This window comes from Triticum aestivum, chromosome 2D, assembly GCF_018294505.1.
Source record: "Triticum aestivum cultivar Chinese Spring chromosome 2D, IWGSC CS RefSeq v2.1, whole genome shotgun sequence".
NCBI lineage: Eukaryota > Viridiplantae > Streptophyta > Magnoliopsida > Poales > Poaceae > Triticum > Triticum aestivum.
Genome location: NC_057799.1, coordinates 30,806,251 through 30,878,339, shown reverse-complemented (window position 1 = coordinate 30,878,339; position 72,089 = coordinate 30,806,251). Strand labels below are relative to the sequence as shown.

Genomic DNA, 72,089 nt, shown 5'->3' with positions numbered 1-72,089 from the left:
TACTCGACCTATATAGTATGTGGAAAAAACTAACCCACTTCATAACTCTCAATGATAGTGGCAAATTGAGAACGGGTCAAATCTTGAGTAGAGCTTGGTATTTATACTGCTAGGATAACTATCATATGACAGTCGTATAAATTTTCTGAACTAACTAACTCTATCATGCACAAGATGTTTTATACAAAAAGGAAAGTCATATATTTTTAGGCTCTACCAATTGGCAGCGATGCATGCTTATACCATGCGTGAGAGATTGGCACAAGAAAAATTGTAAAACTATGGAGAAGAACTAATGGTGTATTGAAGATGCAAATTTGCATATTTCCCATCACTACAGGAATCAGCTATTTTGCCGTCTGCCACGGCGGACGGCAAAGGCATGAACGGCGGACGGCAAAGGCCTTTGCCGTCAGCCGCGGACGGCAAAAGGCTCCGGCAAAGTAGGCTACGGTAAACAGCTACTTTGCTGTCTGCTTCCTGGCGGCTGACGGCAAAGGCCCTTTGCCGTCTGCGGCGGACGGCAAAGAGAGCGGACGGCAATAATTGTGCTCTCAGTCCGTTAAGTGGCTAACGGCAGGCCTTTGCCGTCCGCCGCGGACGGCAAACTTTTAGTCCTTTGCCGTCCGCCGTGATGCATAACTTCTAGTGGCCTTTGCCGTCCGCCGTATGATGTCATCTACACGTCACTACATGGCAGGCCTTTGCCGTCCGCCGCTGACGGCAAACTCGTTTACTCTTTGCCGTCTGCCACTGTAGGCAAACTGATCAAATGGGTCAGCTCCCAGGAAGCACAGCTGGCTGCCACGTGGCTTCTTTGCCGTCTGCGGCTGACGGCAAAGAGCCCGTTGCCGTCGGTGGCAGACGGCAAAGAGCCTGCATATTGGCTCTTTTTTCTGTTTTTTATTAAATCCAACAATTTTCATCACAAATATATATGACATATATAGATATATTTCAAAAGGCCATTACAGAGCAAACATATATGATATCCAACACATAACTTCATCATCCAACCATATATATTACATGCATAGTTCCATCATACATAACAAGTTCAACATAGAGGCATCCAACCATATATATTACAATAGTTTCATCCAACGATACATGCATAGTTCAACGATACAAAAGAAACAGAGAAAGGGATAAGGAGCACTCCATCTATGCAAGCTTTCGTCAAGTGAATGAAATCTGCAAAATGAAAAATAAGAAAGTTAGAACAAGAAGAGTAGAACAAGAAGAAGAGTAGAACAAGAAGAAGACTAGAACAAGAAGAGTAGAACAAGAAGAAGACTAGAACAAGAAGAGTATGTCATTTATGAGCTAACTTACGTGAAATGGATCATATATGAGCTAACTAAGTTGAAATGGGTCGTTTATGAGCTAGCTAAGGTGAAATGGATCATTTATGAGCTAACTTAGTTGAAATGGGTCGTTTATGAGCTAACTAAGGTCAAATGGATCGTTTTTGAGGTAACTAAGGTGAAATGGATCGTTTTTAGCTAACTTAGGTGAAATGGATCATTTATGAGCTAACTTAGTTGAAATGGATCGTTTTTGAGCTAACTTAGGTGAAATGGATCATTTATGAGCTAATTTAGTTGAAATGGATCTTTTTGAGCTAACTTAGGTGAAATGGATCATTTAAGAGCTAATTTAGGTGAAATGGATCGTTTTTTAGCTAACTTGGTGAAATGGATCGTTTATGAGCTAAATTAGTTGAAATGGATCGTTTATGAGATAACCTAGGTAAGATGGGTCATTTTGGAGTTAACCTAGGTGAAATGGGTCATTTTAAAGCTAACGTAGGTAAAATGGATCATTTAGGAGCTAATCTAGGTAAAATGGGTCATTTTTGAGCTAACTTGGATGAACTGGATCATTTATAAGCTAACCTAGGTAAAATGGGTCATTTTAGAGCTAACTTAGGTAAAATGGATCGTTTATGAGCTAACTAAGCTAATTATGCAATTTTTGACATAAGTAAGCTAAGTACAGATCGTTTTAGAGCTAACTTAGGTAAAATGGATGGTTTTGGAGGTCAGTAAGCTTATTAAGTCATTTTGGAGGAGAAGAAGCTAAGTCTAGGTCATTATGGTAAGCATTGGAGGAAATAAAGCTAAGTCTAGGTCTTTATGCATGTGTTAAGCAAAACACTAGATAAACTTACCAAGATCCAGGAGGTGTAGGAGCGGGGTGGCTCGTGTCGGTAGCTGGAGAAGGATCGTGCGATGCTTGTCTGGAGTTACGCTGCACCAAAGATCATTTCCAATGTCTTGTTAGCATGATGACACTCAAATGTTAAGACTAGCAAGTAATGTCCATTCAAATAAAACTCACCGTGGTCCCAGGAGCAATCACTGGCATCGGCGGAGCGGTCTGACCTGTCTTCTCGCACACAGACTGCACATTTGGTTTCGACGACTCAGTCATACTAGTTAGTAATGAGACAAACACTACATGAATGTTTTGGCTAATCTGCAGAAGAAACTTACCACAAGGAGCTCGTACATGGCCCTTGCCTGCATGTCATTCCGTGCCCTCTCCTCCTCCATCATCTTTGTCGTCCTCTCCTCCAACTCCCGCTGCCTCTCCGCCGCCTCCGCCAGAAGTTTCTCCGTTCTATCTCTCTCACTCTGTATAGCAGCCTGCAACACCACTCACATGACCATTTGTAATCATTGATGGAAGCGCACACAATGTAATGGAGAAAGATAACTGAGTACGTATCACTAACCTTGATGGCGAGTTGCACTGGCCGTTCACGAGGCCTTATCTCAGGAGCGGAGCTCGACTGGCGCGCCTTGATCTCCGGGAGAGTGCTAGGACAACGGATAAGTCCATCTCCAATGGCTATGGAGCCATGGGACCTCCCGCCACCAGATATCATCACCAGCTCTGGATCAATGGGACCCTGGCTCGGGTTAAAGTCCTCCCCTTTCCTCGCCTTCCCCTCATCTCTATATCTCACGAGCTTGTTGTGGGAGGAGATGTTGGTGAAGTTGTTTGCATCATCGAGGTCAGACTGAGAGAAAGCCTTGACTTTCTTGAAAGAGGCAGTGTGGGCCATGGCATACAGGTCGTACACCTCTGGCACCTTATCCACCTTATTGTGGCGTGCCTGAAAGAGAGAAACAATGAAAATTAGTAATTAAAGGGCTCAAGCTAGCATGATGAATGAATTGCATGAATCATGAAGCAAACCACATACCCAGTTGCGCCCGAACTGATATAAGTTGGAGCTGCCTTGATGGTGTGGCACACCTTCCATTTGGGCACGTTTGTCCTTGGCCTCGTTGTGGAGGGCTAGCCATTCTTTTGAGCACCACTCATCGACCAACACCTCCCAACAATCCATCCGATCCGCACACCATCTCGGAGGCGCCTAAGTTAGCAAATAGAAACTTGAGCGCTACGGCTAAGAATTACTAAATGAAGGAACTTAAGTAGAAGGCCTTAAGAATTACCTTCATGTACTGCTCCTTACTCAGGAACTTATCGCGGCACGCCGGCTTGGTCTTCTTGATACCACGCAAGGCGTAGTAGTCTCGAACAGCCTGCACCCGAGCCTCGTGCCGTAAGTTCTGGAGTAGGCGCTTGCAGACGTTCTCGATAACATGTGCCGCGTCCTCCTCGTATCCCTCCTCACACCTGTAGAATGTCTGCAATCAAATGAGACAATATTGATTAGTACAATTAATAACTAGCTAGTTGAAGATTTTTAAATGTGTAAAGGAGAAATTACCCAGAACTTTCTGATCACCATGTCTGCCCTCGTGTCGCACACGACACCGTCGATAATCTCATCCGGCGGGGCCGGGGCAGCCACGTAGTGCTCCCAGCTCAATCCAAGCTCTGGAAGCCGACCCTCACCAGGCAACGTGACAAACCCCGGGAAGTTTTGCCGGCAAAGAACTCCAAGGACGGAGTTGGGCCGGCGGACACTATGATGGTGGTCCCAACCCCTGCAGCATGACAAGGCCAACGCATTAGTTATTTGAAGAAACGTGAATGCAGAAGGTACAAAAATATTAAATGCACTTACGTACCTCTCCCCATCAGGGAAAATCAACCACCTCTGCTCGCGGGTCGCCGGCACGGACGGGAGCCGTGTAGCACCACGCTGGTAGACGGTGCCCCCCTCCTCCTCAAGATCAGTCGGCTCCCCGCCATCATCAGCATGGCCACTCGGCTCCTCGGGCTGATCCGGCCAGGTACCCCATCCGGACGTGTGCTCCTCCGGGGTCTCGTGGGCCGAACTCTCGTGGGCCGAAGGCCAGTCGACCCGAGGCTCGTGGGCCCAAGACCCGTGGACCGGAGGCTCGTGGACCGGAGTCCGTGTAGCCTCCTCCTCGGACGAGTCCACCCTAGCAGTCACGTGCTCGGGTGAAACAGCTGGGGGTGGCGGCGAGGAAGGCGCCGTAGCAGTCACCCTACCTCCTCTCCCGCGACCACGTGCCCCACCTCCTCTCTTCCTACCTCGTCCCCTGCTGGGCACCGCGGTCGACGAAGAAGGGCCCGGCGGTGTGGCCATACTGTCCAGCAACGCTCGGCGGAGAGGTGCGTCTGGAATGGAAGACCTCAGACCACGCGCCGACGAAGAAGGGGCCTTGGCGCGCTCCCGACCAGCCCCCACCATCTTTCAACACCTGCCATGACAAACAGTAAACGAAATTAGTACAACATAAAAAAAAGACCGACATGAATAATAATATGTGTATCACTTAAGTGTATCATCATCAAGTACAACATAAAAAATTTAATACCTGACACTACTAATAATCTCGATCAGTATCATCAATAAATGCATAATCATCATCATCACTATAATCAATGACGGGCTCATAGGGTTCAGTGGCATCAACATGTGGAAGGCCACCTTGACGTAATCGGTCAAGCAATGACAGGTCATCCGCAGCAGTAACCTCTTCTTGTTCCGGCTCTTCTTGTTCCTCCTCTGGGGTGATGTCGGATTCACTGTCGCTGTCTACTTCAATGTTTTGGGGTGAAGTATAGCGGTTCTTGAAACGCTTTTTGGAAAGACGTGTCTCTTGGAAGAATTCTCCTTCATATGTGTCTGGGTTAATGTGAGGTTCATAATCCTCTTCCTTTGGGGGAGATAGTCTAGCACGTGGCGGCACTTCATAAACGACATCCCAACCTTTCAGATTTGGATTAGTTTGGCAGGCCCACGGTAGATAGAATACTTGGGTCGCCTGTTGAGCCGTAATATAGACATCAGGAACATCTAAATGGGTGCTTTGGTTGATTTCAACTAGCCCTATATGTTCATGAGTCCTTCTAGTCTCCTTCGGCTGAAACCAATAACATTTGAAGACTACGACATTCGGTGGGTTTTCACCATAGAATAGAAGTTCATAAATTGCTTCAACTCTCCCATAATACTCGGTACCTCCTTCGCCGATAGCAGATACACAACAATTTGTAGACTTTCGGTCGGCCATAGATAGCTCTTTGCCATAGGTACGAAAGCGATACCCGTTGATGTCGTATTTGTCAAATGAACGGACCTTATAGTCAAAACCATTAGCGACTTGTCTCAATTCGGCGTCCATAGACTCTGAATTAGCCTACAAGTTTAATATGAAAGGATTGTTGCATTACGCACAAATTAGCGAATGAAACCGGGATAGCCGCCTACAAATTAGCCTACAAGTCTAATAGAAATTACCGTTTGTTTGAACCAAGAGATGAAACCGGGATAGCCGCCTCCTTGCTTTGCGAGAAGCTCATACTCTTCGACAGAATCCTTTTGGATCACCGCTCCATACGAGAATAAGGCGACGTATCGACTGTATGAAATATCCAGGAATAAGAGCAGTTCAAAGGAAATAGAAGTTGCGAAACTATGTACCGAGAACTTACTCGATGTACGGCCGCACTTCTATCAGGTTGTTGAAGATATACAACGAAATGGTCCGCCATTGTTCGTTATCCAAAGATACTGGATTTGAAACACTGGCTGGTGCGAGATTCCCTTTGAATAGGCTGAGGTTGGATCCACCCTTTTTAGGGTCGTCAGCATTGTACCGAGGCTTCGGATTATGCAAATGACGATTTTTGGCTTCGTAGTGTGCTGTCACGAAGTTTGCCGCCTCCTCAGTGATGAATGCCTCAGCCATCGATGCTTCAATTCTACGTTTATTTTTACATTTTTGTCGAAGCGTCTTCTGCATCCTCTCAGTTGGGTAGCACCAACGATTTTGCACGGGCCCCCCCAATCTTGCCTCGGTCGGGAGATGCAAAATCAAATGTTGCATTGGATTAAAGAAGCCCGGTGGAAAGATCTTCTCTAACTTGCAGATCAACTCCGGCGCCAACTCTTCCATTTCTTCTAGCACGCCAGGCGATAGTTCTTTCGCACAAAGAACACGGAAGAAATAGCTGAGTTCTGCCAGTACTAGCCATTCATCCTCAGGGATGAAGCCACGCAACATCACCGGCATTACCCGCTCAATCCATATGTGCCAATCATGACTCTTGAGACCAAATATCTTCAATTTATCAAGACTGGCTCCCCTCTGTAGATTCGCTGCATACCCATCGGGGAACATCAACTGCATTTTCACCCACAAGATAATTTCCCTCATAGCTGGCCTTCCAAGATTGAACCATGCCTTTGGCTTCGTCCAGTTCTGCTTTCCTTTCGGTTCTTTCATGTTTTGTAACGGCCTATCACATAGCGCCTCCAGATCGACTCTAGCCTTAGTATTATCCTTTGACTTCCCATCTATGCCAAACAATGTACCAAAAAGTGCCTCGGCGATATTCTTCTCAGTGTGCATCACGTCGATGTTGTGTGGGCAAAGGAGGTCTTTGAAGTAAGGCAGATCCCATAAGCATGTTTTGTGAGTCCAGGCGTGCTTAGAATTATACCCCTTGAAGTACCCTGGACGCTCTGGATCTGGCTCGAGAGCGTTTAACTGATCCAGGGTCTGTTGGCCTGTCAATGCAGGTGGTGCAGAGTTTTTGACAACTCTACCTCTGATGAAGTTCTTCTTGTCTTTCCTGAACTTATGGCGAGGATTCAGGAACTGTCTATGCATGTCGAAGCAAGAAAACTTGCGACCGGCCTGAAGCCAACGAAACTCAAGAGCTCCCTTGCATGTGGGGCACGGGAACCTTCCATGCACACACCAGCCAACGAATAGCGCATACGCCGGCAAGTCATGCGTCGAGTACATGTACCAGACACGCATTATGAAGTTCCGTTTGCTATAGGCGTCGTATGTCTTGAACCCATTATCCCAGGCTTCTTGCAATTCGTCCTTAAGCGGTTGCATGTACACATTCATATTTTTCCCCGGATAGTTGGGCCCTGGAATTATCAACGTCAGGAAAATGTTCTTTCTTTGCATAATCTGTCCGGGGGGGGAGATTGAGTGGAAAGACAAATACGGGCCAACAACTGTATTGGGCTGCCGTCATACCAAACACACTGAACCCATCCGTGCTGATGCCGACTCGAGGATGCCTCGGATCTGCCGCTTTGTCACCATGTAATTCATCAAACTTTTTCCACGCAACACCATCCGATGTGTGTACAATCATCAGATTCCCATCTGCATCTAGTTCGGTTCTTTTGCCCGTTTTGTGCCATGTCATCTGTCTGGCCGTCTCTTCGACCATGAAAAGACGTTGAAGTCTTGGTACGATTGGCATATACCGAAGAACACTAACGGGGATTTTGGTCTGTGTCTTCTCACCCATACCGTTGTCTACCACAACATACCTGGAAGACTTGCAAATGGGACAATAGTTCAAGTCCGCATAGTCAAGCCTAAACAAGACACATCCTTTCTCACAGGCATGTATCTTATCATAGGGCATCTTCAGTGCACGGAGGATTTTGTCCGACTGGTACAGGTTTGCAGGCATTACATGGCCTTTGGGTAGAAAGCGTCCAAATACTGTCATCATTGCATCGTAGCATTCTCTGCCCAAGTTGAACTGAGCCTTCAGAGCCATTACTTGTGAGATGGCATCCAACTGACAAAGCTCAGTGTGCTCATGGAGCGGACGTTTTGAAGACTCCAACATTTCATTGAAGGCCTTTGCAGATTCCTCCATCTCCTCGTCCGAATCCCGAGCATCATCGAAGTCTTGCACCATGTTTTCCATCCCGGTACCATGCTCGTCGGTGCGACGACGATCCACCTCAGCTCGGTCACGTTGGGCAGACTCACCATGAAATGTCCACACCGTATAATCGGGCGTAAAACCACTCTTCTGCAGGTGTTTGCCCATTTCAGCCTCTGTCCTCTTTTCCCAATTGCCGCACCGTAAACAGGGGCACCAGGTTTTCCTCTGGCCATTTGCAAATGCGGCTCGCACAAACCCCTTGGTTTTTGTGAACCATTCAGTGCTCCATTTGTTCTGACCAGTGTGACCGGTGTACATCCACGCACGATCACTCATCTTGACTTTCAGAGCTACTAGACACACAACAAATATATATATATATATAATTCACCATGTATATATTCATCAGTTGATCTACTTTGTCAATTTTATTACGTCCATGCAACCTACACTCTAATAGGTAATGATAGGTCCTAATCCCACCCGAGTATGTTTAGATTGGGTTCATTTTCCCATGCTATGCTCCGGATCCTACGCAAAATTTCGGCAGCACCTCCCCGCTGTTCTCCTGATACACGTCTCTGCAATAAACAGAGAGGATGTGTACCCGGAGAACAACAGGGGAGGCACTGACGAAATTTATGCGTCGGATCCGGAGCAAAGCATATGGGAAAACGAACCCAATCTAAACATACTCGGGCTGTCCATGGATAGCGTTGGACAATTCGAAAGAATCAAGGTTATAAATATGCAAATGCATGCATATTTATAACTATGACGCTTTCGAACGGGAGACACATATTGGTTACGCATACTGATGATTCAAGACACATATATAGCTAGCTATCAAGTTTCATCGGAATAGATCAAATAATTAATGGGGGAGGAGGACATGTCATTTGTGCTCACCCACGAACGAAGGGGCAGAGCTCGTCAAACGCACGGCGAGGTCGTCGAACACCAAACCTCGCAGCGATGAAACAACTGCACATTTAAAACTACCCGATCAACACAATTATATATGATGTTTTTCATAACAAAATCGAAAAATATATGACCTAACTAATAATTCACAAATATATGACCCCGTCGGCCTCTGGAAGGCCAAAGAACACCTTTTCGGGAGGTGTCGGGGGTCGGGGTGTCGTGTCGGTGTCGGGGTGCCGTGTCGGGGTCGGGGTCTCGGGGTCGGGGTGTCGGGTCGGGGTGCCGGGTCGGGGTCGGGGTGCCGTGTCGGTGTCGGGGTCGGGGTGTCGGGTCAGGCTCGGGGTCGGGGTGTCGGGGTCGGGGTCGGGTCGGGTCGGGTCGGGGTCGGGGTGTCGGGGGTGTCGTGTCGGGGGTCGGGGTGTCGTGTCGGTGTCGGGGTGCCGTGTCGGGGTCGGGGTGCTGTTTCGGGGTCGGGGGGTCGGGGTGTCGTGTCGGGGTCAGGGGGTTAGGGGGTCGGGTGTCGGGGTGGAGTCGGGGTCGGGTGTCGGGGTGTGGTGTCGGGGTTGGGGGGGTCAGGGGGTCTTCTCATTCTTCTACTACTTCTACTTCTTCTCATTCTTCTACTTCTTCTCATCCCCCGTCTTCTACTTCTTCTTCTTCTTCTTCTTCTTCTTCTTCTTCTTCTTTCTCCTCCTCCTCCTCCTCCTCCTCCTCTTCTTCTTCTTCTTCTTCTTCCCCCTTCTACTTATTCTACTTTTCGTCTTCTTTTTTCATCTTTTTTCACTTCCTTTAATTATGACTATTTAACTAAAACCTAACACTAGTCTAATATAATCCAATCTAATTAATCTAATCTAGCTAACTATATAACCTAAACCTAAACTAAAAACCTAAACTAATTAAAACTAAACTACTTAAACTAATTAAACCTAAACTAATTAAACTAAATAACCTAAACTAATTAATTCTAAACTGAAAAAACTTAAACTAAAAAACCTTATCTAAACAGAAAAGAAAAACAAAAAAACAGAAAAGAAAATAGGACACAGGGGGGCGGCAGGGGCTCACCGTGGGGGGCGGCGACGGGTCGGGGAGGGGGCGGCGACGGGGCGGCAGCGAGGCGGCGCAGCGATGGGGAGGGGAGGGGCAGCGATGGGCGGCGCTCCTCGGGGGGCGGTCGACCCGCGGCTGCAGCGGCAGCGGCGGTTGGTCGGGGGTCGGGGGCGGGGACGGGCGCGGCGGTACGGGGCCTGGACGGCCGCGGCGCGGCTGGCCGACGTGGAAGGAGCGGCGGGGCCGCGATGGAGGTTGGGGAGGGGTGCGGGGCGGCGGGGAGGCCGGCTACGCCGGACGGGGTCGGCGGCGGCGGCACGGGCTGGTGTGGGCGGGGCGATGTGGAAGAGGCGGCGAGGGTGCGGTGGAGGTCGGGGCGCCACAGGGGAGGGGTGCGTGGCGGCGGGGCGGCCGGCTACGGCAGACGGGGTCGGCGGCAGCGGCGTGGTTGTGGGTGGGGAGGGAACGAGAGCGAGACAGAGTGGAGAGAAGAGACAGAGGACGGGGGCGGGACGGCCGTTAACGTACCCGCCTCTATGCCGTCCGGCAACGGTCGGCAAACATTCTTTGCCGTCCGCCAACGGACGGCAAAGAGGTGGGGCTGGTGGGCTTGGGTTGGTTACACAATAACTGGACCCACCAACCTCTTTGCCGTCCGCTAGCGGATGGCATAGTTTCTTTGCCGTCAGCCAGCGGACGGCAAAAAGTTGGCTGATGGCAAACACCTTCTTTGCCATCAGCCACTTCTTTGCCGTCCGTTTTCGTGTGGCTGACGGCAAAGACGTTCTTTGCCGTCCGCCAGCGGACGGCAAAGAGATGGCGGACGGCAAATAAGCTAATTCCAGTAGTGCATGTATTGTATACATAAGAGTTTATTCTAGTTTGAACAATGTATTAGTGACACGGTGACACGTTGAACCACATTTTAATTCGGGTGACATTATGATACACCCATAATTCTACAATGAACTAGACATTTTAGCAATTGAGGTCTGACAAATCATTGGATAGGAAGTGTTTGGATGAATTGGATGACTCGGATGGGAAGAGTTTTGTTATGTATCGTGTGAGAAAATCGTCTGTTATGTGTTAGAGAATGCAATCTTTGCTTAACATGAACACTTCCAATTTGTGCGTCATTCTTTATCTCTGTTTTTTCCTGTGTGTGTCCTGAGAGGGACTAATTCTCTAGTTTTTATTGTTGTTGCCGAAACTAAATTGATCTGCCCAAAGTTGCATTTGATTTTAGTCCAGATTATGTGGTGTGGTATGTATTTGCCCTTTAGGCTTCGTTCACATTGATTTCTTGGAGAGTTGCAAATGCAGTATCATGAACAGCTACTGTTCCATCAAGAATAGCAGTAACATTCATACGGCCTTAACTATGGCTTATGCATGGAGATGTAAGTGTGCATAGAAAAGTATATATGGTGATATGTGCACTCTTCAAATAAAATACATTTATCTCTATCTCTCTCTAATAATAAAGCGGCTAACGCTTCTGGTCATGCATCATCATCAATTTTGCAAAAAAAGCCCCTATGTTTTTTAGTATTCAACTCGCAGTCATACTTTAAGTGAGTATATGAGAAAACTTTTCATTTCTGCAGAAAACACCCTATCATTTGGTATATTTAACCCGCAGTCCTTTATAAAGTGGAATTGAGGAGACGTGCTCCCCTCGATCTAAACAGTATGGCGCCGTCGCCGGCCGCTGGTCCTCTTCTCTTGCCATCCATCGCACTATCCCCCCCCCCCCCCCCCCCCCCACATCCGCTCCTAATCTTCTCCGGCGCCACCCGCAGCCTTCTCAATCTCCACCCTCTTGCTCAAGTGCCATGCTTCTCCGATTTGGATGGCGTCGATCTAGAAAAACAATCCCGTCAATCGAAAATCTGTCGTCGTCATGCCGAGGCATGGTCGGGCGTCGTCGCAGAGGAAGAGAAGAACCCAGCAGGGATACGGGTGGAGGACGCCGACGGCTCTCCCGCAAACGACGGCCACACGAGCCTGCCCCTGGAGTCTCTCCGCGCCACTTGGACCACCAGCGCCTCAATGGGGAGTTCTAGCTTGGTGGTGAATCAGAGTCGGAGCCCCCGAAGCTAGCTTCATCTTCTTTAGACAATAGGGATGTCTTTCCTCCCGGCGCCCGTAGGCAACCTTGGCTAGCCGCCGTCAGGATCTGGCCTACACGGGCTCACAACGTCGGACCCATCGATCCCGAATCTCGCCACTACAGGACATGAGGAAGAGATAATCAGTTCTGTGTGCCCTATTGCTGTTTATGGAGAACATAGAATAGAGATTTTTGGCCCAACCCCCACCGCCTCGCTGACTCCACCTCGCCTCGGGTCACCTCCCACTGGGCGTCCTTCGCCCAATCGACGACCTCCGCGGCTACAACATCCAGCGCGGTGTCTCCTGGTACGGACCGGGTGGAGATGTGAGCTCGCTAGGAAAGATCAGGGGAGGGAGGAGCTACCGCGCGCATCCATACCAGATCAGGAAGTCGGCACGTGCATCCGTGCTCGATCCGGGCGCCACGGTCAAGGCTGGATGAAGGAGAATGCAGCAGTTGCTTGGATGTCGGGGAGGGGAAGGGAGTACAGGCTGGTGTCGTTGTGCAGTACTCTCTCCGTAAAGAAATATAAGAGCGTTTAGTGATCTGAACGCTTTTATATTCTTTTTACAGAGGGAGTCATATATAGGAGATCAAATCACGAGCGGAGGTATACGGAGCACCGGGCAGCAGCTTCGTCATCTCGTGTTGGTGCGGCTGGAGCTCGGGTGGCCGTCATGGCTGGGAGTGGAGAACGACCGGGCGTTGGTAGGAGGGAGCTAAGGAAGAGTAGGAGCAGAGCTGGGTGTTGAGGTAGCAGAAGGAGGAAGATGGAGGCGGAGCAACGCTGAGTGATGTGCAGGAATAGCGATGTGTGGACAAGAGAAGGGGCATCTAATGGGCCGTGAGATGAGGAATTTCTGGGAATCGATGTTCTTGCTACTGTTCTTTTTACGAACTGCTGCTACTACATGTTGTGCTGCATTGACTGCGTGCTAGCATTAACTATAAAAGAAAATGTGCGGGTGAGCTCCGATAAGGACATCTTCAACAGTTTGTATGTTAGCTTGTTGGTAAAATATGACATGTCATCAACTAACACCTTAACATACAACAAGTTCAATAGATTGTATCTAGTTTGTTCAATAGGATGTGAGATAATAAATAAGGTGCTCTCTCATTCTACATTGAAGCTTGTGTGAGGGATGTTGGTTCATATACATACAACCTTCCTCTCTTTCCTCATTTATTGTATGACACATCATCAAAATTCCTATGTGGCAAAGTCTACGAACAACTATCTTACAACCAACGAAGATGCCCTAATAAATGATTCCTTGGCTGTTGTTTGTCGTACTGCCATAGTTTAATTTGCATGCCGATGGTATATCACAGATAAATTATCATTATATATATAGTAATTAAAATCATCTAGAGAATTTACTGTAAACCAAAGGTTTGAAGCACGCAACCTGAGGAAGCTGCAGCTTGTAGAAGCGAAACTATTCAGGTTGCAATATACTGTACACATTTAAGTAACCGTGTGCCCTAGTCAATGGGTTCCTTTATGATCTTAAATCTCTGGATGAGAAAAGTTCCTTGAAGTTTAGATGAGTTCTGCAGAGTGCAGACAGGTAGATGGACATATATCATGAAGTGCGCCCTGAGGTCAGAGTGTGCAACGGTTCCAGTTATTAGCATGGAAATTCTATGCTTCACCAAAGTAGCACCCTATTTTGCTCCAACTTCCACTAAACACTAGCGCAAGGTGTTCTGGATCCAGCAAACAAAACTAGGAACCTATCTGAATTCTGATCTAGGAACGTAGATCGGTACTTGTTGATGCTTGCCGGGCCTCTGGCATGTCATGTCAATCCCTTGCAACAGCCACCAGCTGTTTTCCGATGTTGCGCCCGTAGAAGAGCCCGACAAGAGCTGCCGGCATGTTCTCGATCCCCTCGGCGACGTCCTCCACGTAGGTGATGTTCCCTTCCTTGAGGTGACTCACCATCTCCTCTTCGAACTTGCGGTAGGTGCCGAAGTGCTCCGTCACGATGAACCCCTCTATGCGGACGCGCTTGGTAACGACGCAGGCAAGGTTGCGCACGCCCTCATGCAGCTCCAGGTTGTACTGCGAAATCAACCCGCACATGGCCACCCGCCCGTGCAGCCTCATGTTGAGTAGCGCAGCGTCTAATATCGCACCACCCACATTGTCGAAGTAGATGTCAATGCCCTCCGGGAAGCACCTGATAGAGCAAAGCATCATGACACCAATTACTCTTGGTTAATCGGCCCAAAGTGTGGAACATAGTGGTATAGCACCGAAAGGGGCTTGCAATTAACCTCTTTAGTGCGGCGTTGAGGTCCTGTTCCTTCTTGTAGTTGAATGCATCGTCGAATCCAAACTTTGTTTTCAAGAGGTTGACCTGAAGAGAAGGCAAATTTATCCCATGAGAAATGGTGTATTAGTTATGTTATGAAAGGCATTGATATTTGGGGATCAGTGAAATTGCTAAAGGCAGTGAGGCAAAATCAGTATGAACAAAACCATCCATCGTATGGGGAAGGCACGGCCGGAGGAGAAGAGAAAAAGAGCATCTACATACCTTCTCATCAGAACCGGCACTGCCAACTACATAACAACCTGTGATCTTGGCAAGCTGTCCGACAAGTTGTCCGACGGCGCCTGATGCTGCCGAGATAAACACATAGTCGCCCTTTTTTGGCTTGGACACATCGAAAAATCCAGCATATGCAGTAAGGCCTGGCATGCCTGAATTATGAAAAAAATGCATTATGAATACCTGAACATGACATGGTATACTACACTAGTTTACATATTCTATCATGAATGCATGATGAACTAGGTTTCAGTGCTTAGTGAATCAAGGTTGCCTTATTTGGTTGATTATAGCAAGTGGTCTTGTAGTAACAAACAACCAGACAAGTAATATATAGTGAACTCACCGAGAACACCTAAGTAGCACGACAGCGGTAATTTGGGATGGTTGATCTTGAAAATTGACTCCGGACTAGTGATCAATGTGTATTCTTCACATGCTGTCATTCCCCACACGAGATCACCGGCCTTGTAATCCGGGTGCCCGGATTCTACCACCTTGCTCACGCTGAAAGTAGGTATAACCTGGCAAGATTCAAAGGAGGCACCAAATTGTCAAGGGTTTCGGCGGGGAAAATTTTCTGAAAAAAGAGAGGCTGCTGAATCCATGTCCATCCATCTGCAGAACACTGCTGATTATATTACAGCCAAAACATACACGGTACCTCCCCGGGGACGTAGTCCGGGACGTAGCTGGGCTCCTTGTGGTTGGTCATCCGGCTGCGCATGTAGGGATCGCAGGAGAGGTACAGGTTCTTCACCATCACCGCCGCCGACCCGGGCGGGACGGCCAGGCGCACCGTCGCCGTGACGAGCTCCATGTCGTCCTCGGTGGGGAACCCCGTCACATGCCGCTTCAGGATCACGCTCCTGTTGCTCACCTCCGCCGCCGCCGCCATTGTTTCCTTTCTTTCTTGGACGTACACAACGCACCGATGAACTGGTGATTTTCTCGGATATCTAACGCCTTCGGGAGGGTATGTTTCGTGCGTGGCGGATGGAGATCGAGCGGGTGGTGGGAGCGGCCGGCCGGCCTGCAGATAAAACTATCGGCAGACCACCCCTCGTCCTCTCCGCCGCGGCATCATCAACAGAAGAAATGCAAGATTCTTGCTCTGTCGACTTGCGTGAATTAATTAAACTAGATATTCGAATAAGATCTTTGTCTATGAGACGCGGGGCCACCCTTATGGTTGTGGACTTGGATGTGCATAGTAGCAAAAACAAGATCCTCCACCGGCTATACCAGGGATGGCATGAGAGGAGACACATGTCCGTACCTGATAACTGTCTTTTGGCAACGGAGATAGGCGACTTCCACTATAGGAAAACCATATTTTGTCTTTTGTTTCTCGGTAAGCCGAGTTATTTTAACGGCTTCTCGGCTTGTAGCGCTTTAAGCCGTTGGAGTCAAGGCACACGGCGAAGAACAGGTCCTCGGCTTACCACCAAGAACACGTGGAAGCGTTGTACACATACTCTGTACTGTCGCATCCAAGGTCAAGAACATGGCGCCTCTGTACACATTCGATAAGGTTCTCGGTCCGCCTGCTGTTCTGCCTCTTCCACACAGTCATGATTCTCCGTTCGCCCGGCAATAAACGATCCACAAACTTGGTCCTGCTTTGTATCTGCGCTTACCGATAGAAATAACTCGTCGGCTGGTATGCTCTGGGTCAAGGATACGCCAACAGACTTCACATCGGGATCAGCCTTATTTGTGGTCAAAACACTCTCAGACAAGAATCCCGTTATAACCAATACAGACTCCCTCGATCAACTTACAACGCAATTTCCTAACAGAAGTTGTATTTTGTTATACTCCAATATCTCATGCATACTCTATTGGAGTATGCTATGCAACGGAAATACATGCATCAACTTCATAGTTCTCAATAAAATCTCATATAGGATGGGTTGAACCAGTGAAGTGCCTACCATTTATACTACTATGGTGACTACTATGGCTGGAACGGTCATACAACCTTGGTGAACCTACCTGACTTTGTCATGCAGAAGGGCCATCATATATACAACTTAGGCAGCCATTTAACTTGTATGCGTTCAACCAACTCATGAGATTAGCACACCACAAGCTCTAAAGCGAAAATGCAAATTTGCAGACTATGCACGCACCTTTTGAGTATTGCGTACAAGAGTATATTCTAGTCTTAAACGTGTATTTGTAACACCATTATCTAATTTAAAAACGCCTTTGACCCAAAGTATAAAAATTAGCAATTTGAAAGTATGGCCTTGTGGAAAACGGTCCACCGCAAACACTAGACACTAGCGCCTCCCACACCTCTTGCCGTTGCCGCAGGGCAAGGCCCGTGCGGCTGATAGCGGCGGTGGGGTTGTCTTCCATCTCCAAACGATACCTCTCACACCCCCCTCCCCACAACGCCGGTGGTGCCGCGAGGCTCCAACCATCGTGGTGGTGCGTCCGACACCTCCTCTTTTGTCCGTCCCTAGGACGTTCTCAACCGGATATGTGCTTCACATTGCATGATCAGGGCCTCCGCATGCCCACTCCTCCTCAGTCGTTATGGGATCACGACCTCAACTCGACGTCGTGCACCATCCTCCATCGTCGGTCTTAGGATGGATTTGCGTGCCTCGTTGCCAGATCTGGTGCTCAACCATCCCTTGTATCTTGATTTGTCACCTTCATCCAATCATCCTTGTGTTGCTATGTGAGGTTGCTCATTTCTGATTGTTTTTGTTTGGTCATTTCCTAGCGGGTACGACGCTCCTACCAGCCCTGTTCTCCGCCCCTACCGTCGGGCTGATCTCTCTTCTATAGATCTTCTTTGGTTAGATTGGTGGCGGCTGGCTCAGTGGCGAGTGGTGCATATGCTTGCTGGGCTATTCATGGTTGTCTTCCTCCTGCGATGGTGCTATCCTCGGTGCATGGTTGTGGTCGTCTCTTTCATGGCTCTCATGCTCGTGCAATTTGGGGTCCCTTGAGTTGGTGATGTCTGTCATGCCGGTGGGCTTGCGTTTTTGCGATCATGGCCGTTGCTCTCAGATTTTGCAAGTTCCTTCTATTCATGTGATATACTTCCATGCTTGTTGGTTGTTGATGCCTTGATGGTCATTGTTGTTCTTGGTTGGGGTGCTACTACTTTGCCTAGGCCACGGGTGGCCAGTCACATGTGCCAAGAACCTTTGATTGCTTGTCCATGTTTAGGTTGTGGGTTTGTGTTTTGGTCGCTTCTTCTACAGCGTGGTTTCGTTAGTGCCTCTTGTAGGTGTGTCAACTTCTTTCTATCTAATTAAGTGCGCGTCTATAGCTCGCCTGCAGCGAGAGCGAGCATCCCCTCGCCGCTGTGCGATGAACTACTAGGCCAACCCGTTAGTTGCTACCAACGTAAGTTCATTTTCTTTTATTTTTAAAAAATTGTTTGTGTTTCCAAAAAATTGATATTTATAATTATTTTAGTGAAAACTGTTCATCCCACATTAAAAAAAATATTGATTAGTGTAAAAATCTTGTTTGCACAACATTTAGAAAACGTTGATAACATTGAAAAAAGAACGTTCATGAAATTTTAAAAATGTTCTCGTGTTTCAACAAAATGTTTGCGACATTTCATAAGAATATTTATATAACGTAAATAAAGTTCACTTAGAGAAAATGTTTTGTATGATTCAAAAATATGTTCAAGTATATCCAAAGAAAATCATCACATTTCAAAAAATATTTCATACCATTCAATAAAATTTGGGGCGAGAAAGTACTACGCGTCGGCCGGTGGACGCCTCGCGAGCCGTCCAATTCGTGATACGAGCTGTCCGTATTCATTTCTCCTGCAACAAAGCCTTTGTTGCAAAATCTTCTCTTGTCGAATTTTTTGCAACAAGACTCTTGTTGCAAAACTTTCTATTCTCTAATTTCTTGTAACAAGACCCATGTTGCGTAACCTCTTCTTCTCTGATTTTCTGCAACAAGACCCTTATTGCAAAAATTACAACAACATCTCCGCCGCATCTAATTTTCTGCAAACAAGATGCATGTTGCAAAAACCGCAACACAACTTTGGCCGCGCCCGCACACTTGCGCAGTCATCGTTCACCGCCATCATTCTGCAACAACATCGTTGTATTAAAAAGGTTGAGGGAGAGAGACTTACATGGTCAAGCAGGCCACGCGAGGTGGCGGATGCCTCGCGCTAGATCGGTCGGCTGATCAGAATCATTTCCCATAAATCTTACGTGACATTTACATAATGTTCATATGTTCCAAAAAATGTTTGTGGCTTTCTTAAAAAAAAGGTTTATACTATGTATTAAAATAATCATGTAATATTAAAAATTCACTTCTTTATATTTTAAAAATATGTTCTTGACATTTAGAAAAAAAATGTCCACATAATATTGAAAAATTGTTCAATGTGTATTAGATTTTTCTGGTATTTATTGATATTAAATGTTCAACATATAGCAAAAATATTTTTAAAAACCCATTAATCATGTATTATAAAAATATTCAACATATATCAAAAACATTCTACACATGTATATGAAAAATGTAACATATATTGAAAAAAGTGGACATGTATTTGAAGAAGAAAAGCAAAAAAAGAAACCTGATAAAGAAACACAGAAGACCAACAATGAAACAAAGCAAAGTATTTTTTTTAAACAAACACAAAAACCCACAACAAAACCCGATGAAAACCACCACAGAAAACTACACGACAGCCAGTCGTGAAAGCTTCCCTAAAATCCCCTCCACCAAATAGACCTTCAATAACTTTTCACTAAAATAATTATAAATATCACATAGGCCTTCAAGAACCGTTGGGTGGCGGAAGCTCACGCAGCAGCACCCACCAACAACACACTCTCGCGTGCCCCTCTCTCAGCGATCCTTATTTGACCGAAATCACTAATTGAGGAGTACTCCTCGCAAAGATCACTTCTATCTTCCCAGGTTGTGACAAGTGGGCATGTTGCATATGCGTCACTTGTCGCAACCTGTGAGTTTTCCCTTTTTTCGTAGATCCGTTTATTCAAACGTTTTATCTCTTAAACCGTGCGTCTAAATCTCTAACCGTTTTCACCATTGGATTCCTCGCGTCGAGATCTTCAAAACTATATCTCATGTTGATAGGTTTTGATTATTTTTTCCAGAAAAAACCAGACGAAAAAACCAAACAGGGAGCATGTTTTTTTTTCCTTTCCGATAGTGGCACGACCGTGCCTCTCGCGAAATCACAACCATGCCTCTCGCGGAAGCAAAAACGTGCCTCTCGCGGAAGAAAAAAAAAATAGACAACGTGTTGTTTTTCGTTTCCGAGAGGGAGGGTCATGCCTCTCGCGAAAGCAAAACCGTGTCTCTCGCGGAAGCAAAACCGTGCCTCTGGCGGAAGAAAAAAACCCAAAAAACATGGTTTTTTTTTCCGAGAGGCACGGTCGTGTCTCTCGCGGAAGAAAAAAAACAGAAAACACGGTTTTTTCCGTTTCCGAGAGGCATGACTGTGCCTCCCTCAAAAGCAAAACCGTGCCTCTCATGGAAGAAAAAAAAAAGAAAACATGTTTTTCACGCAATTTTTTTGTCCAAAATCTAAGGAAGGCCGGTGGAAAACCAGAACGTCGAAAGAACCCAGAAAAAACCCGTTTAAAAAGCAGAAAATGCGTGCGGAAAAATAAAAAAAATCCAGAGGGAGCGCCCAGAGCGTGACAAGAGGCGTTGCCTGAGAGCGCGCCAAGTGGCACTGATCGTTGTGAGGCTCCCGAAGGAGTGCTCGTCAATGAGTTGCTCTCCTATTTGGCGCATAGGTCGCGCCTGAGCAACCTAGCACGAAGCCATCCAACCCCGATTGAGAGTTTGGGCCGGCCCATTTTAGTGTTTATTCCCCACCGGCTTAGGGTTTTTCTTTCCCTCCAGGTTTTTTGTTTTCTTTTTTCCTTATTACTTATCTTTTATGTTTCTTTTTTCCTTTTTGCTTTTCATTTCTTTCCTTTCATTTCTTTCTTTTTTACTTTTTTTTCATTTTTGCAAACATCTTTCAAGTTTTTGAACATTTTTTGAAATCTTCAATATTTTTTAACTTTATGAAATCATGAACATTTTTCAAAATCATTACTATTAGAAATTTGTGAACATTTTTTAATTCATGTACTTGTTTACAAATTCGTGAATATTGTTTTTAAACTGTGAACATTTTTTTGAAACTCATGAAAATTTTGCAAAAATTGGGATAATTTCGAAATTCAAAATATTAATTTTGTTTTGATGAACAGTTTTCGAAATGCGTGAACATTTTGTAAATTCATGAACATTTTTTAAAATTCCTGAAAATTTTATGAATCAATGAACTTTTTTTAATTCATGTACATTGGTTTTTTTGTGAACATTATTTAGAAATTCATGAACATTTTTTGAATTCGCGTACATGTTTTCGAATACGTGAACATTGTTCCTAAATCATGAGTATTTTTTGATTTCCTGAACATTTTTTCCAAAATCTTGAATAATTTTCTGAATATGCAAACTTTTTTTATCCACGAAGCATTTTGTAATTTCTTTAACAAATTTCAAATTTTACTGATATATTTGGATTTTTAATCCTGAATTATTTTATAGAAGAAAACCTGATATAGAAATAAAGAAAAAAATAAAAAATAGTGGGAGTCATGTGCTGTGCCTGGGTTGGTGCAAAAGGGCGCGCGCAAGGGGGGTTGAGGGCGGTGATTGCGCGCTTCCCTATTTCTCAGCGCATACTGTGCCAAACAGGAGGTCCCCTCTCTCACTCTGGATCCCATTCCAATAGATGCAACCTCATCAAATATTCGAGATGCGAGCTATGAAAAAGACAAATTCAGAAATGAATAGTGATTGTTCGGTACTATTCAGTGCTAATTTTGTTTTTTCACAGCTCACATTCGTAATGTTTTTGAACTTGAAATTTTGCATGTCAATAGAAAATCACCCTTTTATCATCACGTTTTTTTTAGATTTTTTCAAAACTCTGAAACATCGTTTTCGCACGGTTTTTACAAGTTCACACCGAACGTTGGTTTCCATATAATATTCTCGCCACCGACTCCGCAACGGAACGAGCACGCCACACCATGCGACCTCCCCCCCCTCCCCTTTCTTCTTTACTCCCGCCCTTGCGTCAACACGGGACAGAGGGGCAGGACTTGGTCGCCATGCTGTCCATGGAGAGGGGAAACGTCGCCCAAGCCATCAGCACCGGCGCCGCCGAGAAGAAGCTCGTCCCTAGGTAATACCTCTTTGGAGGGGTTCTAGATCTCGTTCCGTTTCGGGATTTCATACAATGGATTCTTCTATTCTTTTCCATTTTCTGAATCCCTTGCTTTTGGAGGCTTGCGGAGTGCGGTCATTCTCTTTCGGTTTGGGCATGTCCCCCTCCAAAACGTGCTAGCTCTTTGTTAACATGGCTTTTCTATTCTCTTCTATGTTGAAAAGACAATGCTAGCTAGCTCCTGTTGGTTTCATGAAAAATAAATAATCGTGAGCACCTCGATAAGATGAGGATATGAAGAACGGGGCCAGAATCTCGGGCCATTGATGCACTTGCCACCAACGGTCTATTTTAGGGGGAAACGTACCATCACATGCAGGCATGTGCATTTGGAATCGGTCATGCAGTGTGTCCAAGTTCTGATCCTAGAAAAGAAGGCCCAAGTGGGTCTCGACTCTCTCAGCTTTTATTTTTTCGCACAGAAATAACGCTGGGAGGCCCACATGTCAGAAACAGCAAAATTCACATTGAGAAAAAATAATGACCACGGGCCTTTGAACCTAGAAAGGTAACATGCGCGCGCACGTAACCAAAACAGCCAATGTGACATTACGTGCACAAGTGGGATAGGTGCTTTCTATATCTTTTGCTAACAGCGTAAATTAATTAATTTTAGCTCATCACATGAAAAAGGTACCCAGGGGGCTCGAACCAGCCACCTGAAGATCTCAGGAATTCGAGATTAACTACCGGAGCCGCCAAAATTTGTTTGCGAAATACGCTATTGTACTGAGACCATTTATATAGGTAAGGGCCACGCTAGTCGCCGGCGCGCCGGCCTAACCGGTTCGGCCGGTCGAGCCCCAATCGTATGATCCAGCGAGCAGCCATTCGATCTGCGCATTGACTTCCCCTCCCCTTCTTCCTCTCCGCATGCAGCGCGGGCGCTGCTCCCTGTCGCCTGCATGTCTTCCTGGCCCGCCAGCAACCACCCCCTCACCTGTGCCCCCTCTCCCCGCCGCTCCTGCGCTGCTGGATGCTGGAGTCGCCGCCGTTTTCCCTCATGTTTCTCTCCGGATCCACGCATGCAGCAAAAACTTCGCTGGTGTGTTGGAGCTCCCCCTCGGTATAAAAGAACCATTAGCCTATGTATATTTTGTTTTGAGCAAATTAGCCTATGTATAAGAAACAATCTTCGTCGGGTGTTAGTTTGCACTATCAGGATAGGAGGTCGCTGGTTTGACTGCTGGACCTTTTTCATTCGAGTTTAGAGTTTTCATTTATGCTGTTAGGCCAAACTGGTACAGAATTATTTATTCTTGTAGAGCACTAAATGTCATCAGGCCGGGTAGTTAATTGCCAATTGGGTCGCACCTTTTTCATTTGTGTTTAAAAATAATAACTTATGCGGTTAATCTAAAGAATGGATAACTTACCGATCCCACTTCAACAACCAATGTCGTCGGTTGTTTTGGTAAGGTGCGCTTCGAAATATTTGACAGTTTCTCCTCTTAATGGGATTTGTGTTGTTTCTGGCAGGTGGGCCTCCCAGTGTTATTTTGTGTGAAAAAAACTGATTTTTTTGGCAAAAAGAGCAGGCCACACAACGTGTCTCCATCGTCCGGTCACTGACAGCGGCCCCATGCCCGCTGGCACGCCTAGTCAGCGCCAAGGATGTATAAAAACGAGTTTTGCACCATATTTGCACCACAAAGCCAAGTTTTTGCACCACTTTAATGTACATCACAACTTGTAGAACTAAAGTGATCATTCACGCCAAGTTCTAGAACCAGTGATGTAATTGACTCCACAAAAAACTCAAAGACTGACCAAGTTGCTTGCTATCTTCGTGATATCAGGTGTGAGCTGTAGAGAGTTGACATCGATCTCCAGTTCTCCACTGACTGGCCACCAACTGGGCCGGCACCGCATCACGTACATATTTATTGCCTGTGGCGTCATATTTGAAGTTACAGAACTGTGATATTTGATTGATTGTGAATAGTGTAATATTGTGGAAAGATTTGCCTCTTTTTCTGCCAAAAGGTTTATACAAGTTAAAAGACTAATATTTGACGAACTGTCGAATTCTGTTATATGATCTAACTCTAATTACAAGTAAATAAAGAGGAGGTTTCTGAGTGTTAGTAAAAATAATAAGACCAAAGGCGTCTCTCGGGAGTCTCAGAAAACAAAACCCCAAAGCAGGCACCTTCCTCTCGCTCGCTGTCCACCAACCAGACCCACTAGAGAGTTGATATAGCTTAATCTCCACTCACTAATTGACCACGCCAACTGGATCGGCGCCCCATCGCGTGCTTATTAATTGGCAGTGCCGTCGTGATCCACATCTACACATCTTGTCTGAGCTAAGCTGGATCATATCGCCTCAGTCTCACCCCTCCCTCCCTCCATCCCGTGAAGAACAAGGATCATTTGCATGGCATCATCCAGTTCAAGCTCCGGGTCCAGCTCCAGGTTAGTACCTACATCTCGATCCAGATGTTTCTTGTTCCTCTTGACTGATATTGTCAAGCATTCCTCTAATAAATACTTACATAATATAGCTACGTTCCTGCTTATCTGATGCGGCTTAAAGCTTAATAGGAACGATCTGATTCGATCTTCATTTGTATGCATGTAGTCTTACAAGCAGAGACAGCTGGGCTACTATAGGTAGCAATGGAGGTACGGAGCCAACAAATTTAACCATCCGAATACTACAGGACATCACGGATAATTTCTCTGAGGAACGATCACTTGGTCAGGGTGCGTATGGAAAAGTTTACAAGGTATGATTCGTTCGTGATGTGCTCTTTATGATTGTATCCAGTTCTCTTGTGAATATGTGTGCCAAATTATGCAATATACCCTAGTAATGAATTGCTACCATCACAGCCGGTTTTCGTGCGAGTCTCGTTTGGGACGTTGACCAGAAATTACTTTTTTTTTGCAAAAACAGAAATCAGTTTCTTGGAGAAAGGGGAGTTGTTCCCCTTCCTCCTGTTATTCTACCATCAACCATGCATGTCGCTACAGCAAGCAGCATAAAAGCAATTCAAAATATCGTTCTGCCTGTTTCCAATTACCGGAGTTTTAGCTACACAATGCCAGCGGCTAAGCCAGGATTTAACGTAAGCTAGGAGGGGGTGGGGGGCGAAAAGATCAAATCTCATGCAAGAACCAGTGGTAAGAACACATAACAACATTTGTTTCCAAATAATGTCACCTGTATAATTTATCTAAGATATATAAGCAGAACGATGCATATTGTTAAAACTGCCTCTTCAAGTTTAGGCTTACATTTACGATTATACGAGTTAATAGTCTGCTCTAATCTTAATTTCTCTTCATTTAAAAATAAGGAAGTATAGCTAAACCGGAACAAATGATGAATTAGGTCTATACTAATTTAAGGCATAAAAACAGATTAGATGCATGTATCTATATCTATATCTATATCTATATCTATATCTATACCTCTATATCTATATCTATATCTATACCTATTAATAAAGGGGCTATTGCTTCTTACCACCGTAATTTCGTCCGTTTTTGGTCCGTCCATCTTGCCTATATTATATTTTCTCTACCTGAGGTGGTACTAATCTATATAGCTGTCCATATATCAAAAACATCACGTTTGCTGCGTTCCTATCACACTTGGGCCTGCAGGTGGTTGTGGGCCGCACACAGCTGGTTGGTGTGGGCCGAACAAAAAAGAGTAGGATTGGGGTTACGAACTCCAGATCTCAGCAGCCATCTTGAGGGCTGCTGCCACATGGGCTATGCAATACCCATATGAAATAGTTGATTCATCGTACAATTTAACGATCCCACATCGGTTATATTTACAAAAAATTACCAATTTATATACGTAGATAAATTTGCCTGATCATCAGCGAGCCACGTGGAGAAGAGGGTAAAGTGAAAGTCATCCCATAATAATAAGGAAGGAAAGGAGGGATTCGGTAGTTAATGCCGAAAATAAAGAAGAAAATAAAAAAGTAAAGGAAGAAGGAAAGAAAGAAAAAGAAAGAGCCTGTGCGTAGTTTTTCCCCATCCACCGCGTCCCAGTCCGTGAATGCATGTTATATAAATCATAATAAAAAATTATTTATTTGTTGTTGGTCATGTACAATATTTTTCTCAGAATAATAATAATGAAAAAGGGAGCCCCGTTTAAAAATGGGTGGTTGATTGCTGCTTTAAAACAACAGAATTCTAAAATGCGCATATATGAACCGGATTGTAGACCCGCATGCAACGATTGATTTATAACATAAGGGCAGTACTTCCGTCTAATAATATATTTACGCCAATTCTTTCTCCCGATGTAAACATGTTCTACAAGTTTGACAAAAGTTTTCTTCATACTTGAAGCAAATTTCTATATCTTCATGTCATAGGAGCCGTAGTTTTCAGGTCATCAACACACCTGACACAAGTAACTTTAACTTGCGAAAAGCAAGAAAACCTAACAACTTTTGTAAGTTTGACAAAGTTTCCCCGCAGAAAAAAAACAAGAATCTAGACATTTGTATTCTTACTTTTAGTGAAACAACTAAATTTCACAATGTTGCTAGGGATGAGAGTAATCTTATTTGTGACCTTTGTCGGAGTTGAATACAGAAGGTGGCACATACTGGCATGCGATGCAGGTTTTGTATATTTTTCCGCCTGACACCAAAGTACAAAGAGTCGGCGGGGAGCCCCTGTTGTGCGCGACACAAACTCCATATTTTCTCTATTATATTAGTCAGGGATGAAGGAGTTTTGTACAACGCTCGTAATATCATTGGACACGAATAGTGCTACGCTACACAATCCCTAAACAAAGCCAAGACTGGTTCATGGAAATTTGTGTTGCCTATGTAGTGAAGAAAATACGTTGTACTAAAATGGAATTAACATTGTGAAAGATGTGAAGAGATACTCGCTACCACGAAGATATTTCTGTGAGTCACCTTGAGTACCCTTACGAAATACTTTCACGTTTATGTTTTTGCGCAACTTATCTTTTCATGGCAGTGTGGATGATTTCAAAGAGTATGTTGATGTCATAATGTCTCGCGGTGGGTGGTGGGAGGAGGCGGAGGGGGTCTTGAGCCATTGTGTTAGGGAAGTTTGGGTTTTCTCTCCCGTTGCAACGCACGGGCCTTTTTGCTAGTATACCTTAGAAAACGATCTGGCCGAAGGAAGAGGTGGATACGGACGTGCGAAAAGCCGGCGACCGTAATAAGCGGCGGCGGTTGCAGCATCGATTACTGGATGTCTGGGTTCATATTGGCTGGCCTCCAATCCGCCGGTGTCAGGCCGTGTGCCGCGTGCGATCGTGGATGGCGTCAAGGCGAGCGGCGGCAGAGGCAAAGGCAACGCCCTAGACTCTCCATGATAGAGGAAGTGCGCCAATCGACAAGTGGAATGGCACGGGTCGGTTCCATCCCCAGTGCCCGTTCCCGTGTTTAGATTGCTGAAGGAATCAGAACCCACCGATTCCAGGGAACGGCATATTCCCTGTTTATGCCGAACCTGGACGTTCCTCCGAATCGGCCGGACCACGCGGAACGCCTCACTCGCTCGCGTCCCCCTCCCCTTCTCCCCGACTCACCCACCCAGCGCCCCAACCACCCACGACCTGTGCCCTCCTCTCTCTCCCTCGATGGCCATGGCGGCGGCCGGAAGTGCAGCCTCGCCGGTGTCTCCCGCCCCTCGCCCCCCTCCCCCCCACACCTCGATCTAGGATCTGGCGGAAGGAGGAGGCGAGCACTCTGCTCCATGGCGCGATCCTCGAGATCCATCGGCGAAGGAGGCCGGGGAGGCCACGCTGCCGCCGCGCTCGCGCGGCACACCGGGAAACGTCGCGCTGCCGCTCTTGATGGACCAGACGCTCCAAGCGCGGGCCGTGATGGAGTAGGCGATCCAAGCTGCCTGTGCCATGGTGATAGGAAGGACGCCGCTGTTGATCTTGTGGATTGGAGGAGCAAGGCTGCGGTCAAGATCGGACTAGCAAGCTGCATTTTTTGCTTGTAGCAATCAGACATCTGCAGACTTGGTATTTGGGTAGTTACTGTTGATCTTGTGTTTAACTCTGAATCTTTTCTTTTCTGTTTCTCTGTGATTTGTTTTTGACAGCATGTTCAAGCCTAGTTGATGCTCGCATCGCTGTTCTGAAATAGTATAGTTCAATTTTTATCTGCCTTTGACTGAAACCAATCCGATTCATAGTGAGATGAATAAACTCATTTCATTCCATCTCACAAACCAAACGCCAAAATGTAACCATTCCATTTCTCCGAATTGCCACTACCGAACACAAGGACGGAACCGACCCATTCTAGTGGAATGGAACCATGACATTCCATTCCACTTCGTTCTCGAACCAAACACACCCAAGATGCATCACATCGACCAAACGCAGGGAGCAGGCACACATTTTCAAAAGGGCTGGGTTGCTTTAGTTTTTGGTGCGTTGGTCAAGCCTAATTGCGTTTACTTCTGGACATTAGCAAAGCGCACACCCCTCAAAAAAATACTAGCAAATGACTCAACGGGAAAGCGCACGAGAATTATTTGTTTGAACCGCTGAAAACCGCGCAAAAGAGCAAAACCAGCACCTGAAAATCGTTGCGTGTGTGTGTGGGTGTGGGTGGGTTGGGGGGGGGACACATCGGGGTACTCGACACATCGCGGTGATTTGGCTCACAACCGTGGATGCTTTCCTTATACTCCCTCCGTCCGAAAATACTTATCGGAGGAATGGATGTATCTAGACATATCTTAGTTTTAGATGCATCCATTTATATCCATTTCTGCGACAAGTATTTCCGGACGGAGGGAGTACATTATTGGATATGCGCCCTAGAGCCCATCCCGGCTGCCTCTGTCACCGGATCTGGTCATGGTGGTCTCCATGAAAGCTAGATCTGCGTGTAAATGAGTCGATGAGGGACTTGCAGCACACTGATCTACCTGCAACCTGCAGCTGGTTTTGTCACCCTGTTCATTCTTTGGAGTGTCTTGTCGTCTCTCCCGTCTCAACACTGGCGAGTTCAATGAATGTGTGTGTGTGTGTGTGTGTGTGTGTGATTACCGGATCTAAGCATGGCAAGGGAGGTTTCTCTCATCTTTATCCTGGTTGTACACCACCAAGATCAACACGTTCACATCAAGCCTCTTCTAGTGCATTGAATAATTGAGCAATTTTTAATTAAGTTTACTCCAAAAAAATAGTAGATTAAACACGATTACCATAATAGAGATGATAATCGAATTAAATAACAAATTGTTGAAACTAGGCATGCAAGCATGAACAAAATTAACAAACATGATATCCACATCGATTGCTACTGCTAGTGGACAGAACACAAACCCTAATAGAAGGGATACGAAAACATACGGTAGAACGAAAGAAGAAGCATTTGCAGTCACATCACCATCACCGAGCATCATGTTGTGGAGGAGGTGGTCGACGTTGGAGAAGAAGTCATCATCTATAGCCACAGCAAGGCAGCCGGTCGAGGAGGAGGGCGTGTGTATGTACCCTTTTCTCAAGCTCTTAGTGGTATGTGGAACAACTTCCCTTATAAGTTGGCATCACACAATATCCACTAACGTGGTGGGACTAAACTTCCCACACACCCTTGTTATGCATGAATTAGTCATATGGTCCTCTGGGATTTCCTTAGGAATTATTGATATAATTAATGGGCTGAAGCTCTATAATTCCAACCCAGCGTTGTCGACTTCACCACTTTGTTCTCATTGTCATATATCTGACGACCCTATAATCTTCATCCTCGCCCGACAGCAAGTCATCAACGCCGGCCAAAGCTAGCTAGGTGGTACAAGTTCGGTAAACTAATCGATTATGATAGCCCACACACTTCTATTGGTACTATATAACCCTAAAAATAAAAATTCTGATGGTACTAAAACTGGACAACGTACCAAAAAATGCATGATACGTACTTACATCTTTTTTTTCTGTCATTGTTTATATCGAGTGCTGACATTCGGTCTTGATTAGGGGGTGCATGAAAATGGAGAAAAGATTGCTGTAAAGTTGCTTCATAATAATATGCAAGTAATTGATGACAAACTATTCAAGCAAGAGTTTACTAACCTTATGATGCTCAACCATGAGAATATTATCCGATTGGTTGGCTACTGCTATGAAACACAACATCAGGATATGGAATTCCAAGGAAAAATAATTTTTGGTGAAATGATATGTAAAGCGCTTTGTTTTGAGTATATGCACAAGGGAAGCCTTCAGAAGCATCTTTATGGTATGAGGCTGCTCCACTTAGATTATGTTATACATTTAGCATGTGAAACAAAGGTATTCATTTGAATTTCTCTGGCGCACTTGTACTTATTTAACTTTTACGGAGGAAACACAAGGGCTTGACTGGGACAAACGTTACAAAATCATTAAGGGGACTTGTGAGGGCCTAAAATACCTCCACGAAGGATTCAAAGAACCAATTTACCATTTGGACCTGAAACCAGAAAATATATTGTTAGATGAGTATATGATGCCAAAGCTTGCTGACTTTGGTTTGTCCAAGCTTTTTGGTGAAGAACAAACTAGAGTCACACAATCTCCTCTAGGAACAATGTAAGTCAATGCATCCCCCCATCGAATAAATCATGTTCATTTTTTCTTAATGTTTGTGCGGAATGAATGAATCCCCTGTCCATTGAACTATATTTTTCTTTCAAAATGGAGATAACACCGGCCTGACAAACTATACTACCATATTCATTAATTCCATGCACTTCTATTGCCATGCACAGTGGATACATGCCGCATGAATACTTATTTAAAGGCATTGTCTCGAAGAAGGTAGACATATTCAGCTTGGGTGTTGTAATGATAAAGATTATTACAGGGCCTAAAGGGCACTCCAGAAGTGCCGAAATGCCTTACGAAGAATTTCTTGATGAAGTAAGAAACACTATCTCGTCACTTCAAAAACAATATCAATGCTTATCTTAAAAAAATATTACTCTATGATTTACATGTGCAAAGTTTCACCCTTGTGTTACACTTGGATTACACAGGTACAGGAAAACTGGAGGAACAGATTCCAGGCAACATTAAGTTCATCCCAGCCACTAGAAGGTTACTGTCAGCAAGTGAACATATGCACTAAAATAGCACTCAGCTGCATGGAGACTGATAGGCACAAAAGGCCCACAATATTGGATATCATAGATAAATTGAATGAGACTGAAACTATGATTGATGAGGTAAATTTTCATTGTTAACATAAAATCATTCACACGTTTATTCACCACTAAAGGTATACAATGAAACTTTGATCTGGTTGATCTGATTATATACCTATACAAGGAAAATACATCTTACAAGCAGGTGTATATATACTATTTTATTATTTTTAGTGTGTTCATATACCACATTTAAGATATTTCAAAGCGAGCTACAAGAAAAAATGCAGTGAGTTCAGAGTTGTTACCACATTTATGAAATACACATTTGTACGTAAAAATGTATATACTAAAAATATGGTGTATACTAAAAAGGTAGTATATATACAACATATACTACATACATACTACATGTACATATGCTCCAGTAAGGCAATAATATGTAGCACTATTCTAAGCATGAGCGTAGAATAGCTTATTATACCCCTTGTAATGTTATATACAAAATCTTGTAAAACAGTGTACAAAATGTAGTAATTCTAAAATAATGTTTTTTACTATCCAAGTTTGTAACTGTTACATTTTACAAAAAAATATAGTATGGCTATTCTACATTTTACAAAAAATTATACAAAATATAGTAATATCGTATACAAAACATGGCATGTTTTTAAACATATTACATCATGGGACAGAGGGAGTAGTAGTTACTAATTGTAAAAAAAAAATCAGAATTACTACATTTTGTACATTATTTTACTATATTTTGTATATAAGAATAAGCTATTCTAGCCTCGTTAGGGCAAGTCATATTCATTAGTGCATTGCATACAACCGACGAAATAATGACTTTCCATGTTTTGTTTGCATGCACTAGTACTCTCAATGATCAATATTGCGTTAAAAATATATTATGTTGATTTCATAGCAATAATCCCTTTCCAAAACAAAATTGCGTGGTGTTTCTTCTATAGTAATCCATGGCAGTAAATTCATAAATGATTCCTTTCACTAAACACTTATACTATAGTCTCGTTAAAAAGGGTCTGAACACTCGTACTTTGGTACATATATAACCAATGATATATTCTATGTTTCAGATACCTACAAATGTAGTCCAATATATTTTTTAGTGCATATACTCAAATCCTGCACAAAAAAAGTGCATACCTCGAATAATATTATATCTAATGATAATATACACATGCCATAAGTAACACCAGCTTCCCTTAAAAAAATAACACCAGGTTTTGAATCCTTTACTGAGTGAATTCTAACTGTCATCCTTAATTGTAGTACTATCTCACAGTCGTTTCTCCTTAATTGTGAGTCATCGGGCTCCACCCTATCATTGGAATTCATTTTTGGTATGTTGTTGCAGAACTACTTAACTAGTAATCCTACATGATTATCACTTGTATATCTACTCAGGATTAGTATAACAAGGTTACAATTATGTTGGGGAACGTTGCATGGGAAGTAAAAAAAAATCGTATGCTCACCAAGATCAATCTAGAAGATGACCATCTAGGAGAGGAGAGATTGGATTCACATATCCTTGTAGATCGCTAAGCGGAAGTGTTAAGAAATGTGGTTGATGTAGTCGAACGTCTTCGCAATCCAATCATGATCCGTCCACGAACTCCCGATCAAGTGTGAACGGACGACACCTCCGAGTTTAGCACACGTGCAGCTCGGCGGCGCCCCCTCCTTCTTGATCCAGCAAGCGAGAGAGGGGGTAGATGAGATCGGGACCAACACGACGGTATATGATGGTGGTGGTGGCAGCGGAATTCCGGCAGGGCTTCGCCAAACGCGTACCAGTGAAACATGAGAGGATTTGGGAGAGGTAACGGGCAAGGGTCGAAGGGTGGCTGCCCCCAATGCCTCCCCACCTTTATATAGGCGTGGAGGGGGCTGGTGGCTTTCCCTACAAGGCCCTAGGGTTGTTGGCCAAAGGGGAAGGGAGGAAATCTGACCTTTCCTCCCCCACCGATCGCTACCCCCCTTTTTAGGGATCCTGATCTTATCCTATTGGGATATGATACTATTCCTTTTAAGGGAGGATCTTGGTGCGCCTAGGCCAGGGTTGTGGGGACTTTCCCCACTACCCATGTTCATGTGGGCCCACCTGCACACTCTGGAACCTTCTAGAACCTTTCCGGTACAATACCGAAAAAACTCGATTTTTTTCCGGAACCCCGATAACAACTTTCCATATATGAATCTTTACCTCCGGACTATTCCGGAGCTCCTCGTGATGTCCGGGATCCCATCCGGGACTCCGAACAACCTTCGGACTTTCCACTATTAATATCTCAATACTACCCTAGCGCTACCAAACGTTAAGCGTGCGACCCTACGGGTTCGAGAATCATGTAGACATGACCGAGACTCCTCTATGGTCAATAACCAATAGCGGGACATGGATGCACATATAGATTCCTACATATTCCACAAGGATCTTTATCGGTTGAACCACGATGTCAAGTATTCAGGTAATCCCATATACAATTCCCTTTGTCCGGTGATACGTTACTTGCCCGAGATTCGATCGTCAGTATCTCCGTACCTAGTTCAATATCGTTACCGGCAAGTCTCTTTACTCGTTCCGTAATACAAGATCCCGTGACCAAAATCATTACTCACATGCTTGCAAGCTTCTTGTAATGTTGTATTACCAAGAGGGCCCCGAGATACCTCTCCGTCATACGGAGTGACAAATCCCAGTCTTGATCCATGCCAACTCAACAGACACCCTCGGAGATACCTGTAGAGCATCTTTATAGTCACCCAGTTATGTACAAACAAGGTACTCCTCCGGTGTCAGTGAGTTGCATGATCTCATGGTCATAGGAACATATACTTGACATGCAGAAAACGATAGCAATAAACTTGATACGATCATATGCTACATTTATAGTTTGGGGGTTGTCCATCACATCATTCTCCTAATGATGTGATCCACACATGACAATCAGCTAGGAAACCATAGCCATCTTTGATCAATGAGCTAGCCCGGTAGAGGCTCACTAGGGATATGTTGTTGTCTATACATCCACACATGTATTTGAGTTTTCAATCAATACAATTATAGCATGGATAATAAACGATTATCATGAACAAGGAAATATAATAATAATCACTTTATTATTGCCTCTAGGGCATATTTACAACAAATTAGGCTCATCCGAATGCTCTACTTTGTCATGGTGGTAAGCCATGGAACATTGATAAAAAAACCCGGTGTGGCAAGCAACTGTGTAGAGAGATGGTTTTGGTGTCTCGAAGAAGAAACGACGTAAGAACAAAACCCTATGTATATTTTCATCATGTGGTCGTCCTTTATTCCTACCCAAATGTTCACATAAGATCCTAAAACTACTTGAAATGAAGAAATATTATTCAGAACAACTAAGAACCTATTCATTGGAGAGTTTATTTCCTAGGACTCCTTGGCACTTGCTGTAAGCACACATGCATTGGGCCTTAATTATGATATCAAACAATAGAGCATGCATGGTCATTTGTCATATGTTCTTGGATCTGATGCTTCTTTTCTTGAGATTTGCCCACATAATAGATTGCATGAAAATTGACAAACATGCGTACACAACAAACTTTTACCAAGGGCGCGCGTCGCGTCCTTCTTTTTCTTTTTTTCTCTTTTCGATATTTCTCACAATGTTACAATATTGCAGCCCTGTGTACGTATATATAGATGAGCAGCTGCCGACCCATACAACCTAGACCTACACACACTCAACCTAGACACTACTAGCTCTAACCATCTCTCCACAATTTTGACTTGCCGAATTTACAGACCAACTCAAACATGACTTGGACTACCCAGCAACTTTGTGGAATACACCACCTGTGGACCATACCATCCACCCTAGCGAGATACATGTTAGCTATCTTGTGGAACACATAACCCTGTGGGCCAAACCATCCAATCCATCCTCATGCAGAGATATGACCTCATTAAAGAGACTCATTTTCACTGGTTTATCGCCCCCACATACTTGAACTTGATCCTCTCTTCAAGACATGTAGATGACATTTGACGCGCTTCATCAACGGATTCTCACATAGTCAAGCACTTGGACATAATGGCGACTACTCACTAACACACGACGACCGAGACGTGCTAACTCGCACGACAATTTGACTCCTCTGGGCGACGATCTTGTAGGATCTTTCGGTACCACACCTCGGCACCACAGCTCCCATCAACGGTTATCTTCCACCACTTGCCGACAATAGGTTGTCACCTTCCTCCTTGTTGGTTTTGTCATATCCTCTTCATTGCTATTTGCTAATACTACCCAGGAACTATACTGCCCGCCCGAAGACGCTAGTATGGTCGCCACCCCAAGGCAAGCACAGCTTCAAATCTTTGAACATTTCTCAGATATCAATTGTTTGCCTATGGATCGACCACATCAAAATCGACAACACGCGCACAATACTCTAGCCAAGTGCCTGCATCAAGCCCTTAGTTTTTCTCTTTATTTCGTTTTGATTTTCTACGGTGTTACAACTAACGCCCATACACCTGCATATATTCGTATTGATTTTCTATGATGTTACAACTCACGACCGTACACCTGCATATATATTGGGCGTGGACCGGCTAGCAAACCGACTGAAACTAGACTTCCAAGTACAACACAGACACTCCTAATTAATAAACCTACTAGGACACGTCTAGCTAGCTACTAGCTTGAGTATGCTACTATAATTAACGTATCTAGCTAAGCCTAGCACCAATACAAATTCAGCTAACACCACGTAGTCTTCTGCCTACGCTGTGATTATTCATAAGGAAAGATTATTCCTAACATCTTTGGTATCTGAGGGGAACACCACACATGCGTGCTATTTGTGCTGACGTTGAAACTTAATGTTTCTAGGCGTCTTCATGGTCGGAGTGTATGAGTTCATGGATGCGCGGAGACTTGGTAAGTTAACAGCCTATTAATTGTACATAGCTAGAATTTGGTAATGTTGAGTTAATTAGTCTGCATTGTTACCGCCTCGATTGATCGATGCATGACAAATGTAATATTCAGATGAAGTTAGAAGCCTTTACAAAATGTGAAGCAATTCCACGTGCAAAGACGTGCAGTGAGTTCCCTGTCATGCTGCGGATCACTGGGGAACAATGGCGTGGCGTGGAAGAGATGCCACGTGCAGGCGTGGACGTCGTGGTGGTGGTTGAAGTCGACTGGTTCATGGTGCGTCAAGGGAGGATGGATATCATCAAGGAAGCTCTTATGATTGTCATCGACAAGCTCGGCCCCAACGACCGGCTCTCCATCTTGTCATTCGAGGGTAACGTGCCCCGAATTATGAAGCTCACGTTCATGTCCGACCGAGGCCGGGATGCTTTGAAGCTCATGGTCAACGAGCTGTCCGCGAACCATAGCTACAACATAGTCGCTGCTCTGCAAGTGGGAGCTGAGGTATGTATGTATGTACTTTCATTGATGTGATAATTTCTTTTCCCGGGCATACAATATTATTTTTTTACTTCCATACGGTACCGCAATGTCTTCCTCTTATGTTGAATGCTTGTTCGAGTTGTTAGATTCTGAGAGATGGTCAAGCGGAGGAGGCGGGTGACAGTCGCATTGGCTGCATCATGTTCGTGTCGGATAGCAGTGACACGCGGATCAGGAACAGGTACAATGATGTAATCACCAAGGAATTTCCGGCTTACGTCTTCGGTCTGGGAGAGCAACACCACCCGGAGGTCATGAAGTACATAGCCGACATGACCGGCGGCACCTGCTCTTTCGTCGACTACGACCTCAACGAGATGAGAGATGCCTTTGAGCTGTTCATCAGCGGCCTCACAAAAATCGCCGCAACATCCATCAAGATCACCCTCAGGGCGCACGAGGGTGTGTCTATATCATCCATCTACTCCAGAGGATTCTACAACCGCGTGAGCTCTGACAGACGCTCCGGCGAGATACACGTCGACAACATGTACGCCGGCGAGCGGAAGAACTTCATCGCCTACCTTAGTGTCGCAGGTGGCAACAAGGAGAAGCTAATGACCGCTGGCGGACGGTACAGGAGCTTCATGGCACATCAGAAGCTGGCCGACACGGACGTCTTGGTCCTGCGACCAGGTTCGGCATGCTCACCTGGCAAGAACACCATCCACCCTCAGGTGGCGGCCGAGCTTGTGCGGATCGGGCTTTGGAATGGCCTGTTGGAGATAGGTAGAAGCGCTTATGAGCTGGAAGAGCTATGGGTCGGCATCAAGCGCTCTGAGGAGGGCGGCGGCGCAGCCAAGGAAACCTTGTTGGAGCTCGGTAAAGACGTGGCTGAAATTAAGAGAGAGTTCGCCGTCGGCCTGCCGCCTCCTTATTTTATTTCTTGGCTGAATTGCCACGAGTGGCAGCGTGCAACCACCAAGGGCACACGCCGCGTCTCCGGTGCTTTCACCGTGCCGGGGCAGCATGAAGATGCAGATGCAAAGGTTGACAACAGGGGCCACGATTAAAGCAAAGATGATCCATCTTCTTCTCCATATTTTTCATGTAATAATATATAGAACTACTGCTGTACCTGCGAGCTCCATTGTAAAGTTTGTTTTACTACATATCCCAAGAGTAAAGTTTGTTTTCAACTCTGTAGTCGGTACTCGGTAGTGTGATCCGACCTCGCAAACTCATAAATCTTATCGACAGCAGATTTCGTAGGGAAGGGAGTAATTAAGATGGTATCAAATGGGTAAGTTTTTGTCATGACAGTTCTCTGTAGCGTTGAACGAACAACTTCTATTTTTGGGTCATCTTCATCCTATATCGTATGTAATCTCGGGAGCAAAAGCAGTGCCCTACAATGAAGATGACCGAATTGTCCAGCTTTATATCTGCGCTTACCGTTCGAAATAACTCGTCGGCTGGTACGCTCAGGGTCAAGGATACGTTTGCGGTCAAAACACCCTATGACAAGAATCCCGTTACAACCAGTGATGACTCCCTCGATCAACTTACAACGCAATTTCCTAACAAAAGTTGAATTTTGTTACACTCCAATCTCTCATGCATACTCTATAGGAGTATAATATGCAGAGGAAATACATGTATCAACTTCATAGTTCTCAATAACAGTAGCTCATATAGGATGGGTTGAACCAGCGAACTGCCTACCATTTATACTACTATGATGACTACTATGGCAGGAACGGCCATACAACTTTGGTGAACCTACCTGACTTTGTCATGCAGAAGGGCCATCATATATACAACTAAGGCGGCCATATAACTCGTCTGTTCAACCAACTCATGAGATTAGCAAACCACAAAGCTCTAAAATGAAAATACAAATTTGGAGACTATACATACACCTTTCGGATAGAGTACATTCTAGTCTTAAGCATGTATTTGTAACATCATTATCTAATTTACAAATACACGCGTGACCAAAGTATAAAAAATAGCAATTTGAAAGTATGGTCTTGTGGAAAATGCTCCACCCCAAACACTGGGCACCAGCGCCTCCCTCCCCTCTTGCCGTCGCCGCAGGGAAAGGCCCGTGCGCCTTCCATCTCCAAACTACACCTCTCATGCTTCCCTCCCCACATCATCAATGGTGTCGCGAGCCTCCAGCCGTCGTGGTGGTGCGCCCGACACCTCCTCCTTTGTCCCTCCCTTCGACGTTCTCAACCGGATCATTGCTTCACATAGCCTGATCGGGGCCTCCGCATGCACGACCCTCCTCAGTTGTTGCGGGATCACGGCCTCAGCTCAAAGTTGTGCACCATCCTCCATAGGTTGTTTTAGGCTGGACTTGCGTGCCTCATCGCCGGATCCAGTGCTTAGCCCTCCCTTGCGTCTTGATCTGTATCCTTCATACAATCATCCTTGTGTTGCTATATGAGGTTGCGCGTTTCTGGTTGTTTTTGTTTGGTCATTTCCTGGTCGGTACGATAATGCTCCCAGCAGCCCTTGTTCACCACCCCTACCATCGGTCTGATCTCTCTTCTATAGATCTTCTTCTTTGGTTGGTTTCGTGGTGGTTGGCTCGGTGGCAAGTGTCGCATGCTTGTTGAGCTATTCATGGCTGTCTTGCCCTTGTGATGGTGCTATTTTTAGTGCATGGTTAATGTCATCTCTTTCATGGCACTCGTGCTCATGCAATTGGGGGTCCCTTGAACTGGTGATGTCTGTCATCCCGGTGGGCTTGCAGTTCTACTATCGTGGTCATTGCTCTCACATTTTGCAAGTTCCTTCGGTGCATGTGATATGCTTCCATGCTTGTTGGTTGTTGATGGTCACTTCTTACTTGGGGTGCTACTACTTTGTCTAGGCCACGGGTCACTGGCACATGTGCCAAGAACCTTAAGTCGCTCATTGTTGTTCTGGTTGTGGGTTTGTATTTGGGTTGCTTCATCTATGGCGTTGTTTGTTGTTTCGTTGGTGCCTCTTGTAGGCGTGGGAATTTCTCTCTATCTAACTAAATGTGCATCTATAGCTTGCCCGCAGCGAACGCGGGCATTCCCTCGCCTCTGTGTGGTGCACTAATTGGCCGACTCTTTAGTTGCTAGGAACTTAAGTTTGTTTGTTCATTTTTTCTTTTTCCAAATTTTGTTTGCATTTCAACAAAGGGTATTTAAAACTAATTTACCTAAATTTGAAAAGCGATCATCCAGCATTTAAAAAATATTCACTACTCTAAAATTAATGTTTGCACCAATTTTAAAAAATCATTCACAGCATTCAAAAACGAATGTTCATGACATTTAGAAAATGTTCACATGTTTCCAAAAAAAATGTTCGTGGCATTTCTTAAAAATATTTCATAATTTCAAAAAAATTGCGTAATTTAAAGATAACATTTCAAACTATTCATAAAAATTGTGTATTTACAAAAGTTTCCATCACATTTTCAAAACTGTTTAGACAATGTAAAAAGAATGTTTGTGCAGTTAGAAAATGTTTCATACCATTCAACAAAATTCACGTTATATTTGAAAAAAATCTGACATTCCAAAAAAATGTTCGCGAAATTTTCAAAAAATGTGTATACAATGTAATAACATGTCTGGATAATATTAAAAATTTATTTCATACCATCCAAGAATGTTCATGACATTTAAAGAAATTACTTCGAAATTTTCAGAAAATATGTTCGTGACATTTTTAAAAAATGTTAATACATTGCAGAAAGAATATTGACGTATTATTGAAAAATGTTCAATATGTATTAGAAAATGTTTTGCATTTATTTAAACAATATGTTCCAAACATATATTTAAAATATGTTAATAATATATCTAAAAATGTTCAACATATATAAAGAAATGTTACACTATATATGAAATATGTATAACATGTTTGAAAAATTGGACATCTATTTGAAAAAGAAAAACAAAGAAAACCAGTAAACAAACATTGAAAAGCAACAAAGGATGAAACATAAAAACCAAAGAGAAAAATAAAAATCTGTAAAGAAACATAGAAAACCACAACAAAAATTGATGAAAACCACCACAGAAAAAAACACACGAAAGTCGACATAATATCTAGCTTCTGTGTAAACCGCTCCCGCAAGTTCCATGTTGGGTGACCCTTAATTCATGCAGCCCTTCTGCATGATTCGAAACAAATATGGTCTCATTATCCGACGGTATTGCACGAGTTGGATCAGTCGAGAGGAACCATGGTTGGAGGGTGTCGGGTGGCATGAGGAAGGCGGGACAATGGCACGAGCCGACCTTAAGCCTGCAGAAACCCTGTACCTACCGCATTCACAACTCATTGTCGTGGATTGTCGATGCAGGCGAACAACCCAAGCAACGAGAGATGGGCCAACAAACTTTGAGCGTTTAAGCAGTGCGATCCGTCCAGTTTTGGAGACCTTCTAGAAGGTTCCCTAAATTGGCTTTATTTTCTCTGTTTGTTTTTACTGGCTTTTTCTATTTTCATTTTTCACCTTTTTTGTTTCTAGTTCCCGGCACATCCTTCTTGTTTCCCGTGTTTGTCTGCCACTGCCATGTCCTGGGGGTGAGCAGAATTGGCAGTGAAATTCCATCCTCGCAATCCACTTCCCTATGAATTGGCTGTGAATCCGCTTCAACAAGTAGCTTCACCGCAACCCAACATTGCAATCTAGCTGGTGGGCCGAATCTTCCATGGCAACTGGAAAGATGATCTAGGATGCATCACAAGGATTCTCTGTTTTATTCCGTAGGTCACGGTCCGAGCTCACCTTGTCATCCGCATGGTCTTCACTATTTCCGTTCTCATCTTAATCATCCATCCACAACTCCTCCTAAAATGAGCTACTGGGGGCTGGGGTGGAACAATTACAACAAACACGTGAGGGACTTCAATAATTCCTTGGCCAATCCACTCAATCCAATAAGACTTAACATGGAAAGATGTGGGAGAGTACCTAATTGTAGGGGATTGGAGTATATCTGCCAAACTTTACTACAAGATGATATAGTCAAAAGTCAGTATACAATGCAGAGCACACTTGTCTGCATCAAGGAATACATTGACATCTCATTTAACAAAGCCGCTGAACCTAAACTACCATATAAAATTTTAGTCACATACCCCATGAAAGGCAAATAGGTCTTTTCAGGTCTCATTTAACACCGTTAAGGCTCAAAATTGAGGAAAGTGTCATAAAGGGCATAAAATTTAGACACTGTGTTAGATAAAGAAGAAAATATCTTTTTCTATATCAAATAGGGAAAAAATATTTAAAACAGTGTTATATAAGAAATTTTCTCTAAAATGAACTCTCAGTAATAAATGATAAATGAGTCCTCAAATGGAACTAGTTTTCATAGAAGTACTTTGGTATGGTTTAAATTTTCTATGCAATCTCATACAATCCTATCAAAAAATACAATTGACATGACAGACAAGTCAGATTGCTATTTGTATGATCTGGAGAAGCAAGATTACTTGATCACTACTGTAGAAAAGCTTAATTAGTGGTGGCATGCCAAAAAGGGCCTTGGTGGCATGGACACTCAACGCCGCCAATATGGCGCCACTGATAAAAATTAATGGTGGTGTGCCACGTGTCCCGCCCCACCAGTAATATTTCATCATCGGTGACTTGCCATGTTGGAGCCCTGCCAACAATATGATTTTCATATATATAAAAAGCTGCACAACAAAGTTTCCCAGCCAAAATGATAGCATTTTTCAGTTTTATAGCAACAGTTAAAACCTTCAACGACACAAATAGGTAACAACTAAGAAAGGTACTCGATCAACTAAACATATCAGTTTAACAATTAATTAGGATAGGCACTCGATCAACTAAACATAGCAGTTTAACAACTAGGATAGGTACTCGACCAACTAAAAAATATATAGTAGTTTAACAACTAACATAAAACCTTCAGCGACTCGATGAACTTAACATAAAAGCGTTACTCTTCAATGATTGCCTTGATCTTCCAAAGCTTTTAACTATTCTTTTGTCTCGCTTCGACAAAAGCAACCTTCATACTTTTGAGCTTATTCCTCTCGTGCTTGAGTTGATTCCTCTCCTTCTTTAGCCGATCCCTCTCCTCCTTTAGTTGATTCCTCTCCTCCTTCAGCTCATTCCTCTCATCGATGTGCTCAGTCTTCTCGTCAATCAGCTGATATGTTTCCTCCTGCAGTTAATCACTTGCCCCCTTCAGCCTCGTGGTGATAGTTTCTTGAGAGGCCAAAAGTTGTTGGTTGAGCTTGTCCACATCATACACCTTTTATTCAGCTTGCACAGACCCCCCCGACCTAGATCTCTATGTGTCTCTACAAAGAGAAGTTTGCCGTCATCATGCATGAAATTCAATTGGTAAACCTGGAGATGATGACCATCATAACTAGAAGTAAAGGAATAAATGAAGAGGATGACCATCATAACTAGAAGTACACCTATATATGAATCAATATGATGACAAACATATAAAACCATTTTAGAGAAGAGTTTGTTGAAGAATGAAGATAATGACCATCATAACTAGAAATGCTCCTACAAGTTTGATGAAGTATATGATGTAGTGCTCCTACAAGTTTGATGAAGAATATGATGTGGTGCTCCTACAAGTTTGTTGAAAAACATGATGACCAACTATGAAATAATTTTCCTTTTCAAAACCTATGAGATGTTCCTACAAGTTTGATGACCAACAAATCAAGTAAAGGAAAGTGCAGCCATGAATCAAGTTATGAGATGCTCTTACTCGGTTGCTTCTCACGCCGGTGTCGCCAGCTGTCATGTTGACATCGTCGGAGTCCACCGGCTACAATATATAACAATAATATATAACAAGTAAAGAGATTAACACATTCACATTTGTGTCTGTGGTCATCTATGTCTAAACATAGCCTAATAAAGAGATTAACACATTCACAGTTAACACATTCAAATTGTGTGTGTGTGTGTGTGTGTGTCTAAGGGAAAGTAGTGGCTACATCTAGTAGTAGTAGAAAAATTAATATGATATATTTTTTCCATTAATCAATCAAAGGGAATTATTCATATTCATACTGATACTACTACAAGCTATATATATTCATTATGATGTTATCTATGTCTAAACATAACAAAATCTTCTTAAGTTGTTAGTCGGTGCTAGACAAGTTGTGTTGGTTGTTTTATAATTTTTTCCATTGGAATAGATCAAAGGAAAAGTAGTGGCTACATAATTTGATGCGTGAGGTTCGCTCCAATTCATAGATCATTTGGACATCTGAGCAGGTCTCAGCAAAAAAGACAAATCAGGTCGGAACAGTGAAAGAACAGTAAACATTTTTACAAACACCGGATTTGTCTTTTTTGCCGAGAGCTGCTCAGATGTCCGAATGATCTGAAAATTGGAGCGAACCTCACACATCAAAATATCTACCGCACAAAAAAATTGGAATTTTTTGAATTTTTCTAGTATTTGTTTTGATTTTTTTCGTCGGGGTGGGTGCAGCCGAGCCCGGGCTCAGAAATGGATTATCGCTAAATCTAGATTCCAACTATCTACCACTAGAATTTAAAATATCAGCATACCCATTAGAAGGGAGGGCGTTACCCGCGGAGACGGGGGTGACTGATCAGAGGTGGAGGCGACGGAAGAGGAGACAGTGGTGGAGATAGCGATGGAGATGGAGCGGTGACGTAGGCGGTGGGGTGGTGGCACGGCGGGGCAATGGTGCAACGGCTCGGGTGTCCAGCGGCAGCAGCGCGGGTGAAGAGGGAGATGGAGAGAATGGGGATAAGGTGGGGTGGGGGTTTGGGGGTGGCCGGTCGGGTTAGGTGGTGATGTGGGCTAGTGCGGCCCATGTCATCGGTAAGTTTATTTTATAAATTATTTATTGTTTAATTTTTGTGGTTAATTTATTATTTAAATTTTACTTAATTATTTTTTATTTAGGTTTAATTTATGTCAATTTTTATTTAGATTGATGTTTTATTTTATTTTAAGATTTGTCATATTAATTTTTAGAGATGAATTATATTTGAAAAAATGGGTAATTTTTAATTTAGTTCATTTCAAATTTAGATTTATTTAGGTCATTTTTAATTTAGGTTTTACTAAGGTTAATGTTTAATTGATTTTTTATTTATGTATGTCACCATTTTTTATGATTTATTTTCATTATTTTTTATGTTACCTTATTTATTTATTTGCTCCAGCTACTTTACATAATTAAATAGTTAAAGACTTAATATTTAGGAGAACGACATCGCGAATGCGAATACATAATACTTGAAGGATAAGTAATAACTAATAAGTTTTAGTCGATCGAGAGATTTCTGTCATATAAATTTCCACGGCCAGCGCAGATAATGAACTCTAGTTCTGGATTCCGTGGTGTGTACGGAATTTTCTTATGTGCAGTTCGGTGCTCGATGGCACCACTCCAGCCGGTCCTCGGCCTCAAACGCTGCAACAGCCAGTCCGTAGGTTAGTGTGGCTGGACGACTGTGGCCAGTGCTTCGTTTGTTGGATTGGAGATCGAGGGAGAGAAAATTGATGTACTTTTGTTCCAAGCATTCTATTGCAAATGAAGGAGTAGAGTCGCCTTTGTGGTGTGTCGTGGCGGCATCTCCTTCAATACCGCACCGACTGCACCTTCCTGTATTTGTGTTGATCGTTTGCTTCTTACATTATTTGCTTCTTTTATCAAGGGTACATCGATCAATTTGTATCCTGGTGTTGGCACTCGCTGTTATATAGCCTGTTTTTTCATATGATTTTGGATATTTATTTTGGGGGGAAGTACAGTACCTTAGTTTGGGATTTATTGTGCAGGCACCTTGTTTTGGTCCCCTACAAAAAAGAAGCACAGTATGTGTGGCTCTCATTAGCGGCAACCAGATCGTTGATGGAAATACAGTTGATTCCCGTAAGTACATAGTAGGAATGGTCAGATATAGGGAAAATTCATCTCTGCACCCGAGCTCATCCGCACCCACAATGATACAAAAATCAAAACAAATACTAGAAAAATTCAAAAAATTCTAAAATTTTTGTGTGGTACTCAATTTGATGCGCGAGGTCCGCTTCAATTTTCAAATCATTTGGCCATTTGAGGAGCTGTTGGCAAAAAAGACAAGTTGAGGGTTTGTGAAAATGTTTACTATTCATGTACTGTTTTGGCCCGATTTGTCTTTTTTGCTAAGAGCTGCTCAGATGTCCAAATGACTTGAAATTTGGAGCCGGCCTCACGCACAAAAAAAATGGATTTTTTTTAATTTGTTTTGAATTTTCTACGATTTTTTTGCTAACCTGGTGCAGATAAGGCTGGGCACCAAAACGCCCTACTCTAGATATAGTAACTATTCTCATTTGAAATATTTGGGTGGTGCCCAAAATATAGAGGGGAAAACCAAGAAGTGTAAAACCACGTCTCAAGAAAGGTTCAGCATGCCTCCCCGAGTGTCACCCTTCTTACTTGAACTGAAGTTTAATGATATTTAATTTAAGCAACAATTTGATCAAATCAGATCTAACTATCTAAAACTTCATAAATTAGGAAACTGAATCATTACATTTTTGCTTTTCCATCTAACGGATAACTATCGTTTAGGTAGCCAAGTTCAGCTTCAGGTGTTGAAAACATTCTTATAACTTCAAAACGGCAAGGGATGCACCATTGTCTTTTTGTTTAATCACTGGTACAAGTGAAAAAAAAATATGCTTTGTAGGTTGGCGATGTACATGTTAAGAGAACAATGTTAGATATTTTGAGAGAACAATGTTAGATATTTTGAAAGAACAAGTGAAAAAAATGTTTGTTGCTTTGTCGGTTGGCGATGTACATGTTGAAAAACTGAATCATTACATTGCTGCTCTGTAAGTAAAGCTTGTTAGTTGAAATCCATGGTTTGAGACAATTATTGGCACGACAGAATGATACTGAGACGTAGGTTGAGCTTCGCGGAGCAATGTCTATACAAAAGGTGGACGTTCTAGAAGAACAAGTCATTTTATACCAAATGCGGACCATCAACAACGAACAAGCATGGAAGCATATCACATGCACCGAAGGAACATGCAAAATCTGAGAGCAACGACCACGACGTCAGAAGCGCAAGCCCATCGGAATGACCGTCACCACCAGGTAAAGGGACACCCAATTGCACGAGCATGAGTGCCATGAAAGAGAAGATCGCAACCACGCACCGAGCATAGCACTATCGTACGAAGAACCGACCAAACAAAAACAACCAAGAAACGAACGACCTTACATAGCACTGCGGCGATGGTGGGGGGAGAAGACCGTACTTTAAAATTGCTAATTTTTATCCTTTTGGTTTATTATAGTGCACACACGCATTTTTAAATTAGATAATGATGTTACAAATACATGTTTAAGACTAGAATATATGCTTGTACGCAATACTCGAAAAGTGTATGTATAGTCTGCAAATTAGCATTTTAATTATAGAACTTGTCACTAGTAGAAAAAGGGCCTTTAGTCCCGGTTCATAAGGGCCTTTAGTCCTGGTTCTGGAACCGGGACTAAAGGCCCTCCACGTGGCCGCTGCCTGGAGGTCCACCTTTAGTCCCGGTTGGTAACACCAACCGGTACTAAAGGAAATTTTATGATTTTTTTTTAATTTTTTTAATTTTTTTATTTTCAAATTTCTAAATTATTTTAACCTCTAATCTCACTGCTCAATTTAACCTCTAATCTCTAATCACCTCATTATTCCAAATCATCTAACTTCCCAGACGGTCACCCATCCTCTTATTACTCCAGCCTGAGCACGCTCAACTTCCGGGTTCTATTCTCCCTCGTTTCCAAGTCTGCACTTGTTGTTTTCCTGACAATAGTAAGATGTCAATCCTATTAACCCTCAGGAATTTAGCTTGAGCATGAAGTCACACATTTCACTGTTTGAGTTTGAAACTATTGTTCTAAAAAACAATAATTATTTAGTAACACTAATATTTCTTGAATAAGTAGTTTGACCATAGTTTGACCACAGTTTGACCATAGTTTGACCAGATTTGACCAAAATTCAAAAAAACTGAAATAATTATTTAGTAACACTAATATTTCTTGAATAATTAGTTTGACCATTGTTTGACCACAGTTTGACCAGATTTGACCAAAATTCAAAAAATGAAATAATTATTTAGTAACACTAATATTCTTGAATAATTATTTAGTAACACTAATACTTCTTGAATAAGTAATTTGACCATAGTTTGACCAGATTTAACAAAAATAAAAAAACAGAAATTTGAGCATAACTTTTTTTCCTTTTAGAATTTGAGGATTCTAAAAATTTGCAAACAGGCCGTAGGCCGTCAAAATCGGATGCAGATTTTCGTGCTGAATATTTTGATATATTATACTTTTTTCTGACATCGTATGCAAAAGTTATAGCCGTTTTACATTTTCCCTACACTTTTTGCAAAACATGTCCAAATTTAAGTTTTTAAATTTTCCTAACTAGTACATGTAGTAACATAACTACATCTGTAAGGATTTTAATTTTTAAAGTTGTTATCATTTTCTTTTGCTTTTTACAAAACTGAAAAGGCGTAAGGGGGGGGGGGGGGTAGAGTTTGAAAATGGGACATTTAGTACCGGTTCGTGCCATGAACCGGTACTAATGCCTCAAACCCCATTAGTACCGGTTGGTGGCTCGAACTGGAACTAAAGGTCTAACCTTTAGTACCAGTTGGTGCCACGAACCGGTACTAATGGGCATGGCACCCTTTAGTCCCGGTTCGTGGCACCAACCGGGACTAAAGGTCCCATTTAAACCGGGACTAATGCATGTACGGTGCCCTAGCCGCTCGAACCGGGACTAATGCTCACATTAGTCCCGGTTCGTAATGTAACCGGGATTAATGCTCTTTTCTGGGCAAACCAAAGCCCTGCTTTCTACTAGTGTGTGATGTGCTAATCTCATGAGTTGGTTGAACATATGATGGCCCATTTGCATGACAAGTTCATGTAGGTTCACCAAATTTTTATGACCTTTCCAGCATACTAGTCATCATAGTAGTATAAATGCTAGGCACATCACTAGTTCAACCCATTCTATATAGCTACTGTTATTAAGAACTATGAAGTTCATACATGTATTTTTTTACTCGTAAAGTATGCGTGAGATATTGGAGTATAACAAAATACAGCTTCTGTGGGGAAATTGCGTCTTGTAACGGGATTATTACCAGTCTGATTTTTGACCGCAAATAAGGCTGATCCTGATGTGAAGTCTGTTGGCGTGGCCTTGACCTTGAGCCTACCACTCAGCGAGTTATTTTTGTCGGTGCTCGCAAACACGACACTGGACCAAGCTTCTGGATGGATCTGGCTGGAGACACTCACGTACAGGAAGCTAGCTAATTCACGCGGGAAGATTGTGTTCGTTTTTATAGGATCAAAAAAATATGTTCTCGACATTTAAAAATGATAATTCATTGTAAGCAAAGTTTCATGTAATATTACAAATTTGTTCAATGTGTATTCGAGCTTGCGAGCACCGACAAAAATACACACATCTAACATTTTTTCTGTGATATGTACGAAAACTTTATAACATGTAGTGTAAGAAGTCGAAATCTATTTGGAAAAACGAAGAAAAAAGAGCAAAGAAACCCGATAAAGAAACAAAGAAAACCAACAAAGAAAAAAAACACAGAAAGCCATAATAAAAACTGATGAAAACTACCACAGAAAAACAGAAAATCCGGTCATGAAAGCTTCCCTAAAAACCGCTCTGTCGAATAGTGCCTACATGAACTTTTCGTTTATTTTCGAGATAACATGAACTTCTCGTTAACTGGCGCCTGAAGGGCGTTCAGAAATAGGCCGGCCTATCTAAGGTTTCAGCAGGAGGAGTAGTCCCCGTTTGGAAAGCTTCCTAGCCGGGTTATTTCGTTTTAGGTTTTTCTCAACCGGTTTCATTTGGGTTTTTTCATTCTTTATCTACTTATTTTTATTTTCTTTTTTATGAAATGCTTGAAACTAAAACTTGTTCCCAATTCGCAAACTTTTTCAAATTGATGAACTTCTTTTTGAATTATCAATGAATATTTTTTAAATTATCTTGAACTTTTTCCATTTGTAAAATGTTTTTTTAAATCTATGATGTTTTAGAAAATGATGAACTTTTTAAAATTTCGGATTTTGTTTGAAAATATATGAAGTTTTTTCCAACTATTCATGAATTATCCAAACTTCTGAACTTTTTCATTTGTCCGTGAACTTTTTAAATACCTAAGAAATTTTTCATATTCCTTACGAAATTCGCAATTTTATCCAAAATCTATGAACTTTTTTGAGTTCACAAGCATTTATTTTTCTCGTGAACTTTTTCTATTTATTAATGCATGAACTTTTTTTGAATTCACAAACTTTTCCAAAATTCGTGAAAAAGTTCAGTAAACCTTTATTGATTTCACATTTTCTCAATAGTTTTACCATCAGCAGAAAAAAAAACATGTGTGAGGCGAGCGGCTGGTGTGAAGTTGGGTCACCACCCACTTTCATGGGTGCAAGCGCTAGGTTTGCTAGCTGGCGTTTAAGGCGATGAGGAATTAATAAACGTAGGAGCTCAAACTTTGAAGCTCACAATTTAGCGAAGCATGCACTTACCCTGGGAGCTGGCCGCCATGTTTGGCTGGGGATCCAGGGAATCTTCCGTCCATCCCTGTAAACATTGTGACGAATTAATAAAGCTTCGTGGAATTGTCTCAAAAAAAAGGCGATGAGGAGGTGGACTCTGCACCACATTCTTCCTCATCTCCCGTGTGACCGCGACCCATAAAGATATGGCCATGGCCGCGCGCCTGCACACAAAAAGGCGTGACATTTTGGGTGCTCTTATGTCAACTCATTTCGTACGTTTGTGTTGTTATTTTAGAAGCACTATTTTTTCAGGTGAGGCTCGATGCACTTGTCCTACTTCATCGATATACACCATTTTTTCAACAATTAATTAGGGCCGTAGGCATACTAGAATGATTTTTTTTCCGAGAAACTTCCAATCTACTCATCTTCATGGTAGTACAGCGAACATTAGAAAAAAATACATCCAGATCCATAGACCACCTAACGACGACTATAAGCACTAAAGCAAGCTGAACGCATGCCGTCATCATTGCCCCTTCCTCGCCGGAGTCAAACAGAACTTTTTTTTTTTGACATCTAGAGTAGCCGAAGCTACTCAGATAAGACTAGTACATTCAGCTTCCATCATAGCTCGTAGACTAGTCGGGACGTCTGCTAGCAGCATCTGGTCTCCACTTCTCCTGTTGAGCGCAGCTAGCTCGTGCGCCAACCTGTTTCTGCACCGGTTCACATGGACGATTTTGCATTCAGGGAAGGCACTCATTGCATGCTTAATATCCATGATGAGGCCATAGCAGTGAGACCGCGTGGGGATCTGGGCCGGATTCCACTTCTTTCACAATCATTTGATTGTCCATCTCCAGGATTACCTTACCATTATGGATACCGGCCAATAGCCGTAATCCAATCAGGCCTGCTCTGGCCTCTGCTTCCTCCACGCTCCTGCAGATCGGCATCTCTTTGCAAGCAGACAGCAGCACTGCGCCGTGATGGTCTCGAGCAACAGTCCCGGCCGCTCCAATCCCGGTTTCAGTGTCAAAGGCCGCATCGGTGTTGGAATTCAACCGCGTGGAATTCGTTCTCCCTTCCATTGTCACAGATGTTGCATGTGGCATCCAGCTCAAGGGTTCTCTTGTGCTTATTTTCTTTTGTTGCTAGCGTATTAGTCGCTACTCTCCGGGCAAAAATCCGAACTTTACCAGCCACCTTCGTTTTCCAGATGAGATCCCACATCTGCGATCATTTGCTTCCCTTGATGAACTCGAAGGGGTATGCTTTAATTGGGCCAAGTTTTCAGCAAGCTTATAGGCACTCTTCACCGAGAACACTTCGTTATTCTCATGGTACCATGCTACCCGGTCCTCCGCCTCCGAGGCCGGGATCGGGATTCTGCATATCTTATCGGCATCGAAAGGGTAAAAAAATTGTCAGATGAGTTCTTCATTCCACTCCTTCCTATTCGGGAGCATAAGCTGGTTGACCCACCTCAATCGAGTCCTCCTGATAAAAGCTGCCGTCAGTAGACCCTCTCTTCTCGGTAGCCATTGCTCCCATTGGATCTGTATGTTCCTGCCTAGATGAGCCCCTTCTTTAGGAGCTGAAGCCCAAACTCTATAGCTCTCCATACCAGGGACGCATCTGAAGCAAAGACGGTGTCCAGTAGATTACCATTGGGATAGTATTTAGACTTCAACACTCTCGCACAGAGGCTGTCCGGATTTTCGATTAGCCTCCATCCTTGTTTCGCAAGAAGGGCTTGGTTAAAGAGATGCATATCTCTGAAACCAATACCGCCTGCCCTCTTGGGTTTAGTCATGCGTCTGTGTCCTTCTTCATCTCCCCACCAGAAGTCCCTAATCATCCTCTCATATTTTTCACAGATACCTTTTGATAACATGAACACACTCATGATATAGGTTGGGATGCCTTGGACCACCGATTTTACATGGACCTCTTTTGCCGCAAAGGACATGAACTTTTCTGACCACTCATTGCATCTCTTACTGAATCTGTCCATAATTGGTTGGAATTGTTCATCCTTCATTCTTCCTTCCGGAGTAGGTAGTCCAAGATACTTGCTCTCAAAGGTATCTGTTTGTACCCAAGAATGTTTTTTATTTGTTCTCTCGTCGCAGCTGGGCATACTTCGCTAAATAGGATGGAACATTTGCTTTCACTGAGGAGTTGGCCAGTACATTTCTGGAAGGTGACCAACACTCTCTTGATGGATTCAGCTTGCTCAACCGTGGCCTTGGGAAAAAAGTAAGCTATCATCCGCGAAGAGGAGATTCGAGATACCTGGGCTGTTTCTCGCTGTTTTGATAGGAGACATATTGTTCACAGCCATTTCTTTTTTCAACAGATGTACCAGTCCATCCGCGACAAAGAGAAACAAATACGGGCTGAGAGGGTCCCCTTGCCGCAAGCCTCTGGATGGGACGAACGCGTCCAGCAAACCCACATTGCATCTCACTGAATATTTCATGGAACGGACACACTGCATCACCCATCCAGTCCATTTCCTGCAAAACCCTTCTTTCCGAAGCACCCCTTCCAAAAAGTTCCAGTCCACTCTATCATAGGCTTTAGCTAGGTCCAGCTGGTAGGCACAGTAGTTGTCTCTGGCATTCTTACTATGTTGGATTTTGTGGAAGCATTCAAATGCAATTATAGCATTATCAGTGATCATCCTGCCCGGTATGAATGCGCTCTGGGTCTCAGATATAATCTCATCCAGTAACGGTCGGAGACGGTTGACAAGGCATTTAGACACCACCTTGTAGATGACGTTGCATAAGCTAATGGGCCTAAAATCCTTTAGCGACTGGGGGTTCTTTCCTTTAGGGACTAGGACGATCACCGTGTCATTTATCACCTCGGGAAATATACCGCTTTCAAAAAATTCTAGAACTCCTCTTGTAATGTCATCTTTGATTTCCCCCCAATTTCTTTGAAAAAAGCATGCCGGGAAACCATCGGGGCCAGGGGCTTTGAGTGGGCCAATTTGGAAAAGAGCATCTCCAACTTCTGTCTCAGAGAAAGGTTTTGTCAACATATCATTCATATCGTTGTTTACTCTGGCCGCGATTAGATCCAGTATCTCCTTCGGATCCACACCTTCTTCTTTCTCGTATAGTTTTTTGAAGGAGTTCGTCATTTCCTTGATACCTCTGTCCTCCTCAACCCACACTCCGTTTTCATCTTTCAGCTTTTGTTAGAATAAATCCGAGGCACTCCGTTGATCATCCGAGGACCAAGCAATCACACGAGCACGACACCGAAATTTGTTAACGAGGTTCACCGATATGGCTACATCCCCGGGGCTTGACTACGGGCGCTCCTCCCGTGACACCGTCACAATACCGCACACCGGCCACCCGGGCGCCAGCACACGCCGCCGGCTCCCCCTTGCGCGCCTATGCTATTATGCTGGCCTAGGTTACAACGTGTGTCTAGCCCCGCTACATATGAGAGGCCTAGGATACAAGTGTCCTACTACGACACGACTCCATATCCTATCTAAACACAATACTACTACAAGTCCAACTGTAACCTACCTTGTACACAATATTCGACACAACTCTAACAAACTCCACCTTGGCGAATATTCTCCATCACCTTGAATTTGTCCATGCGTCAAACTTCCATGTACATTGGACTTGAGCTTATCCCATGAGAACCGCTGCTACTCCAAAGACTCCATATGACTCCACCTGCAACTTGTAGTCCCTTCTTTTTTTGACCACAGTCAACACTCGAGCAAAATTAAGTTCCTTGTTACTCCAGTTTGTGCTCCCAACTTCCAGAGTATCAGTCCAACACCATCACACACTGATCAATGACCTGCGTGAAAGTGAACATCTCACATATTGGGTGTCCCACATAAGAGTTACCTGAACTCAACATCACCGCTCCTTTCTTGACCGCATGTCTGAAACTTGAAGAAATTTCACCGCTACTTGTAGTCATCCCAAATCAAATTCGCAGTTGTCTCACCACATGTATGACCACCAGAGCCCTGGCCCGTCTCCATGTCCTGTGCATGCCGCACGCCTCACCGCTATTATCGCGTCGAGCCTCCGCTGTCCCGGTCGAGTCTCAAGGGTCGCGAACCCACACCACTCAACCCCCACTACAGAGTACCACCGGTCATCACCGACCGATGACGAGTTTCACGCTTCCATCAGACCACTGGGCTCCAGTCCGAACTGCGTGTCACTCAAATTTCCCCCTTGCTGAATAAGCTTTGATTCCCTGGATCCTTACATTGCAGCCCCTCAATCCAGCTCCACCTTCAACATGACTCCATGGTAGATGATCAGTCCACCCCGCGCCCCGTCGACTTCAAGCTCTCATGTGCACCGTCTTGAATCGACCCTGCGCCATAGTCTTGTTGAAGCCACACAAGCCCTCGGGGCCTGCGCCACGTGTTTCCACGCCCAGAAGTCGGTCACCATCAGCATCACGCCCTGTGTCGTCGTCGCCGATCCCACCACCGTCTTCTGTTCCAACCGACTCACGTCGATCCGTCAGACTATCTAGTCCGACCCAGCCAAACTTTTCCGGCTGCACGACACACTCAAGGCCCCCAAATCGTCTTCCGCGAATTTTCATCCATCACCTGATAATTCCATCTTAGCTGGCATGACTTCCTGCAACGCCTTCAAGCATCTCTATTGCGCCAACAAATCTTTCATCTTTGTCTGCCATAACCCAAGGTTTTCAGTTCCGTGAACTTCTCCACCTCAAACCCGGTACCCGTTGGCGCCATAGTTCTTTGTATGGCTGACCCTGCGAAAATTATCTCAGCTTTGCACGTGATGCCCAAGTACACAAACAGAACCGAACGTGGCATGCTTCCATGTACTAGTTGCAATTCAACCAGGCCTTCACGTGACTTGCTCTTGGCTCAATCCCGATGCTACTGTTGCTTTGCCTTGTCAATTCCTCCTGCTAAATCCGATGGATGCCAACCTGATGGATTTTTCCATCGCCAAATTGATCTGCCTATCTCCGCGTCACGTGGAGACTCGGTCTCCTTTTTGTGCAAACAAATCTCCCGCAGCTCCTTGTACATCATGTACGCGTCGCGTTCTGGCCCTCAAGCCACGGCTCCACCAAGCCGCACCGGCCAGCCTGCCACGCAGGGCAACGAAGCTACATGTCCGCACGTAGGGTATGCCGCCAGCCGCCGAGTTGCTTCCGATCATTATCAATCCGATCTGCTGACTGTTGTGTACACGCACCAGCCGCCCGGCCGGCCTCGATCCGAAGGCCACAGCAGCGCTAATCGAATCGATCTGCTGCTTACCTGCATGCCACGTGACTTCAGCCTGCTGCACGCTACGATGTACATCTGATCACTTTTCTCAATCTCGCCGAGAACCACGCCGCAGTCGGCTTCGTCTCAAACTCGATACTTCCTCTAGATCAACAATCCGCAGCTTCCTCGCAACCTTGCTCATGATACCACTTGTTAGAATAAATCCGAGGCACTCCGTTGATCATCCGAGGACCAAGCAATCACACGAGCACGACACCGAGATTTGTTAACGAGGTTCACCGATATGGCTACATCCCCGGGGCTTCACTACGGGCGCTCCTCCCCGTGACACCGTCACAATACCGCACACCGGCCACCCGGGCGCCAGCACACGCCGCCGGCTCCCCCTTGCGCGCCTATGCTATTATGCTGGCATAGGTTACATCGTGTGTCTAGCCCCGCTACATATGAGAGGCCTAGGATACAAGTGTCCTACTACGACACGACTCCATATCCTATTTAAACACAATACTACTACATGTCCAACTGTAACCTACCTTTTACACAATATTCGACACAACTCTAACAGCTTTGACATTGTTTTCTTCTTCTGCCTCCAGGTCGCTTTCTGTTGGAACCATATTGTGTTTTTGTCTCCCTCCCTGAGGTAAGTAGCACGTGACCTCTGTCTCCACATAATCTCCTCCCTAAGGAGCAGTTCATCCAGCTCATGAGTGATACATCTCCAACGTATCTATAATTTTTGATTGTTTCATGCTATATTATCTTCTGTTTTGGACATTATTGGGCTTTATTATACACTTTTATATTATTTTTGGGACTAACCTATTAACCAGAGGCCCAGCCCAGAATTGCTGTTTTTTGGCTATTTCAGAGTTTCGCAGAAAAAGAATATCAAACGGAGTCCAAACGGAATAAAACCTTCGGGAACGTGATTTTCGGAACGAACATGATCCAGAGGACTTGGACCCTACGTCAAGAAAGCTACCAGGAAGCCACGAGGTAGGGGGCGCGCCTACTCCCTGGCGCGCCCTCCACCCTCGTGGGCCCCAGGTTGCTCCACCGACGTACTCCTTCCTCCTATATATACCTACGTACCCCCAAACGATCAGATACGGAGCCAAAAATCTAATTCCACCGCCGCAACCTTCTGTACCCGTGAGATCCCATCTTGGGGCCTGTTTCGGAGCTCCGCCGGAGGGGGCATCGATCACGGAGGGCTTCTACATCAACACCATAGCCTCTCCGATGAAGTGTGAGTAGTTTACCTCAGACCTTCGGGTCCATATTATTAGCTAGATGGCTTTCTCTCTTTTTTTGGATCTCAATACAATGTTCTCCCCCTCTCTTGTGGAGATCTATTCGTTGTATCTTCTTTTGCGGTGTGTTTGTTGAGACCGATGAATTGTGGGTTTATAATCAAGTTTATCTATGAACAATATTTGAATCTTCTCTGAATTCTTTTATGTATGATTGGTTATCTTTGCAAGTCTCTTCGAATTATCAGTTTGGTTTGGCCTACTAGATTGATCTTTCTTGCAATGGGAGAAGTGCTTAGCTTTGGGTTCAATCTTGCGGTGTCCTTTCCCAGTGATAGTAGGGGCAGCAAGGCACGTATTGTATTGTTGCCATCGAGGATAACAATATGGGGTTTATACCATATTGCATGAGTTTATCCCTCTACATCATGTCATCTTGCTTAAAGCATTACTCTGTTCTTATGAACTTAATACTCTAGATGCATGTTGGATAGCAGTCGATGTGTGGAGTAATAGTAGTAGATGCAGGCAGGAGTCGGTCTACTTGTCTCGGACGTGATGCTTATATACATGATCATACCTAGATATTCTCATAACTATGCTCAATTATGTCAATTGCTCAACAGTAATTTGTTCACCCACCGTAAATACTTATGCTCTTGGGAGAAGCCACTAGTGAAACCTATGGCCCCCGGGTCTATTTTCCATCATATTAATCTCCCGACAACAAGCTATTTTCGGCGCCGTTTTTATTTTTACTTTCTTTACTTTGCATCTTTATCACAAAAATACCAAAAATATTATCCTATCATATCTATCAGATCTCACTCTCGTAAGTGACCGTGTAGGGATTGACAACCCCTTATCGCGTTGGTTGCGAGGATTTATTTGTTTGTGTAGGTGCGAGGGACTCGTGTGTAGCCTCCTACTGGATTGATACCTTGGTTCTCAAAAACTGAGGGAAATACTTACGCTACTTTGCTGCATCACCCTTTCCTCTTCAAGGGAAAACCAACGCAGTGCTCAAGAGGTAGCAAGAAGGATTTCTGGCGCCGTTGCCGGGGAGGTCTACGCAAAAGTCAACATACCAAGTACCCATCACAAACCCTTATCTCCCGCATTACATTATTTGCCATTTGCCTCTCGTTTTCCTCTCCCCCACTTCACCATTGCCGTTTTATTCGCCCTCTCTTTTTCGTTCGCCTCTTTTTCGCTTGCTTCTTGTTTGCTCGTGTGTTGGATTGCTTGTTTGTCACGATGGCTCAAGATAATACCAAATTGTGCGACTTTACCAATACCAACAATAATGATTTCCTTAGCACTCCGATTGCTCCTCTTACCGATACTGAATCTTGTGAAATCAATGCTGCTTTGTTGAATCTTGTCATGAAAGATCAATTCGCCGGCCTTCCTAGTGAAGATGCCGCTACTCATCTAAATAGCTTCGTTGATTTGTGTGATATGCAAAAGAAGAAAGATGTTGACAATGATATTGTTAAATTGAAGCTATTTCCTTTTTCGCTTAGAGATCGTGCTAAAGCTTGGTTTTCGTCTTTGCCTAAAAGTAGTATTGATTCTTGGAATAAGTGCAAAGATGCTTTTATCTCTAAGTATTTTCCTCCCGCTAAGATTATCTCTCTTAGAAACGATATTATGAATTTTAAGCAACTCGATCATGAACATGTTGCACAAGCTTGGGAGAGGATGAAATTAATGATACGTAATTGCCCACGCATGGTTTGAATTTGTGGATGATTATACAAAAAATTTATGCCGGATTGAATTTTGCTTCTAGAAATCTTTTAGATTCGGCCACGGGAGGCACTTTTATGGAAATCACTTTAGGAGAAGCTACTAAACTCCTAGATAATATTATGGTTAATTATTCTCAATGCACACTGAAAGATCTACTAGTAAAAAAGTGCATGCGATAGAAGAAATTAATGTTTTGAGTGGAAAGATGGATGAACTTATGAAATTATTTGCTACTAAGAGTGTTCCTTCTGATCCTAATGATATGCCTTTGTCTACTTTGATTGAGAATAATAATGAATCTTTGGATGTAAATTTTGTTGGTAGGAATAATTTTGGTAACAACGCGTATAGAGGAAACTTTAATCCTAGGCCTTATCCTAGTAATTCCTATAATAATTATGGTAATTCCTACAATAATTCTTATGGAAATTTTAATAAGATGCCCTCTGAATTTGATACTAGTGTTAAGGAATTTATGAATTCGCAAAAGAATTTCAATACTTTGCTTGAAGAGAAATTGCTTAAAGTTGATGAATTGGCAAGGAACGTTGATAGAATTTCTCTTGATGTTGATTCTTTGAAACTTAGATCTATTCCACCTAAGCATGATATCAATGAGTCTCTCAAAGCCATGAGAATTTCCATTGATGAGTGCAAAGAAAGAACCGCTAGGATGCGTGCTAAGAAAGATTGTTTTGTGAAAGCGTGTTCTTCTAGTTACTTTGAAAATAAAGATGAAGATCTAAAAGTTATTGATGTGTCCCCTATTAAATATTTGTTTTGCAATATGAATCTTGATAATGATGGGACTGAATATGATCCACCTTTACCTAGAAGGCGTTCCAGAAATTCGGAGTTTCTAGATCTTGATGCTAAAATTGATAAAAGTGGGATTGAAGAGATCAAAACATTAGATATTAATGAACCCACTATTTTGGATTTCAAGGAATTTAACTATGATAATTGCTCTTTGATAGATTGTATTTCCTTGTTGCAATCCTTGCTAAATTCTCCTCATGCTTATACTCAAAATAAAGTCTTTACCAAACATGTCGTTGATGCTTTGATGCAATCTTATGAAGAAAAACTTGAGTTGGAAGTTTATATTCCTAGAAAACTCTATGATGAGTGGGAACCTACTATTAAAATTAAAATTAAAGATCATGAATGCTATGCTTTGTGTGATTTGGGTGCTAGTGTTTCCATGATTCCAAAAACTTTGTGTGATTTGCTAGGTTTCCGTGATTTTGATGATTGCTCTTTAAACTTGCACCTTGCGGATTACACTATTAAGAAATCTATGGGAAGAATTAATGATGTTCTTATTGTTGTAAATAGGAACTATGTGCCCGTAGATTTTATTGTTCTTGATATAGATTGCAATCCTTCATGTCCTATTATTCTTGGTAGACCTTTCCTTAGTATGATTGGTGCAATTATTGATATGGAGGAAGGGAATATTAGATTCCAATTTCCATTAAAGAAAGGCATGGAACACTTCCCTAGGAAGAAAATAAAATCACCATATGAATCTATTATGAGAGCCACTTATGGATTGCCTACCAAAGATGGCAATACCTAGATCTATCCTTGTTTTTATGCCTAGCTAGGGGCGTTAAACGATAGCGCTTGTTGGGAGGCAACCCAATTTTATTTTTAGTTTTTTGCTTTTTGCTTCTGTTTAGTAATAAATATTTGTTCTAGCCTCTGGTTAGATGTGTTTTAATTAGTGTTTGTGCCAAGTTAAACCTATAGGATCTTCTTGGATGATAGTTATTTGATTTTGCAGAAAATTCCAGAAACTTTCTGTTCACGAACATAATTGTTAAAAATCACCAGAACGTGATAAAATATTGATTCCAATTGCTGCTGATCAATAAACAAATTTTCTAGGTCGTCCTATTTTGGCTGATTTTTTGGAGTTCCAGAAGTTTGCGTTAGTTACAGATTACTACAGACTGTTCTGTTTTTGACAGATTCTGTTTTTCGTGTGATGTTTGCTTATTTTGATGAATCTGTGGGTAGTAAAATAGTTTATAAATCATAGAGAAGTTGGAATACAGTAGGTTTAACACCAATATAAATAAATAATGAGTTCATTACAGTACCTTGAAGTGGTCTTTTGTTTTCTTTCGCTAATGGAGCTCACGAGATTTTCTGCTGAGTTTTGTGTTGTGAAGTTTTCAAGTTTTGGGTGAAAGATTTGATGGATTATGGAACAAGGAGTGGCAAGAGCCTAAGCTTGGGGATGCCCATGGCACCCCCAAGATAATCTAAGGACACCTAAAAGCCAAAGCTTGGGGATGCCCCGGAAGGCATCCCCTCTTTCGTCTACTTCCATCGGTAACTTTACTTGGGGCTATATTTTTATTCACCACATTATATGTGTTTTGCTTGGAGCGTCTTGTATGATTTGAGTCTTTGCTTTTTAGTTTACCACAATAATCTTTGCTGTACACACCTTTTGAGAGAGACACACATGATTCGGAAATTATTAGAATACTCTATTTGCTTCACTTATATCTTTTAGAGCACGGTGGTGGATTTGTTTTATAGAAACTATTGATCTCTCGTGCTTCACTTAGATTATTTTGAGAGTCTTAAATAGCATGGTAATTTGCTTAAATAATCCTAATATGCTAGGTATTCAAGAATAGTAAAAACTTTCCTATGAGTGTTTTGAATACTAAGAGAAGTTTGATGCTTCATGATTGTTTTGAGACATGGAGGTAGTGATATTAAAGTTGTGCTAGTTGAGTAGCTGTGAATTTGAGAAATACTTGTGTTGAAGTTTGCAAGTCCCGTAGCATGCACGTATGGTAAACGTTATGTAACAAATTTGAAACAAGAGGTGTTCTTTGATTGTCCTCCTTATGGGTGGCGGTCGGGGACGAGTGATGGTCTTTTCCTACCAATCTATCCTCCTAGGAGCATGCGCGTAGTGCTTGGTTTTTTATGACTTGTAGATTTTTGCAATAAGTATGTGAGTTCTTTATGACTAATGTTGAGTCCATGGATTATACGCACTCTCACCTTTCCATCATTGCTAGCCTCTTCGGTACCGTGCATTGCCCTTTCTCACACTGAGAGTTGGTGCAAACTTCGCCGGTGCATCCAAACCCTGTGATATAATACGCTCTTTCACACATAAACCTCCTTATATGTTCCTCAAAACAGCCACCATACATACCTATTATGGCATTTCCATAGCCATTTCGAGATATATTGCCATGCAACTTTCCACCGTTCCGTTTATCATGACACGTTCATCATTGTCATATTGCTTTGCATGATCATGTAGTTGACATAGTATTTGTGGCAAAGCCACCATTCATAATTCTTTCATACATGTCACTCTTGGTTCATTGCCTATCCTGGTACACCGCCGGAGGCATTCATATAGAGTCATACTTTGTTCTAGTATCAAGTTGTAAATAAATAGAAGTGTGATGATCATCATTTTCTAGAGCATTGTCCCAAGTGAGGAATAAAAAAAAGAGAGAAAGGCCATAAAAAAAGAGAAGGCCCAAAAAAAGAGAGAAAAAGAGACAAGGGACAATGTTACTATCCTTTTACCACACTTGTGCTTCAAAGTAGTACCATAATCTTCATGATAGAGAGTCTCTTGTTTTGTCACTTTCATATACTAGTGGCAATTTTTTATTATAGAACTTGGCTTGTATATTCCAACAATGGGCCTCCTCAAGTGCCCTAGGTCTTCGTGAGCAAGCAAGTTGGATGCACACCCACTTAGTTTCTTTTGTTGAGCTTTCATATATTTATAGCTCCAGTGCATCCGTTGCATGGCAATCCCTACTCCTTGCATTAACATCAATCGATGGGCATCTCCATAGCTCATTGATTAGCCTCGTTGATGTGAGACTTTCTCCTTTTTTGTCTTCTCCACATAACCCCCATCATTATATTCTATTCCACCCATAGTGCTATATCCATGGCTTACACTCATGTATTGCGTGAAGGTTGAAAAAGTTTGAGATTACTAAAGTATGAAACAATTGCTTGGCTTGTCATCGGGGTTGTGCATGATGAGAGCATTCTTGTGTGACGAAAATGGAGCATGACTAAACTATATGATTTTCTAGGGATGAACTTTCTTTGGCCATGTTATTTTGAGAGGACATAATTGCTTAGTTAGTATGCTTGAAGTATTATTATTTTTATGTCAATATTGAACTTTTATCTTGAACCTTTCGGATCTGAATATTCATACCACAATTAAGAAGAATTACATTGAAATTATGCCAAGTAGCATTCCACATCAAAAATATGTTTTTATCATTTACCTACTCGAGGACGAGCAGGAATTAAGCTTGGGGATGCTTGATACGTCTCCAACGTATCTATAATTTTTTATCGCTCCATGCTATATTATCTTCTGTTTTGGACATTATTGGGCTTTATTATACACTTTTATATTATTTTTGGGACTAACCTATTAACCGGAGGCCCAGCCCAGAATTGCTATTTTTTTGCCTATTTTAGAGTTTCGCGGAAAAAGAATATCAAACGGAGTCCAAACGGAATGAAACCTTCGGGAACGTGATTTTCGGAACGAACATGATCCAGAGGACTTGGACCCTACATCAAGAATGCTACCAGGAAGCCACGAGGTAGGGGGCGCGCCCTCCACCCTCGTGGGCCCCATGTTGCTACACCGACGTACTCCTTCCTCCTATATATACCTACGTACCCCCAAACGATCAGATACGGAGCCAAAAACCTAATTCCACCGCCGCAACCTTCTGTACCCGTGAGAACCCATCTTGGGGCCTGTTCCGGAGCTCGGCCGGAGGGGGCATCGATCACGGAGGGCTTCTACATCAACACCATAGTCTCTCCGATGAAGTGTGAGTAGTTTACCTCAGACCTTCGGGTCCATAGTTATTAGCTAGATGGCTTTCTCTCTCTTTTTGGATCTCAATACAATGTTCTCCCCCTCTCTTGTGGAGATCTATTCGATGTATCTTCTTTTGCGGTGTGTTTGTTGAGACCGATGAATTGTGGGTTTATGATCAAGTTTATCTATGAACAATATTTGAATCTTCTCTGAATTCTTTTATGTATGATTGATTATCTTTACAAGTCTCTTTGAATTATCAGTTTGGTTTGGCCTACTAGATTGATCTTTATTGCAATGGGAGAAGTGCTTAGCTTTGGGTTCAATCTTGCGGTGTCCTTTCCCAGTGACAGTAGGGGCAGCAAGGCACGTATTGTATTGTTGCCATCGAGGATAATAAGATGGGGTTTATATCATATTGCATGAGTTTATCCCTCTACATCATGTCATCTAGCTTAAAGCGTTACTCTGTTCTTATGAACTTAATACTCTAGATGCATGCTGGATAGCGGTCAATGTGTGGAGTAATAGTAGTAGATGCAAGCAGGAGTCGGTCTACTTGTCTCGGACCTGATGCCTATATACATGATCATACCTAGATATTCTCATAACTATGCTCAATTCTGTCAATTGCTCAACAATAACTTGTTCACCCACTGTAAATACCTATGCTCTTGAGAGAAGCCACTAGTGAAACCTATGGCCCCCGGGTCTATTTTCCATCATATTAATCTCCCGACAACAAGCTATTTCTGGCGCCGTTTTATTTTTACTTTCTTTACTTTGCATCTTTATCACAAAAATATCAAAAATATTATCCTATCATATATCTATCAGATCTCACTCTCGTAAGTGACTGTGTAGGGATTGACAACCCCTTATCGCGTTGGTTGCGAGGATTTATTTGTTTGTGTAGGTGCGAGGGACTCGTGTGTAGCCTCCTACTGGATTGATACCTTGATTCTCAAAAACTGAGGGAAATACTTACGCTACTTTGCTGCATCACCCTTTCCTCTTCAAGGAAAAACCAACGCAGTGCTCAAAAGGTAGCAATGAGCTAGCATATCCGCTCTCTTCTGATTTTCTGGTAATGGAGCCGAGCTCCAGATCCTTTTTAGCTTCGACCGGATTTCTGAAGTTTTTTTGATGACCAATCCAAAGTCCTTAGCGACCCAATAGCGCAAACTCTCTTGCATGTGTTTCAACTTAGCGCAGATCTTCTGTAAACTCCCAGCCGGACCATCTTCCTTCCATGCCGTGGTAACCGTTGGTTGTAGTGATTCGGCCCTTTCCCACATTTCTTCGTATCTAAAAATACCACTGTTGCCCTTATCCACAGGCCTCCAGTCTTTCCTTTCCCCAACTCTCAGCAGGACAGGGAGATGATCAGACCTCGACGAGCAAATATGTTCCACAGTGGCCTGTTTAAAGAAGTCCGACCACTCGGGTGATGCCACACATCTGTCCAAGCGTGCACGAACATTTGAATGCCCTTGCTGTTTATTATTGTACGTCCACCCTGGCCCTCTGTATCCCATGTCAAACAGATTGCAGTCTGACAGAACTTCCCGAAAATTTTCCATGTTCTTCTCGAATCTCTTTGTGGACGAAAAGTGTTCGGATTGCCACATAGTTTCATTGAAGTCGGCCATCATCAGCCATGGAAGATTACTAGTATCTTTAATCCTTCTAAGCAATGTCCACATATGGTGTCGTTCATGTGCTTTTGGTTCACCGTAGACAAAGGTCCCTCTCCACTATTTACCATGAGGATTCAACCGAATTAACACATCAATGTATCTCGCCCCCACGGCGATCATTTTTATTTCCACACACTCATCATAGAAGAGGGGCAATGCCGGCACCTTTTCCAGTGCCGGGTTGCGTGATACATTGACGAAGGCCGAGCCTCCACTTTAAGTTCCTTACATAATTGTTATTTGCCGTGTTTCAGAGAGGAAGATGAGCTTGGACTTGTAGGTGTGCACGAGACACACGAGCTCTTGAACTGTACGAGGTTGCCCGAGGCCTCCAGTTCCATCCCATGATCGTCATGGCTCCTGGCGGGCACCGCCCTTGGCGCCCACCAGGTCACCGGGAGCCCCTGGCCCGGTAGTTTCCTTTCCATCCTCCTTCCCGAACAAAATTTGTTGTAGTAGACAGTCAGAAAATCGTGATGCTAAGCCCTCATAGGACCAACGCAGCAGAACAGTAACCATTGCCGATAAAGAGTAGCGTAGATCCGAAGTATCCAACCAAAAACACATGAACATAGACGAACTACGACCAGATCTGAGCATATCCACCAAGGATAGAACCGTCGAGAGGGGAAACGTCGCCCAAGCCATCAGCACCAGCGCCGCCGAGAAGCTCGTTTATAGATCTCGTTCTGATTGGGGATTTCAATGGATTCTTCTATTCTTCTTTATTTTCTGAACAACATGGGAAATAATAGAATTCCATCGTTGCTCATGTAGTACTAGTAATAGTTTTTTATTCGCAGGCCACCGACAGCATGTCCGCAAAGCAGAGAGGGAGAACGAGAAGCATAACCGCGCTCAATGATCTCTTCGGTGAGCATGGCAAAATGCTAGGTGCGCATTAACTACTAGCCTCTTAGATTACACCACACCACGGCATTGCTCTGGTGACCCCGTTTCTCAATTTTGCATGCGGTTATTATTTGGAAGGTTGCAGTTGAGCGTGGGTGGGTATGTGAATCTGCATAATGTTGTTCTCATCCATGTGATGGATTTCCCTAGTAGATCCATCCTAGTGTGTATGTTTAGTTATGCCGGTAAAAACGTGGATGAACTTACCATCTGTCGTTTCAGCTCCGACATCAACGTACGGTGTCGGTGTCAAGCTGCCTGAGAGACAGTGTGAATTAATGTGTATTGCCTGCTTGTCATTAGCATTTTACTGATCTTAGATTTCTTATATCACTCAAGTCTGCTATTAAACATACTCCCTCCGTTCCTAAATATAAGTCTTTGTAGGGATTTCACTAGGTGGACTACATACGAAGCAAAAGGGATGAATCTACACTTAAAATGCATCTATATACATCTGTATGTGGTTCATAGTGAAATCTCTACAAAGACTTATATTTAGAAAACGGGGGAGTACATTTTATTTATTCTGAATTCTGATTGATCGAATGCAATATCATAACTGAGCAGCTGGTTCGTTCTTCCACAAACTGGTTACAATGGAGAGGAATGAGTAATGATGGCTGCAGGATGAGAACGGTGTGCTCCGCAACCAACTTGTGGAGCGACAAAATGAGCTGACGATCTACTCCCTCCGTTTCAAAATAGATGACCCAACTTTGTATTAAAGTTAGTACAAAGTTGGGTCATCTATTTTGGAACGGAGGGAGTAGGTCGCAGGCAACCCAAGTTGGGGACATGGTACTACTGGGTCGCCTCACCCTTGTTCCTCACTCTGGCAGCACGGTTTTCCTGGCACAGCCGCCGGCCATCACAAGCGCCATAGTCCCCTTTCAGCAGCCAGCAATCATGGAGCATTCTTATGCAACACTACCTCGGGAACTTAAGCTCTTCCCAGATGAGGCGTCTGGTAGCGAAGGCCTTGAACCATCACAAGACCACCCGGAGGGCGCAACCATTACCGTGTTGCCCGACCACAGGCAAGGTACCCAACACAGTCAGCCTCGAGGCCTGTAAGCCTGGGCCTCCCGAGGACGGAGGATGAGCAATGCATGGTGCAGCAGTAGTAGCTCTGCCTCTTATAGAGATTGAGTAGATAAAGAAGTTTCTCCTTGAGCGTAGGGAATGTACACAGTTGAGCATGTGCATGTAAATAGTAGACCCCATCTTGGATCTGGGAATGTTTTTCATTTTTATTTTTGAAACTTAGGATCTGGCCAAGAGTTAATTTATTCTAGTTTTGACCATGTGTGTGTGACGTGCTGATACTCAAGTATGACTAAAGACGATGGCTGCTCTTCCCTCTACAATTCCTCAACACCTCACTGACCGCTTCTCCTCACCAGCTGCGTCGAGGCAAGGATGATGCGATCAACTGTCTTTTCTACCAACTATTGAAATCTTTGTTCCTGTTGTGCCAAGATGGATGTGATAGTACCTAACCTATTCAAACAACGATTCACCAACGGGAGGTGGTCGACTGACTCCCCAACGCATGCCTTCAATGCCAGTGTCCACTAGAGAGACAACGATTAGTGGGGTGGTGAGACGTTACTACTATCGCGGGAGACAACCAGAACCTCCAACCTTCGACTTTTTGGTCCACTCCAATATCTCACACACTATTATAAATATAGAGAAATATATACTCCAACTTCTTAATTATCAATGGCAATAGAATTGAGAACGGGTTCAATGTGGAGAAGCACTCAGTATTTATACTACTAGGATTACTACTACAACTATATGGCATATGCTTTAGATGAACCTAACTAACTTCATCATGCATATCAGGATAGTCATACCAATTCTATGTGGTTGTTTGGCATGTTACAATTGAGCGTGGGCATGAGAATCTGCATGGCGTTATTCTCATCCATGTCCCTTGGGTGAATAGTGGGGTTCAGTATGTGTCATGCATTTCCCTAGTACATCCTAATGTATATATTTCTTTTTTGATAAAGGATCCTAATGTATATATGTTTATGCTGATAAAAACGTGGATGAACTGACCATCTGTCAAGCTTCAGCTCCGACATTAACTTGTGGTGTAAAGCAGCCTAAGGGAGACTGTGAATTAATGTGTATTATCTGCTTGTCATAAGCATCTTACTAGATTTCTAATGTCAGTCAAGTATGTTACCCAATTAAACATACATTTTATTCTGATCGATCGAATGCAACATCATTTTGCAGAAGCGGATAGGCAGAGCAATGGGAAAGCATGTATATTGAATGACACCACTCGGATACTTCGACATCTGCTTTCGCAATTAGAGTCTCACCGAATGGAGAATAGCACCCTGCAGAATGAATCTCATTATGTAAGTCGTTTTGAATTGCATTTCCTTCCTTGCAGTTTCCTGGTTCGAAGAAGAAAAAACTAGAGTTACATGACTTGATGGTTTTGAATTGGTATCTGACCCTATAGACTGCGAATTATTTCGTTATAGTGCATACGATAACTTTTTTTCGACAAAATGCATATGATAGTAAGACTCATGCCAAAATCATCATTCCAGAATTTCTTTGTATTGTTGCACTGCATTTTATCACATGATACCTACATAACTGAGCAGTTGGTTCGTTCTTTCCACAGACAGGTTACAATGCAGAGGAATGAGCTGCAGGATGAGAACAGTGCGCTCTGCAATTCTGGAGCTCCAAAATGATCTGATGATACGGGTCGCGGGAAAACCAGGTTGGGGCCATTGTACCGCTGGGTCGCCTCACCCTTTTTCTCACACTGGCGGCACCGTTTTTCCAGCACAGCCACCGACTGTCACAAGCACAATATTCCCCTTTCAGCAGCCAATAGTCATGGAGCGCTCTTATGCAGCACCACCACGGGAACTTAAGCTCTTCCCAGACGAGGCGTCTGATATCGAAGGCCTTGAACCATCACAAGACCACCGGTAGGGCCCCAACCATTACCATGTTGCCCGACCGCAGGCAAGGTACCCCACACAGTCAGCCTCGTGTCATGTAAGCCTGGGCCTCCTGAGGACGGAGGATGAACAATTTAGCAGTAGTAGTAGCTCTGCCTCTGATTCATTTATGCATAGGATAACTAGGCAAGACTCATCCCAAAATCATAATTCCAGAATATCTTTATATTGCATCACTGGATTTTATCACACACATGATACCTACATTGTAACCTGAACAGTTGGTTCGTTCCTCCACAAACAGGTTTTTTTTGCGGGGGACCTCCACAAACATGTTACAATGGAGAGGAATGAGCTGCAGGAAGAGTGTCTGTGCTCCACAACCATGTTCTGGAGGTACAAAATGAGCTGACGATGTGGCTTGCGGACAACCCAGGTTGGGGTCATGGTACCTCTGGGTCGCCTCATCTTGTTTCCCAGTCTGCAAGCACAGTTTTCATGTCGCATCCGCCGACCATCACAACCGCAGTATTTCCCTTTCAGCAGCCAACAGTCATGGAGTACTCTTATGCTCCACCAGCATGGGAACTTAAGCTCTTCCCAGATGCAACTTTTGATATCAAAGGCCTTAAACCATCAAAAGACCAGGAGACCCTAACCATATTGCACGACTCCAGGCAAGGTACCCAACACAGTCAGCCTCGTGGCTTGTAAGCCTGGGCCTGCAGGTACCCAACACAAGAAGATGGAAGATGAACAATGTAGCAGTAGCACAACCCGTAGTAGTAAGGAAAGTAGTAGCTCTGCCTCTGATAGAGATTGAGTAGATCAGTTCCAACCAATCAGGAAGTTTCTCTTTCAGCACAGTGAATGTACACGGTTGAGCTAGTGCATGTAAATACCGGCTTCCATCTTGGACCTGGGAATGTTTTCCTTTTTATTTTTGAAACTTAGGATCTGGATTGAAGCCTTTCCATCTGCTTCTAGATTGCACCACTCTTGAGAATTGGTAACCAGCCTCATAATTGTAGTACATTGTAGTCTTCACCAAGTATTGGGAATGCTATTTGCCTTAATTTTCTTCCAGACACCAACATCTTAGAATTAGTTTACAACCAAGGTAATGGGCATCATAAGGTTTACAACCAAGGTAACGGACATCCTAAGGTTAGGTTTACTGGTGAACCAAAGCACATTGGGAAGAGGAGGCTTTCATGTGACCGCAGGAGACAACTCCAACCCCAAACCTTTTATCTTTTGGTCTACTTCAATATCTCATACTATATAAAATATGGTGAAATACATGTATCCACTTCTTAATTCTCAAGTACTTTGGGATTACGAATGGGTTCAATGTGGAGAAGTGCTTCGTATTTATACTAGTACGCTAACTACTGTAGCTATATATAGTCATATGACTTTGGTGAACCTTCCTAACTTTATCATCCGAAGGGCAGTTATACATCTTGAATAGTCATGGCTTCTATGCTGAAGCGGTTGCCAGATGAGCGCATTTATGCATGAGAGAAATTTCAAGTGGATGAAATGCCCACCAATAAATTGTTAAAGATTTCTCGCAAAAAAAAGTTGTGTTAAAGATATATTCCCTTCGTTCCTAAATATATGACGTTTTGGTAGTTCTGAAATGGAGGGAGTACTTTAGAAGGCTCGTAATATAGTACTCCCTCCGTCCCAAAATAAGTGACTCGACTTTGTACTAACTTTAGTACAAAGTTAGTGCAAAGTTGAATCACTTATTTTGGGACGGAGTGAGTAACAAATTCATCATGCGCTTGTATTGTTGCTCCCACTCTCTCATGTGAACAAATGAGCATGAAGGTGATGAGTAGTCATACATCTAGTTGGAGAAAAGCCGGTGAAAATCTGCATGGGTCAAACCAACGGCCATGATGCAAATTGTACGTGTTTCTTGTTAGGCATGTGCCTTTACTTCCAACTATATGTACCAATAGTAATTACCTAACTGGACCATGCTTCAAGGGAAGCCCGGTTTCACAAATAAAAATACAATTCATGCGAGAGTAAATATGGTTATGAGTTTGTGAGTAACAGTTGTGATTTCAACATGTACTACAAATACACTAAATACCTTAATTACGCCATACGTAGTTTCTTGTGCCACAAAGCAAGCAAGCATACAGCTGGCGGGAACAAACCGAAAATCAAGCAGCACGGATGAATAGAGTATTTTTTGTGTTGTAAGTATAACTACATGCCAGATAAGTTAAACAATGTTTTACCATTGCACATATGTCTTTTTAGGGAGAAGGGGTTGAAACCCCCTGCCTCTCTCCATTCAAAAAATGCACACAATATCTTTATTATACTAGTAAGTTTGCACGTGCAACCATGTCAGAAAATAAATAATAGTGTTTCAAAACATGTATATTTTAAATGGATACATAATGTTTGTCACTTAAAATATATTTTTAAAAAGAACATCAGCCTGGAATCACATTGCTACATAAAAACAATAATATATTGTCTTCCTCCATTATCCATTTGCTCTCTGATAGGTTGTAAAAGAAGAACATCATGTGAACAAACTGGCTAGCCCAAAACTGCTATGTCAACAAAAACGGGCCCCACATGTCATAATCTGACTTAAAACGACCAAACCGTTCGACTAGTGTTTTTTGCAAAAATTTAGAAGAAAAAATTAGTGGTTTTGGGCACAATTCCGTAGACTTGTGGTTCGTGCAAACCTACCCTTCAATGTTGATGTTTTTTGCAATTCACTCTGAACCATCAGAAGACCAGGAGCAGGCGAGTTACCCAACGCAATCAGCCTCATGGCCTGTTGTAAGCCTGGGCCTCTTAACGATGGACGATGAACAATGTAGCGGTAGCACAACCTGCAGTAGTAAGGAAAGTAGTAGCTCCTCCTTGGACAGAGATTAAGTAGATCAGTACCAACCAATCAGAAAGTTTCTCTTTGAGCGTGGTGAATGTACATAGTTGAGCATCTGCATGTAAATACCATAACCAGGCTCCTTGGGTATTGGAATGTTTTTTTTTCTTTTTTGAACCTTAGAATCTGGATTGAAGCCTTTCCATCCGCTTCCAGATTGCACCACTCTTGAGCACCGCTAACCAGTCTCATAATTGTAGGACATAGTG

General features: G+C 43.4%; 2 protein-coding genes and 1 pseudogene across 2 annotated transcripts; 2 read left to right on the top strand and 1 right to left on the bottom strand.

The window, feature by feature from the left end:
* Positions 1 to 14,015: 14,015 nt before the first annotated feature.
* LOC123048489 (2-alkenal reductase (NADP(+)-dependent)-like) lies at positions 14,016 to 15,736 on the bottom strand. Its single transcript, XM_044471582.1, has 5 exons — positions 15,434 to 15,736; positions 15,116 to 15,293; positions 14,755 to 14,921; positions 14,492 to 14,574; positions 14,016 to 14,394 (listed from the first exon to the last, which is right to left on the bottom strand). The coding sequence occupies exons 1-5, from the start codon at positions 15,665 to 15,667 to the stop codon at positions 14,016 to 14,018; spliced, it is 1,041 nt and encodes a 346-aa protein (XP_044327517.1). The 5' UTR covers positions 15,668 to 15,736.
* An 8,620-nt stretch (positions 15,737 to 24,356) lies between these two features.
* LOC123048488 (uncharacterized) lies at positions 24,357 to 37,811 on the top strand. Its single transcript, XM_044471581.1, has 9 exons — positions 24,357 to 24,466; positions 24,633 to 24,780; positions 30,018 to 30,279; positions 30,395 to 30,611; positions 30,791 to 30,941; positions 31,058 to 31,246; positions 36,082 to 36,129; positions 36,241 to 36,633; positions 36,759 to 37,811. The coding sequence occupies exons 1-9, from the start codon at positions 24,429 to 24,431 to the stop codon at positions 37,683 to 37,685; spliced, it is 2,373 nt and encodes a 790-aa protein (XP_044327516.1). The 5' UTR covers positions 24,357 to 24,428; the 3' UTR covers positions 37,686 to 37,811.
* Positions 37,812 to 65,903: 28,092 nt separating this feature from the next.
* On the top strand, positions 65,904 to 69,771 carry LOC123055575 (uncharacterized; annotated as a pseudogene).
* The last annotated feature ends 2,318 nt before the right edge of the window (positions 69,772 to 72,089 follow it).

Excerpts from the sequence above, each read along its gene's own strand:
- LOC123048488 (XM_044471581.1), top strand. The coding sequence starts at position 24,429 with ATGGCATCATCCAGTTCAAGCTCCGGGTCCAGCTCCAG. Across the intron at positions 24,781-30,017 it reads CGTATGGAAAAGTTTACAAG|GGGGTGCATGAAAATGGAGA; the intron begins GTATGATTCGTT and ends GGTCTTGATTAG. Across the intron at positions 30,942-31,057 it reads ACGAAGAATTTCTTGATGAA|GTACAGGAAAACTGGAGGAA; the intron begins GTAAGAAACACT and ends TGGATTACACAG.
- LOC123048489 (XM_044471582.1), bottom strand. The coding sequence starts at position 15,667 with ATGGCGGCGGCGGCGGAGGTGAGCAACAGGAGCGTGATCCTGAAGCGG. Across the intron at positions 14,575-14,754 it reads GTGCCGGTTCTGATGAGAAG|GTCAACCTCTTGAAAACAAA; the intron begins GTATGTAGATGC and ends CCTTCTCTTCAG. Across the intron at positions 14,395-14,491 it reads CTCAACGCCGCACTAAAGAG|GTGCTTCCCGGAGGGCATTG; the intron begins GTTAATTGCAAG and ends TTGCTCTATCAG.